Source organism: Betta splendens, chromosome 1 (assembly GCF_900634795.4).
Source record: "Betta splendens chromosome 1, fBetSpl5.4, whole genome shotgun sequence".
Classification (NCBI taxonomy): Eukaryota; Metazoa; Chordata; class Actinopteri; order Anabantiformes; family Osphronemidae; genus Betta; species Betta splendens.
The window spans coordinates 7443824-7514435 of NC_040881.3; the positions used below are offsets into that span (position 1 = coordinate 7443824).

At 44.7% G+C, this 70612-nt stretch overlaps 3 protein-coding genes and 1 long non-coding RNA gene across 6 annotated transcripts; 2 read left to right on the plus strand and 2 right to left on the minus strand.

Moving 5' to 3' along the window:
- Window positions 1-5272: 5272 nt before the first annotated feature.
- On the minus strand, window positions 5273-8478 carry LOC129604021 (uncharacterized). The gene is made up of 2 exons (XR_008694546.1): window positions 8238-8478; window positions 5273-7612 (listed from the first exon to the last, which is right to left on the minus strand). It is a non-coding gene; the product is annotated as an uncharacterized LOC129604021 (long non-coding RNA).
- fbxo41 (F-box protein 41) lies at window positions 7509-30827 on the plus strand. Its single transcript, XM_029149033.3, has 14 exons — window positions 7509-7649; window positions 12654-13414; window positions 13482-13711; window positions 18903-19110; window positions 21505-21578; window positions 23140-23519; window positions 25296-25534; window positions 25613-25728; window positions 25834-25986; window positions 26064-26159; window positions 26263-26381; window positions 26624-26782; window positions 26869-26984; window positions 27655-30827. The coding sequence occupies exons 2-14, from the start codon at window positions 12866-12868 to the stop codon at window positions 27715-27717; spliced, it is 2502 nt and encodes an 833-aa protein (XP_029004866.1). The 5' UTR covers window positions 7509-7649; window positions 12654-12865; the 3' UTR covers window positions 27718-30827.
- Window positions 30828-32974: 2147 nt separating this feature from the next.
- On the minus strand, window positions 32975-41678 carry smox (spermine oxidase). The gene is made up of 7 exons (XM_029156641.3): window positions 41522-41678; window positions 38069-38302; window positions 37238-37464; window positions 36032-36205; window positions 35210-35948; window positions 34113-34273; window positions 32975-33513 (listed from the first exon to the last, which is right to left on the minus strand). Exons 2-7 carry the CDS (start codon window positions 38274-38276, stop codon window positions 33361-33363), a joined length of 1662 nt encoding a protein of 553 aa, XP_029012474.1. The 5' UTR covers window positions 38277-38302; window positions 41522-41678; the 3' UTR covers window positions 32975-33360.
- Window positions 41679-49464: 7786 nt separating this feature from the next.
- Window positions 49465-69800, plus strand: rnf24 (ring finger protein 24). Of its 3 annotated transcripts, none has more exons than XM_029154939.3 (6): window positions 49465-49975; window positions 58796-58945; window positions 62275-62317; window positions 62845-62886; window positions 64928-65007; window positions 65901-69800. In XM_029154939.3, the coding sequence occupies exons 2-6, from the start codon at window positions 58803-58805 to the stop codon at window positions 66040-66042; spliced, it is 450 nt and encodes a 149-aa protein (XP_029010772.1). In that variant the 5' UTR covers window positions 49465-49975; window positions 58796-58802; the 3' UTR covers window positions 66043-69800. The 3 variants fall into 3 exon arrangements, with proteins under 3 accessions (XP_029010772.1, XP_029010847.1, XP_029010690.1); XM_029155014.3 differs by having other exon boundaries at window positions 49466-49967; XM_029154857.3 differs by lacking the exon at window positions 49465-49975 and adding an exon at window positions 56809-57026.
- Window positions 69801-70612: the final 812 nt, after the last annotated feature.

Here is a 70612-nt window from a genome sequence, read left to right on the forward strand (position 1 = left end):
CAGATAAATGGAGAGATGCTGATCCTTCCATCACCACCAGCTTCTCCTTCCTCCTACTCATCCGCTCTGCGTGCCTGTGTCTGTTCTGGCACCACTGACAGTAGCGTCTTGTGAAGGAGTAAGAGACTGATATGATGAGAGGTAGATGTGCTGCTTCCTGCCTCTGGACGAGAAAAAGGATAATTTATGGACTCATCACTGCGCGGGTTGTGAAAACTGCTTTTTTTTTTTTCGAACAGAAAAACCCTAAAAGAAATTATCATTATGAACGAATAGAGAAGTGTGATTGAAGTTGAACAATCACTTAAACAGTCGCGGAGCTGCTACAATCAAGGGCTTTAATTTATGTAGCCGATTCTCTTCATTTGTGATCTCCTGTAGTACCTGTTCTGTAGAAAGTCCTTTTTAATGGGGCCGCGTTTCTGCTCACGCAGCCCCGGCCTGCTGCAGGTCTCCCCGTGTTTAACACCTCTGAAATATCTCCTCCCTCCTTCCACCAGGAGTTAAAAGGGTGACGGGTTTAGCGGTTGCCTCCGTCATTAAATCCCGTACCCCCTCATGAAGTCGGCAGACCTCCGCGGTGCCGGTCCCGCACCGTAATGGCCGCTCGCGGTCCAAATGGACTGAAGGGCTTTCATGTGTCCTGAGCAGTGTACTCCTCTCATTACGGCCCATAGTGGCCCCACATCAAACAGCCTCATTATTTTGAATGGGGGGGGGGGGGGGGGGGGGGGGGGGGGGCAGTGTGCCACGAGTTGGAGCTGCAAAGTGACTACCGAGTTTAAATAAATCTGCGTTATGTGGTTATGCTATGCTAAGATAAAGGTGCTGCACGTCTCCGGTCCGGTGACGCGGAGGCTTCTGGGCAGAATTATGGGAAACCGGGAGCTTTAATGTTTGAGCACGATGCCGTGCTTTGGCTCCTTTAGCAACAAAATGGGAACACGTGCTTTGTGCACGCGGCGCTATCATAATGCTAAATCCAAAACATGCATAAGCATATTATGCTTATGTTGAATAAGACGCGGCAGCAGCACCTCTGAATAGCCTGGATCATAAATGGCTTTTCACAATCTGATCATTAAAGTGCAGCAGAAATGTTTTGATATCACACAGACCATCATATTAGCTCTCAGCTGAATTATGCCTATTTATAGTTGTAAAGCATTTTACACCATTTACATAAAAAGCCTCTATTACCAGCCTAATTTAATATTAGCTGACAACAATTTGACAAGGCGAGATCAAAGGTTAAGCTAACACACAATGGCTGTTAACTCTATTAACATGGAAATGAATGCAACAACTCAATAGCCTGTTGTCATACCTACAGTGAACAGCCTAAATAAGTTGCAGTGAAAATTCACAAGGGCCGTACTTGATAAGACATACTCGTGTTACTATGGCAACATCCGTGGCTCAAGCTAAGAATGCAGAGATCTGGATAATCGTTGTCATTGTGATACATGCGGTTTTTGCCATAGACCTGTGTATCACTGCACCGGGACTTCAATGCATTTGCAGTCAGCAGGATGGGCTTCCATTCAAAAATCCCCTTTACATGATCAGACTGTCAGCAGCTGCAGATTTATATCATATCGGCACAAACATGTGCAGGGAAGTTACCAGTGCTACACAAAAGATGAATGATACGATGGGCGCGCTGCAGTTAAATAGTTTTACATCAGAGTTGTTTTAGTTTTATGAAGACAAAGAGAGAGGGTTTCACTGTATCGCCATAAAATGCAAGCACTGGAGCTGCATCTACATCTAAAAACGGTATAAATTTGCCTCTTCTAGATAATTCAACGGCTCAAAACACGTCTTTTCACTCGCGGCTTTTCAGTAAAAACGAACGCTGCCATTGTCTGCTGCACTCAGAAACCATTTAATTGCCCTTGGACAAAACAAAACCATTGAAGACAAATCAAAACACAAATTTGTATCAGGGGAGAAAAGAGATTCTAATCCGCGGCGACTGCTTTTGAAACTACAACTCCGGCGCTGGGTAAAATTGTTAAGTGCCGACTGTAAGTAATAGCAGCACTGTTTGCCGAAATTACTTGAATAATTCTTGAAGTGATTGTCAAGTGATGTTTTACATTTGCGCCCCAGAGTGTCTGTGCACACATAATCTTTCATAGCCGGACTGCTTGATAATAAACTGTACACTTACAGTTGAGTTGCACTGTTGTGAAGTGAATGTGATAATGATTTTCAAGCTGTTAGCCTGCAGTTTCATCACATTTTATCCCTTTAATGACTATAATTGGCACTTGAGGTGATATATTGATATCGTCTGAGCTCCCACAGTCTTGTGTGTGGCTCTATTGTGTTACCCCAAGTGTTAACAGATGGCATAAGCCCATTTGACTTTCTGATGCAACGAGAATTCCTTGAGCTTCTGAAGGAGCCGAGCTGCCAGTCATTTTGACTCTGTGTGGTCTCTGAACGGCGAGATCTGTGAAATGCAGCTCAGTGCCACATCCGTCGTACATATTCAGTATTGAGCCTCATGTTGCATTGAGGTAAGGAACGAGGAACGAGCAGATACCAATCAAGACGCAAACAGTTAGTAGCATTTAATCCTGTCCTGGTGACAAAAGTTATACTGTAAAGCCCAGTGAATGCTGGCACATTACTGGCGCCCCCTGCTGTTAAAAGCTGAAACTGCCTTCAGGAGCTTTGGAAACGTTACATTTCATACACAGTCTCGGCAGACTGACGTTTGTTTATTCTAACAATAACCTATTACAATTATTAGATTTTAAATGTTTTATAGATTTGTTTGATTTTGGTTTGATTGACTGTGACCTTTAAATATTTCCCTTATGAATTCAAAGCATGTCTTTCTCTTACGGATGAATCGAACGTGGCAGCGTCACGGCTGCCTCTCGTGTTTGTCTCCGTCATTAAATTCCCATTCGATCCTGACCTTACTTTGAACGTAGCAGTTAAATCGCTTGAAACGAGGTGGAACATTGTGAAGCGATAATCCTAAAAGACTTCGCCTCGGTGCCAGTCTCCTCTGTTTTGAATCACCTTTTCCCTCTCTTACAGCCAAAATATAATAAACTCCAGGCAAAACGTTTTCATTGTACAAAAATGTCAGACATGTGTTGTGGTTGCTAAGCAAACAGCGACTAATAATATCTACATGGAAGAGGTTTGCATTAGTGCAGCAAGCCAAAGCACAGCATGTCTCAGTCTCTACCAGTCTAAAGACAATGAAGGTTCACCACACTGTAATTACCCAACAATGAGTTTGTCACTCACTTCTCATAAATATGAATAAGGAGGGTTGGATAAAGGTGTTCGGTCTAAATTTGCCACGGTTTTTTTACGTGCGAACGAGAAAACGGCCCGGCATCATATTGATCCTATCAAAATCTCCTGAGGGAGAGGGTTTTTAAGCCTTTGTGTGTCAGTCTTCCCCTGTCAGGGCTGGATGAGAGCGGCGTGTAGAGGGCGTTGAGGGGTAGAGACTGACGTAACAGCTTTGGCTCGTTACTTTCCTAATGATGAGGAGGGGTTATATGGTGGAAAAGCGGCGGACGGGAGAACGCGGCCAAGTCTCAAGGATGAAGCGGAAGGATGCATCTGCAGCTGCTTTATTCACTCCCTCATTCAAATGTTAATGCGACGTGAAAACCGGCGCGTGCGCTTTCTGGCGTGTGACGGCTCCCGATCTGTGTCACCTTCAGCTCCAAAAGCTTTGAGCTGTGGTAGTAGTGCGTTTTGTGGTGGAACTTTATGTGCAAGGCCAGAATAATATATGTGGAGGTAGATGTACGCACCAGGGAGCAGTAGAAGTACCCCAAGTACCCAGTCTAGTACACAGAACTGCAGGAACAGCTGTTACGTAGGATATTTAAGAATTGCATTTGCATTAAGTAACTATAGCTTTAAAAGTACAGATATTAGAAATAACACAATACTACAGCTGATTAAACGTCCGTAGCACCTTTTGCTGGAGCTGTTCTGACCACACTGAACCCTCTGTTTGTCTGATGTCCCACGAGTTCCAGGGAGAAAATGAAAAAGGGAAACGCTGACGCTTGGAGCGAACGACCTGACAGCTGAGGTGTGATGAATTATGGCCCGTTTGACACCTTAATGCTCTGCGTACTTTGCTCAGAATAAAGTTGAGTGGACTACATGAATAAATTAAAAAATCTCCGGAGACAAAAAAAAAGGAGTTTGGCACTTTAATTGTAATCAAGCCTGGGTTCGCGCGTTGTACAGGACTGCGAAGTACAGGCCAGAAATGTGACTTAATTGAGTGCGTTTCCGTCCGTCAGCCTGTCTGCGCACAAAAAGCCCGAAGGCCTGCTCCTATAGGTGACAGCCTGTGTTTATGTTGTATTTGTGTCACTTTAGGCTGAAGTCACTTTAGGCCTGGCTGTAGAAATGATGCAGTGACAGTTTTACTTCACTTCCCCGCTCCTGTTTCTTCTGCTGCAGGACTTTTGTTTCTCCCGCAGATAAATTGCAGCGGGTTCAAACTTAACTCGACGATTAATTATTCGTAAACGAGGTCTCTAAAAGGCAGCACTTACTTAACACGGTGTTACTCAGCGCGAGGACGTACTCAACATCACGCTGTTACAGTTTGTCTGTGGTAAACGCTCGTTGTGGACTAATGGACTAATATATAAGATTTCTGTGGCTTGTGAGGATTTTCCTGTGGAGGCTGAACATGGTGCACTGCCCGTCTCTCACCAGTAAGTGGTGCTTATGCTCCTAAAAGGGGCCTCTGGGCTTCCTGTCATGTTCCTTTTTTCAGCAGCCGAGCTTTGATGACGCTCTTTGATTAAACATTATTATAATTCACTCTACAAACGCACCCTCGGCTGGTTGGCTTTGACCACAGCATCATTTGAGTAACACTCGCAGGTCCAACTCAATCGGGGTTTTATGTATTTAAAGCAGTTAAGGCGAAGGACTGAATCGATGTTAGTCACAGAATCAGGACGCATCACAACGTCAAACGAAGCTGCCAGCTGATCTCTAGCTGTGGAGACTTGGTTCTATTTGCGCCGCAGAGCAGCGTGATGTTTCATTAGCAGTGAGAGCGTTGTGGCCTCCACTGTCGCACAAAGTCGCTGCGAGTGTCCTCACACTCACTGAAGTCAAGGACCTCAAACCAACATACGTAAGAACTAAGAAATAAAACGCACTTTCTCTATTTAGTGTTTTGCTGCTTTGGTCGGACCAGACTCACACAACACACTGGCCACTGCTCAACTAATCATACAGTGGAACACAAACCTATTGGCCACCTTCATAATTTATTCAGCCACAAAAATTACCATAGATTTTGATATTTTTCACAAAATCAAAAATACAAAAAGACATGTCACTGATGCAGGGATCTGACAGACGGCGATAACGCCACAGAATTACTGGGCTCCATGCGATTCCTGTTTTGTTCCACGGTTCTCGTGGTGGCGGCGGCAGCGTAATGCTGTGGGCTGCCTCAGGCCCAGGCAACCTACGGGTGCCTGAGACCATGAACAAAGATGCTGCTGCTCTGCTTCCAGTCCAAAGCAAGATTCAGATTCAAAAAACTTTATTAATCTCAGAGGGAAATTATTTTGCACACGTTGATCGCTGTCACAGATGGAGGTCCACACAAGGAGGACGGGAGATTAAAAATAGAATGCGAACACATCTACACACTCACATCCAGTCTAATTACTGTTGTCTAATTACATCTAATTACTATAACATTTTATTATACATGTTATTGCATGGATGAAGACCAACTCTTACAGACAGAGGAGGAGTTGTACAGACTGATGGCACCGGTGGGAAGGAACTCTGGTGGCGTTCTATGGAGAACCTAATACTGATCAGCCTCTGGCTGAAGGTGCTCCTCTGTCCAGCCACACACTGTGTGGGGGGGACTGTCCCCTGTGGAGACCCTGTGCTGCAGAGCACGGTGTCAGACACAGTTCTGCAGGCGGACATACTGGGGCGGTTGGTGAAGTAGTCCATGATCCATGAGATCGGCGGGGCTCCACCTGCATGTCCTTCAGTTTCTCCCCCAGCAGCTCAGGCTGGATGGTGTTAAATGCACTGGAGAGCTCAAACATGATCCTCACTGAGGCGCCAGGCGTGTCCAGGTGGTTGTAGCTGTGATGGAGCAGATGTATGATGGCGTCCTCCACTCCTAGATGGGGTTAATATGCAAACCGGAGGGGGTCGACTGAGGGTTTGACCAGAGAACGCAGGGAGTCCAGGATCAGCAGGTGCTGGTGTGGTCTAATGGGAGTCTACGATGGAGCTCAGTGCCATTAATTACAATGTGGATGAGCTGAAACAATTGGTCGTATAGGAAAAATCCTCAGAAGACGACATTTACACGTCAGGATAACAATGTTGGGAGTTTAGTTTAGTGCATCGGTAACATCTCCATCAGTAGATTCTAGGGGCCAACACACACATTGTGTTAACATGCACTGTATGAGGTGTAACCTAAGGAGTGACGTTAAGGTCAAACCGAAACACATGCAGAGGAGCTCATCTGTGCTGCTACAGCAACTTTCCCACCTCCCATCACCAAAAACAAATGGAGAATGTGGTTCTTAGGGCTATTCATTGTATGGAACACACCAGTGGGACGGTGCAGACATGTAAACAATACACAACGTTTCTCCCTTTGACTAAAAGATTCAGATTTGCACAGCTGCAGCCAGTAGGGCCAATTTGTTTAACCAGCTTGGAATAGGACACGCTGTCTGTCTGCCTGTTGGTCTGTTTGTCTGCCTGCCTGTTTATCTGCCTGCCTGCCTGTCTGTCTATCTGTCTGCCTGTCTATCTGTCAGTCAGTCAGTCTGTCTGTCTGTCTGTCTGTCTGCCTGCCTGTCAGTCAGTCAGTCAGTCAGTCAGTCTGTCTGTCTATCTGCCTGCCTGCCTGTCTGTCAGTCAGTCAGTCTGTCTGTCTATCTGCCTGCCTGTCTGTCAGTCAGTCAGTAAGTCAGTCTGTTTGTCTGCCTGCCTGCCTGTCTATCTGTCTGTCTATCTGCCTGTCTGTCTGCCTGTCTATCTGTCAGTCAGTCAGTCAGTCTGTCTGTCTGCCTGCCTGCCTGCCTGTCAGTCAGTCAGTCAGTCAGTCAGTCTGTCTATCTGCCTGCCTGCCTGCCTGCCTGCCTGCCTGTCAGTCAGTCAGTCAGTCTGTCTGTTTGTCTGCCTGCCTGCCTGTCTATCTGCCTGCCTGCCTGCCTGCCTGCCTGTCTGTCTATCTATCTGTCTGCCTGCCTGTCTATCTGTCTGCCTGTCTATCTGTCTGCCTGCCTGTCTATCTGTCTGCCTGTCTGCCTGCCTGCCTGTCTGTCTGTCAGCCCGTCCGTCCATCCTGTGGGCGCTGAGCTGTCATCTTTACACACCCACAGCCTCAGAGGCAGCAGGTACCATCCTCCCTCTTCAACCAGGATGCATTTTTTGGAATGTGCACCATCGGCTCCGTTTGAACGCCGTCTCTCTCTCTCTCTCTCTCTCCTCCACGCCTCTCTCCTCCTCCCTCCCCGGTCGTCCTCTGCAGGCCTGCCGCTCTCTGCTGCAGAGAAGGGGCTTCGTGACGTCAGTGGAGGCTGGAGCGGTTCCTGGGCTGGAGCGGAAAAAAAAAATGGGGAGACGACTGCGAGGTGAGTGACCCACGCATTTCGTTGTTGTTGCGCTAACGTTCGTGTCGCCGCGCGCGCCGTGGACGCGTTGAACGGTCGCTCCGTGGACGCCGCCGCTCGCGTGCGCCGATTGTGCGCAGCGGGAGTGCGGGTCCAGCGAAGAGCCAGCGCTGCCGCGCGAGCGGGAGCGTTGCGGGCGCACGTCCGGTTCCTGGCACCGTCTCCTCCGACGGCGCGCGTTTGCGGCCGTCGGCGTCGGTGCGGCTTTGCCCCGGACCCCAGGCCTCGGATCTGCGCCTTTAAGTCGCTTCGCCGCCGCTGCCGCTCGTCCACACCCACATGATCTGCACCTCGCGATTGATCCATGTGCGGTGCAGAACCGAGCATCATTCGGGGTTTTTTTTCTGCAGGTTATAATCCACGCCGGTGTGGCCCGAGGTCTGCGGGCTACCTGCTAACGCTGCGTTCACGAGCACTGAAATGCGCTGCAGCCTATGAGAAGTTGCATGTGCGCTAATGTGGCGCACGCACAGCGGCCAGCGTCGCCGTGTCGCTGCGTAAACCCAGATTTTGGTTCACATTGTGTCACAAAGCCCGCGGATGCGTCACCTTCCCGTGAAGTTCCGAGCCCAGTGTCTTCGTGCAGCGTGGTCCTCGTTGTTAATGCGAGCAACCATGATTCACGTTCAGTGTCCGAGCAAATCACCACAGTGTCAAATTCAGGCTCATGATGATAACGTTGCTCGGGGATTCTTCAAACTGTGCCTCAGCTCCTGTGGCAGCTGCTGAAGTGACGGGCAGCCAGAGCTGCTCCTGTTCGGGGGAACTGTCACGTGACCGCGCTGCACGACGGATGTGACTTGGATTCAGTGTTTGAAAGATCAGCTGGAACCAAAGTTGGGGGGAGGAGGAAATAAACACAGGGCGAGAGCTGTCACAACTGGGCTGAGTGATGGTAGCTGTGGAAGGTGTGTGTGTGTGTGCGTGTGTGTGTGTGTGTGTGTGTGTGTGTGTGTGTGTGTGTGTGTGTGTGTGTGTGTGTGTGTGTGTGTGTGTGTGGTGCAGGGACACTTACAGGGACACCAGTCTGCACAGTTTCACTGCTCGCGTTGAACCTGAGCGTGAGCGCCTTGGAGACGCCATAGTGAATCCATATTTATTACCCACAATCCCACAGGAGAGAGGAGTCCTGCTGTCAGAAGACGCATCGTGAGTGTTTACAGTTTGTATCAGAGCCGTGTTCTGATCAGCTGGGAGCGATTGATCCCTAGTGGCTTTCACTGATCAGGTAGGACCTGTCATGATAATTTATACTGGGAACACTGGTTTGTTTACTGGGGAGACTTGTTATTCCGTCTTCATGCAGCTTCACGCTGGAAGTGTGCGGTCTCTCGTGATTCGACTGGTTTCCCCTTTGACTAATCATTAAATCGAAGCTCGCTCTCATTATTTACTTCTGTTGTTGGCTCAGACGTCTCCTGCCTCTAAAACCGCGTCCGTCCAACCGCCGCTCGGTTCAGGACTGTGACCCAGCTTCTGATCGCGGGGACCTCAAACTTCTCTGACAGCTTGTTTCTGCCAGAGACCGTAGCGGGAGCGCACGGACACCAACGTGTGAATTGCCCCCGTGCAGTATTTACTAATTCATGTCTACTGTTTTAGGGTCACCCAGGCCAGATTATCGCCTCCGCCTCGTGATTGACAACCAGTCAAATGGCATTAACTGCTTCAGTCCTCGCTGAGTCCCACATGTCAGCTCTGTGGAAACCTCCTCTCGTTCCCGGCTCCAATAACAGCAACTCACACGTCATGTCGCCATAACGGCCTAGGATCAACGAAGAGCCGGCGTTATGCATTATTGCATTATTTTCTATGAATGTTCTTAATGTAAGCTTGGTCCTCCGGCTGGTTTATACAGAATTTAGCTTGGTGGTGATTTTTACAGGGCAGAACTTAACAAATTAATGCGTTTGTTGTAGAAATGTCGAGGTCAATAGATATCTTTATTTTCTTAAAAACATGGAACTGTTCCTTCCTGGAATGTGGAAGAGAACAAACTGGACATAACAATAAGCGGCTGCCTGATAAAGGCCCGTCCAGGATTTAGGGGCAGCGGCTGTGTTTTGATTTAGTCCTGCTTCGTTTGAATGAATGATTTGTTTATTTGATCGGAAATTCTGAAAGATTCATTAAGGGACGTTACGTTACAGTAAAGAGTTTGTCACATTTACACATTAAATTCACTCAGCTTTAGTCGCACAAACTATAAAGCAGCAGCCTCAAAGTCATACGTCTGCTCAAAATGACCACATATTGATCAATAAAGGGGAGAATTGTCTTATTTTGGCGAGCAGCTACAGCCAAATACTGTCACCTGGAAACGTTTTGGTCCGTTCTTCTTCAGCTTGCTGAGTCCTTGCAGCCGCAGGTTGTTGGTTCTGCCCTTTGCGGTCGGGTGAGGAGCCTCGGGCTGAGAGATCACGGTGTCGTGGGAGTTCTGTGCCTTTCTCACGGCTAACGCACTTTGACCTCCTCATGTTAGAGTCCAGGGTAACATCATCATGATCATATTCCTATTTACTTGGATGTGGAGGTTGATTCTGGGATTGACGGTAAATGAAATCACAGCGTGGGGGTGGGAGGGGCACGTTTTTCCCACGGAGCTGCCGGGCCTGTTGTGGTGTGGGACGAGCTCGTGTCACACCGCTCATGCAGTCCTGGCACATACAGCGTTATGCACCGCTCTCGGCCCGGTGGAGCCTCGCTGAGGACTGTGACGCTCCAAGCAAAACAAATCTGCATCAGAGAGCGTCCTGGGGTGAATCTCACCATCAGGTGAAGTGAAACCGTGGCAGTGAGTGGTATTTAAAGGCTCAAACCACAATATCTGCACAAATATAACAGCATTTGTTACATTAAATGCAGTTCTGTGACTTTATACCTTAAACAGTTCAGATTAGTACATCAGTATTAAGGTAGTGGGAGGTTAGTGTCGGACACTAATACATGAATATATCAATTAACTCTAAGATGAAGCCCTTTAGCCACAGGCTCCTGTGTGTAATTTGCCTCCAACGCCGTCCCCTCTGCAGTTTGATCATTTTCCTGATGGGCTGTTTGCGCTCCTACTTGTGTTGACTCATCCAAACGTTTCACCTACAGCCCACAGTAGCTGTGTGTGGACTGAAGCCTGCGATCAAACCAGATTTCAAGCCCAGCGACGTTCGGGCGTGCAGCGAGCGCGGCCATAAAATATTTATGCAGTGTGTATAGAGTGGCATGTATCTGCAAAATCTAGAGTTCGAATCCCATCTTACAGCTTTTCCTTTCCAGCATCTCCTGCAACCATCGCAAATGCATCTGTTCGCAAAACAGAAGGTTTCAGAAAATCGGGGCTCTGCGGCGCTGACTCAGCGCAGAGGGAGTGGGTTTTTTTGCGCTCCGTCACATCCCTCTGTCCATTGGACTTTTTGGTTGCTGAGTCTCTAGTGAGGATGAGGAGGAACCAGCTTCCAGTAGCGGCCACGGGAGGGAGGGGCCAACTTTACCCACTTAAAACCCAGCACGTAGCCCACGCGTTCACCTCTCTGGGCCCCGGCTCAGTTCCGAGGGTTAATGTTTACTTGATTCTTCCAGTACTGTCTGGAAATGCAGCTGTTGGAGACACTTGCTCGTCCCCATGGAGACGGCCGGTACATGACATGTCATCACTCCGCTTCCCTCTAGGAACCGTGCTGGACAGAAGCGCTGACTGTGCGTAATAATGCCGGACACTGTGGCCGTTTACTAACATAGCACAGGCTCCTGAAGTGGCCGATGCCTAGTTGGAAGGGATAGTGCAGTCCAGTTTGTAACAGAGAGAGACCTCTTATTGTTCAAACGACAAATATCTTTTTTTGAGAAGCTCTGAAAAGAGACAAGAAGGAAGTGAGGCGACATGTTTGATGCTTTTTTTACTTGTATTTACAAATCATGTCATTCTTTGATTAACCCTAATATGAAATGTTTGTGTATGAAGTGTTCAGACTCCATTTTGATACTATTGTAATACAGCAGGAGGTTCATTGAGTCAGTCAGTCTATATCCATATCATCCTCCCCATCCCTGTAAACAGTTTGTTTATCAGTCCAGGCTTCATGCTCACGCTTGTCCTGCTTGTCTGTTGGGAGCATCAACCCTAGACTCTGCATCCTTTTCCTTTTGATAGAAGTGATAGAATCTGTCAATCTCTGCAGACCCGCCTCTATTTTTAAACGCCCCCTCGCCCTCAGGTTGCTGCCCTCATGCATTAATAGTTAAAGAGTTCCTGCTGCCCGACTCGCTCGTGACCTTGCTGCAGCCGGTGCCCTGCTTCACGCAGGTCTGCTGCGAATGGACGGAACCCAGCGCCTCCTTGGACCTCCAGGAAGCCGGCAGGGACAAGTCCAACACGTGAGCCGTGCGCGCGCGTTGCTGCGCAGATCACACGTGTGCCGGCTGCTCGCTAGTCCACATCTGCAGCGTCTCCACGGGCAGGTGGCTCGCCGGCGGCCTCGCCTCCTCCCATTTTGCAGCATGGCTGAATAGCTCACTTACTGTAGTAATGTCAAGCAGATGGGAGCGTCTGCTGACTGCATCTGTGATGAGATCCTCCTTTTCTAATAAGTGGGCATGTCTTGCCAGGACACGCCCCGATCCGGCCTCACCAGACTTCTAATAACAGTCTGCGGGGCTCCTGGGGATTTCCCGTGCCGGTTTGGAGGCTCCGGTGGCCCAGCGCTAGGAGCACATGCCACGTAACCCAAGAGTCCCCTCCATTCGGAGCCTGAACTTCCTTTATTTATCTTCCTCTCTGCAGTTCACTGATAATTAAAAAGGAATGGCCTGCAGCTGTGATTTGTGACTTCCCTGCTAACGCCCGTGCGCAGTGCTGAGCATCCTGGTAGCAGATGAGCAAATAAGCTGAGCTGGAGACTCTGGGGGCTGCTGCCGATCTAATGGGAGCGGTGACCATGTTTTAATTGTGTCTTCTCCACTTGGTTGTAGGGCGTCACGCGGGGTGAAGAATGAAGCGCCGCCACCGCTTCGTTGTCGCCGCTGCCTGTGGTCATGTGACTGAGACGGGCTCCTGCTGACCTTCCACGACCGTCCCGTTTCCACCATGAGGGCTTCTGCCAGGTGCGTGGCCTCGGTGCCCTGGTGCCGGCGCTGCCGTCGTGCTGCCTGAGCGCCCGCCCCTCCAGCGGTTGTTGCACGGAATGGCCTCTCTGGACCTGCCTTACCGCTGTCCTCGCTGCGGGGAGCACAAGCGCTTCCGAAGCCTGTCGTCCCTGCGCGCCCACCTGGAGTACAACCACACGTACGAGACCCTCTACGTCCTCTCCAAGTCCAACAGCGTGTGCGACGCCGCCGCGCTGCTGCCCCTGGTGGCCGAGGGCGCGCTCCTCTCGCCCGCCAACAACAACGACCCCTTCGAGCCCCTGCGGCCCTCGGCGCTGAAGGAGCGCAGGTTCCCCTGTCGGGAGCTGCCCTGTGCGGACGATCTGAGTTTGACCCCGGCCAATTCCAACGCCGCCGCCCGGTACATTCCCAATGTGGAGTTTCCACTGGGGGAGATTTTCATGAAGAAAGCCATGGCATCCACGGACCCGGGCCCCCATGGTAACCCTAGCACCGCGGTGGCAGTGGCTGCTAACGTCGCAGCCAGTGCAGTGGAGGCCGCCTACGAGGAGGGCCTGGCCAGACTGAAGGCTCGGGCCTTTGAGCGGCTGGAGCTGGATGAGAGGCTGGAGAAGCTCTCAGAAGAGGTAATGGTCGCCTCGTTCGGTTCTGTATGTTACCGGGTGCGCATCCTCACGCATCCTTGTCCCGTAGGTGGAACAGAAGATCGCAGCCAGAGTCGGCCGCCTGCAGGCGGAGCTGGAGCGGAAGAGCTCCGAGCTGGAGCGGGCCAAGCAGGACAGCGAGCGGCTGAGCCAGGAGAAGCAGGACCTGGAGGACAAGGCCTCAGAGCTGTCGCGGCAGGTGGACGTCTCCGTGGAGATGCTCGCCAACCTGAAGCAGGACCTGGTGAACAAGGAGGCGGAGCTCAACCGCAAGCAGCAGTAAGTGCGCTCGCGACGCGGGCACCAGATGTGGTCCGCGTCTGTCGCGCCCGGTCCTCGATCGAGCGGCAGCTGGCTCCCGATGCGCCGCGCGCCGCCTGGAGCTCGGCCACAGCGCGGCAGAACGCGAGTGAGACCAGGCTGCGTCTTTGTCAGAGCTTTTACTGAAATGAGTCCCAGGATGATTTGTTCCCATTTTGTTCCAAACTAGGATGCTATTTCTGTTTTGACAGGCTCGAAGCACTGCATTAAATACGCTACAATGTTTGAAGATGAGTCTGTGCTTTAAAAGGACCTCGTTTCTAATAGAAGTCGTTTTCCATTATAATATTTGGCTAAATATTCCTCCCACTTGCTGTTTTGCTAATTGCAGCATTACGCATTCTGTGCAACTCTGACGTGGGTCAAACTGGTTCTTAATCATTACCAGTGGGAATAATTAGGCACAGAAGTAACAGGTTTGATATATTATGTGAGCTAAGAGCAGATTTAGCTGATTTTCTGATGGGTTCATCATACTGTTAACGTTCAGGGCTTTATCTGCTCGACGACCCGACTCGTCTGGCTGTTTATCACTTCTTCTCTGCTTATCAGGCCTGAATGTCAGCAGTAGGTCAGAGACACACTCTAAGAAGGAGCTCTAATCTCATCCCAGACACACTCAGCTTGTCCCTGATGTGTGTGTGTGCTCCGTTCACCCGTTTCCACTCAACCGTTTAACGCTTACGGTGCATTTACTGCCACGACTTGCCTTCTTGATCCACTCCACTGTTTCGCTTCCCTTCCACGGTCGCATGAGAGAGTGCTAAACTCTCCACCTGTCGACGCTCGTGGGCTCGTGGGCTCGTGCTCGGCCCCTTCTTCTGTTTCGGAGGCTGCTCCAGCTGCGGTCATCTGATTCCTGGCAGCGTCGGACCGGGTCCGGCCTCATGGAGTCCCTGCGAGAGCTGTGTGACTGGCTCCTGCCTGCGGAGAAGCTGGCAGTCGAACAGTGAGCTCATTCAGCCCTAATACCCGCTCGGTCCGAGGTGGAAAAAGAGCATCACGGGCGCTGAATGTTCAGCAGGGTTGATGAGTCGGCGGCAGCGAACAGACGCCGAGCAGCTTACTGGCTCAAACGCGGCCACCTGACAATCAGCTGATTTCCCCCGGTGGCTTCAGGGGCTTCGCGAATCCATTTTAAGGCATCCCTGCAGCCGGTGCAACGCTTGCTTTGCTGTTGTCATAGAAACATGACACCCACCTGATAATTTAGTCTGGAGCCAGAAAGCCTGTAAAAAGATTACATAAAGCGCAAGTTTTAATTTTCTTCAAACATTTTCTTCAACACTCGCCACTGAATAAATAACAGAGTCTCTGGAGCATGTCTGTTAAGTGGTTTAATAGCAGCTGGAATAAACAAGAGCAGCTGTAGTCAGCAGAAACTGGAGCCTGAGGAGACGTGGAAAATAATGGGCTGATTGTCTCCATCACTTCACTGGTACAGATTGATTCAAAGCACCTGCTTGTCATAGAAACGTGTTTGTGTCTGTAGTATTTAACGTTGCTGTTCAGTCCGGGATCCATTTCAGTCCATCCTGCAGGAGGACACGATGCTGTCGGCTGCAGCGCTCTTCATGACTATTCATCTCCTCTCTGTGTGTAGACGTCCAAGGCGCCGTTATTGTCTCAGACTTTTTGAAGGTCAAACCGCTGATTGTTGCTCATTTTGTGCCATTGCAAAACGTGTTTTCTAGGCATTTCCATGGATGTTATCTTGTTGGAGCATCATCATCATCATCATGTAGGCCAGTCCTGGCACCAAATTATGTAAACATAATGTAAATTCTTTGTATTGATTATCGTGACCACTAAAACAGTTTTATAAGATCTGTATCATTTTCAGCACATAGACTGACACAGACACACACTGGGTCCTCAGTTCCTGGTCGTGTGCACTCTCTGCGTAGAGCGAGGGCCGCGGCATCGCCACGACCCCCGTGTCATATCATATTCAGCAGCACACACGCACTCGATGCGCTGCGTCTAAGCCCCGAGGCTTAATTTATTCCAAAAACCCGATATGAAAGCGAGAGGGACGCTGGAGGACCCAAACACGCTGCGGAGCATACAGACGTGCCATCCGCCACCGCCGTGGCCCAAAAGACGGCTTTTCACCGAGCGGCAATCTGGGATGTAAAGCGAAGCTGTCAGGGCCGACAACAAACGCGCCTCATTAGGGCCAGAGACTGAGAGAGCGTGAGCTGACATCCAGTGGTCATCATGACAGGCTGGAAGTGAGTCTGACAACTGGACATAACAAGAAGCTCAATCAGTGCTTAAAATGGGCAATAAATCAAAAACAGGAGGATTAAGTCAATTCAAACTCTGGAGGAACTGATGTCACGCTCGTCTGTAGGTTGTTTGCCATAATTGTGAAAACCTGTGGTAGAAATAGCTGCACAGAAGTCAACATGCACACTTTGTGCATTATGATCAGCCGTCACATACTGTTAGAGGGGAAGCTACGAAGGAGGCAGACGCCAGCGTGCATCTAGATTCACGGCACGGAGCGGCTCAAAGCGGAGCGTTCTGCATTCTATCACATGAACCAAACACTGATGCACGGAGGATGGAGAGCACGTGAGCCGTCAGAGCGGATTCACGGTGTCCGACGGTGGCGGACGCGTGCGTCCTTGAGGCGGATGCTGCAAAGACGCTTTGACTCAGAGCTTGGAGCGCTCACTGTGGATCAGAGGGACTGATTCTGTTGGTAGGTTTGTTTCTGGGTTCCTTCCCTTCATCCTGACCGGGTGAGGCAGGTGCCCATGAGTTGTTGTTGTTGTTAATGGGTTTGTGTGTCGTGTGCTGAAGCTGTGTCACAACCGCACAACTGGATCCAGGTGTCGACGGAACGGCGCGCGAGCAGCCGTCGTTTGTTGAACTGGAGGAAGCGCGCATTCGTACGCCGTCCTCGTCTTCCTGATGCAGGACTCACACATTCCTCTGTCCTCTTAAATATTAATGAGGCACAATTTGAATATTGTGGCCAGAGACGGTGACAACTAAGAAAGGCCGTTTACCCGTCTTGGCAATTAACAGAATCCTTCACACTTATTAATCACGCCTTTTAAAGCTGGACGTCATTCTAATGCTGGACTATTAGTTATGGCTGCACATGAAACCCTGCTCAGCTATTCATTACTCCTGTTTGTGGTGCAGCAGCCGCACGAGACGTTTGTTCAGGTTCCATTTCTGTTCAACTCAAGCCAGGTTGGTTGAATGGACAAAAAGGGGGCGGGTCCAGACTCAGGCTGCGTTTCCTCATAGTGCAGATATTAGGATACTGGACAATATAAATTGGCCCAGGGTAAAATAAAGGCAACACTTATTACATATCTTCGTTATTGACATTTATCCAAAGCTTTATTTAAATTCTGTTTGAGGCATGAATATTATTTGTTTGCATATGTAGCGAGCTGGAGCTCCAAATCCGGCCCCGCCCAGAAAAGATGGTGCTTCTCCAGCTCCCCGGGGTCCTGGTGAACACGCTGGCATGTTTGTCACCTTGAGGCTTTATTTTGGAGGTGTTAAAGTGAGCCTTGACGCAAGAGCGAGGTGTGTGAGTGTGTGTTGAAATTGGGAATGACAACAGGAAGCGGCCACGTTCCGTTTCTCCCCTCTTCCCCGTCAAACATCCTGTGCTTTCTGCTTCCACGCTGTAGATTTCTGCTGCATTTTTTCCCCCTCATCTTCTTCTTCTGGCTTTTTTAAACCTCAGTCCATGTCTGCTCTTCCTCCTCCTTCCTTCCTCCTCTTCTTCCTTTGCGAGGGTCCTTTAGTTAAGCGTGCGTAGCATCTGACACTGTAGATCCGTCCTCACGGTGTCCAGCATCTGCCTCCGCTAACTGCAATCTGATGCAGATGAATAATTAATGAAGACAAATTGCAGCTGCATTATATTTTGAATGGCGAAGCACAGATGCTGTAATTTAGGGTAGTTTCAAGCGTACAGTAGCACCACAGCTATTACTGTCCTGAGGAAACTGTTAATCAACTGAACTAAAACACTGTTCAGTCACATTCTCTGTTCATCAGGGTAAATAATGAGACAAACACTGGCTCCAGGCTGCTTAATCATACGTCACATTAGGGACGCCTCAAATTATTAAGTCCAAATCAAAATAAATGCTACGTGAAGTCATTAATTGAACTGACTATTGAGATGCATTGTGAACAGTAGAATGAGTCAGTGCTAATTCATGTCATTAGGACTTATTATTGTTTAGTTAACATTGTGTTGTCTGTGTGAGGCGATCGGGCCGTTTGGCTCCAGGCGCCGTCTCTGGACTGGATCTGATAATGGTTTTGTGACTAAGCCACGCGACGGCAGCTGACCTGAGCGTCCAGTGTGGATAAAAATCATATCACATCACATCTTAAAGAGCATTAGCAGAGAGAGACTTAACAGAGGAGAACAAGATGCATTATTACCACTTCCTTTAAGCGTTAACACAATCTCTCACTGCCTCAGTCTGTTTCTAATTCTACTCCGCTGTCGACCCCCTTGACTAACTTTGGACTTGTATTTTTGTGATGTCTAAAGATAAGAAAAGCTAAAACTATGCCAGATGCCATGCTATTTTAATCCCAGCATGTCCCAATTACTGTAAGAGTCACGGTGAGTGTTGCTCGAGTGTTTCAGCTGTAATTGTTTGACAGTAGTTGCGTCCCCCGGTCATAGATTCTCACGTTGCGGGCGTTCGACGGGACAAAGCACGTCAAAAGAAAAGGGAGAGATTCAGATGTGAAAGCGCTGACTGTTGTGTCTGTTGTGCGACTTGCTGCAGAACCGTTTTGAGCAGCTAACGAGGCAGATGTGACCTTGGCTGAACACGCATCAGTCGTCTGCTTGCTGTTTGTGCGCTTTGCATCGCGGCACCAGCCACTAAGGGCACAATGGCTTAAACTAGTTCCTTTCCATTGTGACACACAGACATTTCCCATCACTGCAGAAGCTGCTGCAGTAATTGGTACTGGACATCGGGGAGTTCTTATATAATTCATAATCCAAGCTTAAACTGTTTCACTTAGTATGATCTGAATAATTCGATCTGACATTTAGGCTGTTCTGCTCATGTAGTCCTACATTATTTTCCTCAGGTTGGATCAGAGTCTACTTTTGCCTTAAAAACCATTGTCCCCCCCGCAGGGAGGTCGCCCAGATAGACCAGTTCCTGCAGGAGACGGCGGCGCGGGAGGCCAACGCCAAGGTGCGCCTGCAGCAGTTCATCGAGGAGCTTCTGGACCGCGCCGACCGCGCCGAAAAGCAGCTGCAGATCATCAGCAGCTGCGGCACCACGCCCAACGGCAGCCTGGGCCGCTGCAGCCTGCAGGCCTCCAAGGGGAACGGGCGCCAGGTGAGGAGGCGGAGCATTCAGTATGTGGCGCTTTCAGACTCGCGCGCTGCTTCTAGTTCCCGACGGTCCTTGACGAAGCGGCGATTTCCTTTTAAATGGTGCATAAGCATTGATTTTATTGAGTGATGTCCCCGTAATGCACCACAGGTCGAACCCTTAATAGACTTTAAGATGCTTGAGACAACAAGTCTGTTGATGCAAAGGGCAGCGGCCCTTTTAACAAGCACTATATTTTCATCTGCGGGCGGAAAAAACTGCAATAACGTCCGAATGAGACGAGCTTTTCCGTCTGAGAGCAGACGCCGTCACTCGGCGGCGGTTCAGCCTCCATCTCAGCCGCATCGGGGCGTGTACGGGTGAACGTCGTGCGCTCGAGGCGCGTCAAACCTCTCTAAGGCGATTTGGTCCCATCCGACCGCAGAAGCATCCGGTAGTTCTCCCCCTGGTTTAAGGCCCCGACTCACATCTGGGGATCTACTTTATCCTAAACACGATGAATGGGGTGGAGGTGGTCAAACGTCTCAGCACTTACTGAGTTCTACCCAGTTTAACATTTTGCTTCCTCAGAACAGCAGCTACTGGATGTGGTTGTGTTAGACTTTTGAATCATTTACAGTATACTGTATCTATTAGGATTTGGACGTAGGGGTAATATAAAGGTTTCTCACATACTGTACACATAGGATTGAAAGATTAGGGAGAGCTTATGTCTGGAAGGTGAAATAGGAGATGTTCACTGTCACTCACTCTGACCCTCCTCCTCCCTTTTCCCTAATTTCCCAACATAAAAAAAAATGTAATGCCGACGTTTTCTGCTTAACAATGTCACTTATTCAAATGATAAACAGACACCTCTTGGAAAAAGGGGCGACCTGTTTCGCGTTGCATAAAATGCATGTGCTGCCATGGAAACCACTTCCTGCTCTCGCTCAAGGTTCCAGCATGATTTCTGATTCAGATGAGACGCGGTGGAGATCTGAGAGAAATGTGCCGTTCAGTGGTGATCTGACGGGAAGAAGAAACTTCCCGTCAGATCACTGTCACGAGGTGCAAACATTGTTCAGTGTCATTGTCCTACTGTCAGTAAATAACGTAGAATGAATGAAGTAACCTTGTTTCCTGCCTTGTGTAGATTTTAAGGATAAATGAATTAAATAATACTATTTAGAAATAATAATAAAGAATAAATAGTTTCCCTCCTCCTTAAGCTATGCTACACATCAATTTGTAGTCTTTAACTTCAGGCATTTTCTCTCTGGATTTGAACGTCCCTCAGCTTCTTGTCTCTGAGCTTGTGGACGGTTTGAAGTCTGTGCATAATCAACATGACAGGTTCAAGTGTGGATCTCGGTTGGCACCTTTGACAGAGGACGCGCTGAGATGTCGCCCAGCTAAGCGCACCTCCACTTCCTGCCTCTTCATCTTCTTGTCAAGGCATCAGCAGGGTCATCCTTATCTCCCGGGAGACGGGAGACATTTTAGGCCTGTCAAGGAGGAGAGGACTCACTTCCTGTTCTTCCTGCCTCCTAGTTTAACCCTGCGGTAGCTAACGCTGAAACACTGAGCATTCGGCTCAGTGTTGGAGACCGAATAAAAGAAGCCATGAACGGCGTGTTCGCCTCCGTGGTCCGTTTTCAGTGGGACTAAGCCAGAAACAAAGCTGTTTGAGCAAAGCAAAGAAGAGAGAGATGGAGAGAGTAACTGTGTTTGTGCACAGCTTCCCTCTGCGGCGTGTTGACGGTCTGGTACACACAGTCCCACCTGGCACTGACACACAAACACACACACACACACACACACACACACACACACACACACGCTCTGGCGTTTGTCTATGCATATCAGCCTTGAGTGGTGTGTGTGTGTGTGTGTGTGTGTGTGTGTGTGTGTGTGTGTGTGTGTGTGTGTGTGTGTGTGTGTGTGTGTGTGTGTGTGTGTGTGTGTGTTTGAACATTTTGCTCTCAAGCAAGCAGAGTGAGAGTCAGGCTGCACACCCTCTACCAAAATCACTCTCAGGGTTCGATGGCACCTCTGTTTGAATTCTAACACCCAGTCATGTCAGTCCAGCAGCTCGAAGCGTCGCTATCACACCACGAGTGGCTACAAAACAGTCGCTGGCTTTTCATCGGCGCTGCGTCGAAGATGATCCTTCCTGTTGTGGACATTTCATCAGATTCCTCTTCCGCCCCCTACAGGCCAAGCTGTGCAATAACAGGCCTCCACTGACCTGACGGTGACGTGACACACGGTCACTCATGTGCCTCGGACGCACTGTGATCTGGAAGATTTAACATCTCCACTATCACGTGTGAATGTCTTTAAGTAAATAAAATCTATCATCTGCATTCTAACACCTCCTTTGCTTCCCCTCCATCCGTGCGCGTCTCTGACCAGAGGAACTCCAGCCTCTCTGGAAGCACCAGGGGAATGTACCAAGTGTCGGAGCGCCGTTCCTCCCCCAGCACAGGGTAAGTCAATGTGTCCTCACCCACACAGGCGCCTGATTGTTAGCATAGGATTAATACTACTGCTTCTTTGCTTGGTGTCCAGCTCTTTACAGAGCTGTGAGATGTGGCTGTCAGTTGCCCCGTCAGTGATTATGCAATGACAACTGTGTTTCTGCTCCAGCTGGAGATTTTGTGGCTCCTGGCTTGAATTTGCTGGCGCGCATCGCTCCTATAGTGAGAGCGGCTGCAGTGAAACACAGCGTGTTGCCTGTGCAGCGCTCTCCCTCGACCCCTGGACGGCCCTTTTATCGGGCGTCCATCACGGTGCGGCCTCTGGCCCACAGAGCGCGGCTGTCTGTGTCTGAACCCACGGTGGAAGCTGCTCTCCGGCCTCTACACTTTACTGTACACAAGCCTGTCTCAAGTCACCAACCATCTTTTGTGATAAGTGCTACTGTATTAAAAATAAGTTGTGTCAATAGGACAGATTTGCTGTTTTTGGAAGCGGTTCTCACATATTTTCCGCACAGATATTCATATTCATACATTGTGATGGAATAAGTCCCATTTTTAGTCTGGGATTCATTGAGCTGCACCCGTGAGGTGCAGGTTGGACGTCTGTCGCCATGAGGTGCGACAGAAGTATTTCTGGGCCCCTGCTGGAGCTTTCTAACACATGGCCATGCCATAATACTCTGACTAACACAACTGTCATCCCCAGTTGGTGAGTGAATGTGTCTCCTAACATGGCGTCACAGAGCCCGTCAGGCCTTCCCCATTCAGCCGCTGACACACACACAGGCCCATCGACCAGCGTCCAAGCCTTCTGTCCCGGGTTATTAATATCAGGATCCTATAGTTACACGCAAAAAGACACAGCTCTGATGTCACCGGACATTTTTGCATGTGTTTGCGACAAAATGTCATTTGCAAGTTGTGTCTTTGATGAAGTCGTTAAAGTCATGAACAGCGCTACGTTGTGTTGGACTCAGCCCAGATACGTGCCTTTCACATCTCAACAGCCCTTTCGGGAACCAAAAACCTGAAGCGGCTCATGCTTTGGCTCTGCTTATGTTGCTACGACGATGAAGTGCAACGAGGGAAGAAACGAAATGAAAATGTCCTACTTCTGAGGAGCCTGATATCTGTAACTGCTCATTACTTGTGTTTGCTGAGGTTATTTTTGGTTCTGTAGCTGCTCGTATGTACAAACGCTGCCCTCGTTCGCCTTTTACTGCTCTGATGCAGCTGCTCCTTGTCAGTCAGACTCTGCTGGGCCCTGTGTGAGCTTCCTTCGCTCTAACAGTAGATTTATTTCCTGGCCTCCACTTGTTTCAAATGAAATCCCTAGACGGTCAGAAAAAGAGGTGTTACACTGTGTAAGGAATCTTCAAAGAAATGAATCAAGTCACAAAGGAAGATAAGGTGCTTTGTGTTTTGTAAGCTTGATATATGTGAGTGTGGAAACACTTCTGCACATGCTTTTTATAATTAGTGTTTAGATGAAAACTCAACAAAAGACGTTTTTTGCGTCTCATTTTTGCTCATGTACAATCTGACTCCTGCGTGTGTTTCTCTGCAGAGCCTCGGGCCGGATCAAGTCCGTGTCGCAGGGCTCTGGAGGCTACGACAGCGACAGCGTGGAGATGCACCCCATGGAGGACTGCCCCGAGGCTCAGTACTACCACATGCAGTGCCGCCTGGGCGAGGCGGGCTACGGCGGCTCGCCCTCCTGCGGCTCCAGGAACTGGGGCCTCCGCAAACAAGCCATCCAGAACTGGCAGCGGCGCCCTTACAGGAACAGCACCGAGGGCGACGAAGGGGACGTGTCCGACGTGGGCTCCCGGACCACCGAGTCCGAGGTGGAGATGTGGGAACAGGAGAGGAGAGTGGTGGCTGAGGTCCAGCAGTCTGCTGCGCCCTATCTCCACCACGGCAGGGCAGGATACCACCCGAACACAGGTATGGGCTCTGTGGTTCCTATGAGCCTCACACTCATCCAGCCTCTCCAGTCGGAGCAGGGTCCTCCTCATGACCTGGGGTCCAGGCTGCTGTGTCACTGAACCTGCTTCTACAAGGTGTAGCTCAGCCATCCGCGTCTATAATTAACGTGGAGGTAGGAGTCTACAGCACAGATGTGTAAACAGGACCTGTAGTAAACAAATGTTTCATTCTCAGCTGAAATCTTTACCTACGACGTGTGACACGCACATGTGGGATTTGCAAAGAGACGAGTCAGTCACGTCTGCACATTCCTTCAGATGCGCCACAGATTGCGCGGCCCTGCGGTGCCAAGATCCTTGAATGCGCTGCTGCCGCCCTCCGTTTCTCTCCACCTGCTGTCGAGTTTGTGCTCGGCGCCGCGTGGAGCGGAGAGAACAGAACGGAGCAAAACGCCGCGAGAGCTCTGCGACATTCGCATGAACCGCTCTGAATGCCCCATTAGCTCCGAGGTTCTCTCACGTAACTCCCATGTCACTGGCATTCCTCTGCTCTGACGTAGTTCTCCTTATTGGGAGAGTCTGTGCCAGCTTTTATCAGATGGTATGTGTCCACAAGCACACAGAGTTTTTTTTTTTTTTTTCTCAGCATGTAACACACAGCTTGGCTTTTTTAGTTCATTTGACAGTCTTGAGCGTAGGCGGTGTGTGTGTGTGTGTGTGTGTGTGTGTGTGTGTGTGTGTGTGTGTGTGTGTGTGTGTGTGTGTGTGTGTGTGTGTGTGTGCGTGTGTGCGCGTGTGCGTGTGCGTGTGCGATAGAAAGGGAGACGAGGGAGAAAAAGGAAGCGAGCGCGAGTGTAAGCAATGGTTCATAACCCTGGTGGTTTCGAGCAGACGCCTTCCAAGGCCAAAGATGAAATGAGTCACGGAGGAGCAATCTCGCCGCAGATTGGAGGAACAAGCCCGGCTTGGATTGGACACACGGTGGCGGCCAATAAATAGCAAAATAGAGAAGGAAGGGATGAAAAGAAGAGGAGAATATTATGCAACCTCATGCGGCGTCTCGCTGAATGTTGGCGCCACCGTGTGACAGAACCGACAGCAGCGTTTAGAAAGAGGGCGGTTTCACAGCAGTCGATTAGATCTGGAGCAACTTTTCACTTTAAAGCACGTCCTTAACTCATCTTGGATTGAACATTATTATTATTGTGATTATGATTAGATTTTTTTCAAAGCCACTATATTGGTGGAAGTTTTATACCTTTGTGTGAGCGCATGATATAAAATACTGTTTGACATGTTCACAAACTTTCTCGTCCGATACGATCATACAGTTTATGAGCAATAACTGGAGTTAAATCAGTATTCGTCTGAATTTAAAAAAGCATTATTTTGTGGAGCGTCTGAGAGGAAGGTGTTTGCTTCATGCTTCACAATCTGCCGTTTGTAAAATGTAAGATGACACAGGTTTGGGTTTGTGGGTGTCGAATGTCTAGGCTAAAAATAGGCAACTACTTTATATAATGTTCACATGCCCAGTCTTCACTCTTGAATCACGTAAACTTTTTGCCGCCCACAGTTCTGTATTTAGGACTTTGAAGGACTGCTAGTGGAGAAATGTTCTGAATATAAATGTGTTTTATTCGATTTTTATCTTATCTGCATTATCTTATCTTGGTATCTTCAAGTATAAACCAAAATCCATAACGTTGCTTAATCAACCATGAATTCTAGATTCACCCCATTAGTGTAAGTCGCTGCTCTGTGTAATTTTCAGACGGGCTTTTTGTTTCCACAGGTCGGTCGGAGGTGATCTACAGCAAACCGTGTCGCCATGAAAAGAGCCCGTCCAAGTCCAGCGAGGTGATCAGTCCCGAGATCCTGAAGATGCGAGCAGCTCTCTTCTGCATCTTCACCTACTTGGACACTAAAACCCTGCTGAGAGCTGCGGAGGTGTGCCGCGACTGGCGGTTTGTGGCCCGTCACCCGGCCGTTTGGACCCGGGTCCTGCTGGAGAACGCCCGCGTTTCCTCCAAGGTGAGTCCCGGGGTCCGAGGGGGCGTTTGTGCAGCACGGACGGCAGCAGTAGCCGCGTCTCCTCTGCTTCGCCCCCAGCTCCTCTGCACTCTGTCCCAGTGGTGCACCCAGACGCACTCCCTCATCCTGCAGAACCTCAAACCACGACAGCGGGGCAAGAAGGAAACCAAGGATGATTATCTGAAAAGCACACGGTGAGACAGACACACACACGCGCGCGCACACACACACACACACACACACACACACACACACACACACACAGCTCAAGTTGACCTTCTCCCCGCGTCTCCACCCAGCGGCTGCCTGGAGGAGGGTCTGGAGGCGCTGCTGAAGGCCACCGGCAGCAACCTGCTGATCCTGAAGATCTCGCACTGCCCCAATCTGCTGACTGACCGCTCCCTCTGGCTCGCCAGCTGCTACTGCCGCGCTCTGCAGGCCGTGACCTACAGGTGGGACGGCGCCAGGGGCTCATCGCAGCCGGGGAGCGACGCGTCCCTCTCACGTTGTCGTATCTGTTGTGTTGCAGGAGCGCCACGGATCCCGTCGGCCAGGAGGTGATCTGGGCCCTCGGGGCAGGTTGTAGAGACATCATCTCCCTGCAGGTGGCGCCGCTACACCCGTGGTAATGTCCAAATATTGTCCTGATTGGCTTCCGTCCTCATTAAACGCTGTGTGATGTCGTAAGTGAGACACAGTCTTGACAAATCAAGCGTTCTGTCTTTCAGCCAGCAACCTGCTCGCTTCAGTAACCGCTGTCTGCAGACGATCGGGCGCTGCTGGCCGCACCTCCGCGCTCTGGGCGTGGGAGGGGCTGGATGTGGCATTCAGGGACTGGCCTCACTAGGTAGACGGTGCTTCACACAATAATTTAAATGGACTTATGAATACAGAATAGCAACATTACTGTACAGTAAGAGATAATTGAGCCATGACCTTTGACATTGACATGACATTTGACATCGTGAAGACATTGTTTATTTCTGTTTGGTACAAATACTTTTTATTTGTATGTGCTGTAACATTTGAGAGGCAGCGTCCACACTTTCCTTTGTCCTCCTCAATCTTTGTCTTTCAACCCGCCGCCAGCGAGGAACTGCATGCGGCTGCAAGTGTTGGAGTTGGACCACGTGAGTGAAATCAACCAGGAGGTGGCAGCAGAGGTTTGCAGAGAAGGCCTGAAAGGCTTGGAGATGCTGGTGCTCACCTCCACGCCCGTCACCCCAAAAGCCCTGCTCCACTTCAACAGTAAGTCGGATGTGGGCGGTTCATCCTCTGAGAACCACGAACGCCTCCCTGACCCAAGTCCTCCTGTTGCTCCTGTGCTTGTGCAGGTGTTTGCCGCAACCTGAAGTCCATCGTGGTCCAGATTGGCATTGAAGACTACTTCGAGGACCCGAACAGTCCTGAAGCAAGAAAGCTGTTTGATGAGATGGTTAATAAGCTGCAGGTACCGGCCTCAGATCCTGACTAGAACATGTTAACATGTGAGATGAGCCCTTGGGTGTGTGGCCACTGTGTCTGTGTGGGTCATTCTTCATCTTGCAGCACTGACCGCTTTAATGTGATGTCGTCGCTCTCAACTCTGCTCTGTTGAGCATATTCCTTTTTTTTTCAGCCAACATGTCCTTGATCCTTCTGCATCACTGTGCAGTATGTACAGCATGACTAACTGATGAGATGCATCTATTTTTATTGCAACTACACACGATTTAACCCATGAGTCAGTTCTTAAAATCCCAGTGATGGCTGTGGTGGATGAGGCTTTGCTAACTCACTAAGCGCAGCTTCGCACTGAGCCACTCAGGTCATGTGTGCAAACAGGGATTTTAAAAGAAGCTTGTGAAATCACCGTTTTATTCATCTTTTGTTTTTGTGAGTCACTCTACAACGTGTCCTTCTTGGATCAAGTTAGGTAACCTCTCTAACGCTGCAAACATCTATAGTTTATTTTTGTCCTTCCCACTTCCACACAAGCCTGCGCTGTGCTTTCATGTTTGATCATCTTTTCATATTTGGCGGAGCTTCTGTAAAGGTGAAGATCGTGAGGGCGTCATACTGTACCACCACCGATGTGATGTGAGGAGATGTAAATCACATTCTTGTCCCTCCGTTTTCAGGCTCTCAAGAAGAGACCTGGCTTCTCCAAGATCCTCCATGTGAAAGCAGACAGTCTCTGCTAACATCCTGCTCCTCCTTCCAGCGCTGCCGCCTGGGCTCCTGTCAATCACACACGCCAGCTGTTTTCGAGCCAGCTCCACGGGGGTGGATTGCATCTGCAGCAGCAACAGCACCAACAGAAGACTGTCCTGATGAACTAGGGCCAAAGGCTCAAAGTGCAGAACCCACATGTGCAAACGTGAAACGGGAAGAACTCATTTGCTGTTCCAGTGGTGGAGGTCTGTGTCTCTTAGTGTTGGTTATGACAGAGAGCTGGTCAGGAGGCTTATTTGGATTTACTGTGGCGCTATTCATGAAACAAACACCCGACTCAGCTATCCTTACAACACCGACCATCTTTCTAAGTTTGCTTTCATTATAAAAATAGCCCGTGCGGTCGCACAGAGCCGGAGCCTTGAGCTGAAGCACCTGGAGCCGGGCTGCATTGCTGTTCTTGACTGAGTGCAGCTGCTGAACCGGGGGTCGCCTCCAGCGCCCGACGCTCCCGAGCAGGAGCACATCTCACAGCCTCCATTAAACGGTGGCCGGTTCAGCGTTTCCACAGGTCCTCCACGTCCGAGCCTGCGCTGCTGCGGCTCTGGGTGAAGGACGGCGGGACGGGGACTGCAGGCACCGCTGCGTTTCCGCCTCCTCCGCTTCCTCGCGTCAACAGGCTCCTGGGACACGTCTAGAATCAGCGCTCTCAACGGACGATCGCCGCATCTTTGCACCCGTTGTGCGTGACGACAGTCGTAGAATCTAATCGAAGACGACCCACGATGCATTTCCTGGACAAACCGGTGCCATCCCCACGTCTGTCTCCATTCCAGCGAACAGTTCTCCTACGTGCCATTAACGAGGGAAGAGGTCACGTGAGGCAGATGTTTAATCTGTTCAAGTCGAGAGCAGCATAAGTTTGATTTGAGCGTAAGCAGCTTAAGCCACTGAGCCCGTAGTTAAACACATCAGCTGACATCCTGTGTCTCCCTCTGCTGGTGCTTTCGAGCGTTTTCTTCACAGCCGGTGACTCTGCGGCACCGAACAAGCATCAGCTGTTCCTGGTCTTGAAGGGGAAATGTGCAAATATGAGCAGCAGCACTTACGGTTTACACTTATTTATAAAGGAGCGCCGAGCGTTTTGCACAACAGAAACCTTTACTAATCAGAAAACGTCTGTGAGTTTGACAAGTCGACCAATGAGTGGAATGTTTGAAAGATGTGGGTGTTCAAGAAGCACGAAGGGTTTTCAGAGCCTGACCCAAAGTATGGACCAAAAGAATTAATCTTCTGCTGCTGTATTAACATTTAAATTAAATGAATCTTTCCAAATCCCCAGCTTAATTAAGTATTCTTAAAAGGCCGGAGCAGGAATAGCGACGCATTACTCCAGGTTTGTTTTGGCCGTATGTGGGGCTGAGGTGAAGGTGAAGGTGAAGGTTCCACCTTGGATCGATCACGACGCCTCCCATGAGGCTGTCGGCTGCTGATTTTGCTCCGTGCTTCATAGTCAGTGATGTTTAGCGAGGACTCGCATAGCCGCATATTGTAGTATCGACGTTCCAGGTCACTATTTGAGAACAGCTGTGGATGTTCATTACTTCATGTTCTTCCAGTACTGCTTTATTATTGATATTAGTACTCTCCTACTCTGCTACTTATTGTCCGAACAGGTTTGTGGGCGCGGAACAGAGAAAAACACAAACAAGCACTTGTTGATTTTGAGTTTTAGACAATCCAGCCTTCGCTATCAGCTAATCTGTAAATAATATTTATAAAAAAACAAAAACATCCCAACAAGATAAAAAGGACCAACATTTGATGTTCTATAATATTAAGGTCATACTTATGAGTGGAAAACGGTGACGTTTACAGGTCTCCAGCCTGTAAACATTTTTCTCTCCAAAGCCGAATGAAAGCTAAACATAGAGAATTATATTATGTATAACAGTAGTGTTGAAATTGCAGTTGTGTATTAGATACTTTATATTAAATGTGCATCAGAGTCATATAGAGATGGAAATTATTTAAGAAGAAGATAACTCAGCTATTTATTTCTATAAAGCGCGATGTGTATAATGTTGGCATGTTTGTGTTCAAGCATCGATCATTAAGTTGCCTTCTTAACTGTTCTGCTACTGTGGCAAGAAACGTGTTAGATGTTTGAAGAGCTTCGATTGCCTGCAGGTTAATAGCGTTTCTCTTTATTTAATCCAGTCTGTTGTTGCACTAGTGAGAAAAAAAAGAAGATATTTCAGATGTTTATTATAAGAGTGTTGTTGTTTTTAATGTTGAGCTATTTCTCAGTATTTGACAAAATATGAAGCACTTTTTTTCTGGAACACTTTTCTCGCCGGCGTCTGTTGTGGAGACGAGCTGTTGAACAGTGAACGGACGCAGCGTTGGCCTCGTTTCTCTCTCACCTTTTTTCATGGAGCCTGATTCAACTGCATTCAAGTGCTTTTTTTAGGTTGATTGCCGGTATGACCTTATGCGCTCCTCTGTACTTCCAACCATCTTTGCTTTTTCAGGTTTTCCGTCCGTCGCACTCGAGGCTTTGTGCTCACACCAACAGCACAGGTACCTTTGCTTTACTGTGAAAACGGACCTGCTGAAGATGCGTCTGAAGCAGCAGAGGCCTGAGTTAGGGTTGGACCCCAGACAGATGTGTTCTACGTGTTCAACCTGCCTTTCCACATGACGCCCTGACTTCAAATCTGGAGCGTCACCTTTTAGCGAAGTTGCTTCTGCATTTACAGTTCAACTGCATACGTTCTTTACCCTACTGTGCAATTGAAGTGCGTGTGTGTATATGTACCTCTTTGTACATACTTCTGTCTGGATGATTGTACTCTGCCCGCTCATCTGAATAGTAATTTACACATTACCTCAACACTTATCTGGGCAGTTAAGTGTGCAGTTTGTCTTTGTAGTGTTTTCTTTCCTGCCATCGTCAGCTTCGCCCGTTGGTTCAGAAACTCCCTTCTTGTTGCTACAATAACAAGATGGTTCTTATTGCTCAAAATAACTCTGCCCAAAACATGATCAGCCTTCTATGACGACTGCAATAGATGGAAATGTTTTACTACTCATTTTCACTCATTTGTTGTTGTCAATAAACTTGCTTTAAATTGTAGACGTTCCTATTTTCTTTTTCCTCTAAGTCAACTTTCGTCAGCTGAATGCTTTTCAGCAGCTGGGACTGACGGTCGCACGTAGCAGGTTGTCTGTAGAGTTGACGGAGAAGTGATCATGGGCAAGTTAGTCTTCTTCATAACACAGCTGCAGTTTGATGCTAATTCGTGAATAGGAACTCATTTCTAGATGATTGTTGTCCAGAGTATCTGCACTGCTCTCCTTTGCGTATTACTGGACCTGTCACCATAGATGTTAAGCTCTCCATTGTCAATTCTCCAGGCTGCACTCATTTGTGTGTGTGTGTTTAATCTCAGCTCAGAGTTTTAAATAATGATGACAGAGGCAGCAGAAGAAGGTGAGATGCAGATGTGATGTCAAGCAGACAAGGTGACAGATGAGCGAGATCATCCATCTCGGATTTTAAGGTTGTGGTTGTTAATGAGGTCATCTAGCAAGTCTTGTGATTCCTAAACGTGTATTATCACATTTATGTGCTGTAACTCTAGCTCCAAACTAGAATCCATGTGTGTTCGGCCTGTTAAAGGGGCAATTTCCTGCGACTGTGAAGACCGATTACCTACCTGGTAAAAAAACAAATGAATAAGTCGAAGACCCAGATATTTTTGTCACAATGGAGACAAGATAAAGAGACCAATGAATGTGCAGACACTAAATACCACAGTGAATTAATGGATGTTCTGTCTCTTCTCTCTTAATAGGGGACATTGTTTAGCCATGTTATAGCTAATCGTCATTAATCAGCCATGAAAAGCTAAACAGGAATCCTTTAATAAGTTCTTTTAATAAGAGCATTGATCCATTTATTTTGAGCTGCTATTCAATGATTTGTGAACAATATCTGTCTGTGAAGATTGAACCGTTAGGATCATGTGCATCTGGAAAGGCTAAATCCGCCATGATGTAACTTTATAAACAAACACACTGATTTTAATTCCATATTTATCACATATTCTATTAAGAAGCTGTTGTCCATGCAGCTCACTATACTAAAACTACAGGTTACAGCAAAAAGCAATCACACGCTGACTGTCCTCTATTGGACGATCAGAGCGGTGCAGGACGGAGAATTGCTTCTGTTGACACACACCAACACACCATTTATTACTATTTCTGTGAATCTTTTATATTATGAGTTTGAGTTTCACTGACTGATGTCTCACTGTGCTGTTCTTATACGTCTTGCTTTATTCCTATAATTGAATCTCCCAGACCTTAGTACAGACACTGTGGGCAGTGAAAGATGAGGAGGAGCTGTCTGCTGTGGGAGAGTAAACTTTTGGACGTGACTCACAAGTCAGCATCTAAAATATGTAGAAACACTTTCTTTTTGCAGTCATATCTGCCTCTTTGTATACTTGAAGTCCAGAGTCTGGAGGACATGGGCCCCATCCAGGCGTATCATGGGTATTTAGAGATTCCAGTAATTTGTCAGACTTGAAATTCTGTCTATTCTCCTTTTACACCACTGGTCCGAAAAAAAAGGATTAAATTACATACTTTGACATTAAACAAACCACTTACAGGGTCCTGACACTCCTCCATGAGCAGTTTCACAGCTTTAACCTTTGACCCTTGTGGCCCTAACATACATGTTAGGGTGTTAACAACTCATCGAGACACATTAAGTACCTGAGACTACTGACGGGTTAGAACTGAAGGCTGACGGGTAAACGGTGAAACAGCATCAACGAGATTTATCCTTTCTCCTAATAGGAGTAAGGCTGATTGTGAAAATCAAGACATCACAAAGATAAGTAATAACATAGTGTTTTATGAGTGTATAGTATTAAGACATTGCTAATATGTTAGGCGGAAATCACAGATTTCCTGTTGCTAATTAAAACTTTCCCTGTTCATTTCAGGCGCTGGCTGTGTTTATCTTTGATGAAGAGGATTAACACTGTTGTCTGACAGAAGCGAGGGCCGGGCTGAGGTCTGTTCCATCACCATCTGTCGCCCTGCTCAGCGTTACAGCATTAGCGCTGCTGGGTGTTGCCTTTCCCGTACACTTGCTTTCTATGTGCGTGTATGGAAACAGGTCTTATCTGTGTGTGCACATGGAAAACATTCATAAAAACCCACCAAGTGAGGACAATCTTTGAATTGAAGGAATCAGTGGCCTGGTCCTGTTAGATGGTGATAACCTTTATTCTGTTAGAAGGTTATTTTATTATGCAGTATTTTCATTATTTCTGAAATAACACAGATACGTACAGAAGGCACTTACAAAAACAAGTAATATCACAGATGCTGTTATAACAAACATTAAATTACTGATTGAAAAACAACAGAATGATAAAGACAAGAAATGACAGCACCATTGGCAACTCTTGAACTGTACATCTCAAATGAAACGTAGCATGATTTGAATCTACAGTACAATTGAAACAATACTCATGTGTTATCAATGTAATAATGCCCAAGCTATGCTTTAAGTTAATCATCGAGATAAACGTTACAAAGTCAACAGTTTAGATTTATCCTTTCACTAGTCAGAGGTTTGCTTTATTTTACTTGTTAGGCTTTGTGGTTTGAGCTCTGTGCAAGTCCTGGTACATCTCTGTCAAGCGAGTGGCTTCCCTCTGTCCTGACAGCAAAGCACCATGGGTAGTGGAATAGTATTTTCTGTGGGTGGCCTCTCCGGCAAACAGGACCTGCAGGGGCTGATGGGGGGGGGGGGGGGGGGGGAGAAACCACTTTCAAAACAAGATCCGTCCGTGTCAGCTTTGGCACAGTTTGCCTCTTGTGCAGCACTATTTTCTGCTTCCATCACCGCTTCGCCCTGAGCGCGCCGCACGCGGGCGGCTACAGTAACTTGAGGTTGTAAATATGACTGGACCGAAGGACTTGAGCGGAAAAGGTCGCGCTGTTCCTTCGGCGGTGTCATGTGAGCGCGCGGACCCCCCGCTGACCCTCCCCTCGCCCGCGGGGCGTCGGGTTTCGTAGTCTAGACCGCCGGCCAGGACGTGGCGCTTCGAACCCTCCTGACACCAGCTGTATTTGCTCTGCGTGTCTCGGGATGTGACACGGTGGTGATGAAACGGCCACATTGGCCAGATGCTCTCTGAGTGTGTGCAGGAATTGTAAACAGCCCAATGTACAGTCAGTGACAACACTAATGGAGAAGCAGCTGCTTCCCAATCCAACACAGGGATTATTTAATACTGTACATAGACGGACGCATGCACAGTGATGGAAAATACTACTATACGTGTTTAACTGCTGAGCTCATGTCAGTAAGTGTGTGTGGTGCTTGTCTCACCAGAGTCTTGGTGCTATTGGCGTAAGGCAGCGGCATGGCCAGCCTCTCGCAGTCCCCGCCGCTGGAGCCCACCCTGGTGAAGGAGTAGGAGCCTCGGATGTACGGGTTGCTGCCCCACGAGGAGCGCAGGATGCGCCGGGGCTTTGGAATGTCAGGGTTCCCTGCAGACAGAGGAGAGGCGGCGTCAGAGTGGGGGAGGGGGAGGTGGTGGTCCAGCGCCTGGCAGAGCCGGACCAGTTGACCCGTGACCCTCCGCGAGGCACCGGCGAGTCTACGCGTGATTAGCAGCAGCTGAAGGGATTGAAGCCCAGCGGCGGCGTGAGTGAGTGAGTGAGTGAGTGAGTGAGTGAGTGAGTGAGTGAGTGAGTGAGTGAGTGAGTGAGTGAGTGAGTGAGTGAGTGAGTGAGTGAGTGAGTGAGTGAGCTGAGCTACAGGTGGAGCTGACATCACCGTGACGTGAGTCACTGCTTCCTGAGAAAGCTCTTTACCGAGAAGCAGCGCTGGGAGTTTGCCTCTGTTGTAATCTCCTGCCTGATGGCACCCATGAGTCATGTGACAAAGCTTTTGTCTGTTGCAACCGACATGTGGAACCTCTGATGCTCTGGGAGCTATGAGTTCTAGATAACCGGTGGCAGTGACACAGAATGAGCCTGAGTGGAGGCTCTCGTGTCATGTCTGTTTGTTTCCCAAAGAAAAAAAGGGGGATTGATCGAATGTCAGTGAAAGTAAAAGCCCTTATCTACAGCAGACCGGTTACTTACTACTCGCTCTACACAAAAGCAGACACCTGACTCCTCCAGCTTTATTATCTGTCAGCCTATTTTGATGAGAAAAGCTGCTTACATCACCGCTGAAGCCTGTGTCATTTCCTTCATATGTAACACAATGAGCAGCCAATCCGAGTCACGGCTCGTATGAGTCACTGCTGACGGGCTTGGTCTTATCTTACAGAGGCTGCCGTGTTAGTTTCACATGAGGGTTTCAAAAAAGAAGAAGAAGTAGAGTGGAAACAAAAGTTCACCCTCTCTTGTGTAAACAACAGCTCAGCAGTCAAGTCCGGTTGTTTCTAGCAGCAGTGTTTCAACATGCGTCCTGACCTGTAAAGCGCCTCAGCAGCTCAGTGCAGGTCTCGGCCACCGTCTCGTCGTCGCAGCGCTCCATGTACAGCGCTTCCTGCCCGCAGATCCAGCCGCTCAGCATGTGGCCGTAGCGCTCGGGCGGGTAGAGGACGTCGAAGCTGCAGATCTTCTTGTACCACAGCTCCTCGGGGTAGACCGGCTGCTCCAGCTGGGCCTCGTCCTCCCACACAAACTGGATGCTGTTGCACTCGGGGCTCCAGAAGGGCTCTTCAAACTCCAGGAATATCTTGTTGGTGGTGCTGATGCCCAGCTTCTCGATGGCGAGCACCTTGTCCTCGGGCAGGGAGGGCGAGAACATGGCCTCGTGGTTTTGCTTCAGGACGCCCAGGGAGGAGGTGACGATCACGTGGTCGGCAGGGATCCACTCCTCGTCCTCGCACTCCACGTAAATGGGGTGGCCAAGGATCAGGGGGTCCTGCTGGGTGTGGCAGCGCTTCTCGTTGTGGTTGTTGTCCTGGTGGACGTCGCCGCTCTTGGCGGTCGCCTCCTGATGCTCGGCCGAGTAGTTCCAGTGGATGCAGCGGACCGCTTTGCTAAGGCAGATGGTTCTGGAAGGGATGTCCTGGGCCAGGAGCTCCACGATCTTCATGAAACCTTCGGGAATGACGTAGTGCGCGCCAGGGATCTCTGTCCACTCTCCAAACTCACTCAGAGACACCTCATCCATACTGGGAGAGCTGCTTTCACAGCTCTCCACCTGCAACATGACACCGCGTCAGGACAGCTGACTTCAGTGACGACAGCCAATGTTCTGGCGCTGGTTCTTGTGCCACCGCTCACCTTGAGGTACTGCTGAAGCATGGACAGTTTGAGCCTCTTGGTGCCCTCGGAGTCATCGGGATCCGTCGTGATCTTCTTGCGCAGCACGTCCCGTGTGAAGATGCCGACGCTGTTCTGGCTCTCGGCACAAACTGGCTTGCCATTCTGGAAGAATTCCTGAGTCAGCTCATACACCTAAAGGGGGTGAGAGTGAAGAGACGGGGGGATAATCAGGAGGAAGAAGAAAGAGGAAGGATGTAGAGAAAGCAGGGGAGAAGAAAACAGGAAGCAGAGGCACCAGTTTGGTTCAGTTCAGGGCGGATCTGATCAGGTCCGCACTTGACTCTCTCTACGGTAGTTTATTGGAGGTTGAGCAACACCCAACTCGCCTACAGGAGCTCATCGCGAAAGAGCAGAATATAAAAGAGGTGTCAGAAATGGACAAAGCAAAGGGGGCGTGTGAAAGGTCATAGTGTTCAACTGATCTTCTCTGTCGTTTTCCAGAAAGCAGCAGCTCAAAACAACCTCGATTCGTCACGTCAAAACAAGATTCGCTTTAAGGTCACAGACTCGAGTTTCAAATCTAAATATTTGGCGGATATATGGAAGTGCATGGTTCTTATCAGCGTCTACATTTTAAATGTAACAACAATTTTGTCTGCAACAACAACTGAAGGAAAAAGGGTCAATTAATCACTCAAATGCCACAGTTGCATTCAAGTCCTGCGAGTGTTTTCTGTTTTTTTTTTTTGTTTTTTTTTGTTTGTGCTGTCATAACTCCACTTTTCAGTTCGGTGCCATTGTTCGCAAGAGAAAGCAAGAACATTTTGGTTGCAGCTTTGCGGCGGGTTCACAAAAACAAAATGTCTGCTTTTGTACGTTTTCCCTCTAAACGCATTTCCAGACTTCTACCCCAGTTTAACTATAAGAGCAGAAGCTGCTGACGAGCAAAGAATGGACTGAGCTAAAAGGCCATTCCTTCCAGATCATCGTGCCTTGGTGGTCACTTCATCTGAGCCACTCACAGTCAGGATATATTTAGTAATGCTGTGAGCACAGATCTGGTGCAGAGCATCATATATGAGCTCCTTCGCAACCTTTCCTGATTTGTTTCCCCTGCAGAGGCTTCACATACAGTTGAATCCCCACACTGTTTGTTTTATTGTTTCATTTTCTTGATAAAAGGCTGAACATTGGCTGAACATGTGGCTGTTGTGCTCCCCTCACCTCGTTGTACAGGTCGCTGAACTCCTCCACCAGGTCCTTGGGGATCCTCTTGCCGACGTTGGTCTGGTAGTGGGCCACCCCATTCTTGGTGTACAGGCTGATGCGGCCCACGCTCCTCTCCCCGTCGGTGGTGTGCTCCAGCAGCCCATTGTCCTCTGCCATGTGATACACTGGGTTCCCATTGGCACCATGGATCCAGGTGGCTCCAAGCTCCAAAGTAGTTTGTCCTACGACACAGAAAAGTGGTCACTGAAGATGTTTCATGGTAAAAAGTGCAATATTGAAACTTCTACTTCTGCTTCTCTTAATGTGAGGTTTCCATGTAACAGGGCAGGTTTTTTTACACGTCATTTACTTCGTGTGGAGACAGTAACAGATGCTGTTCCCTGCTTGTTTCATCTTGTATCATTGTATCAAAAAAAGCAAGATTACTCTAGGTCTGAGTCTTACAGTAGTGTGGCTTTTTAAAGACTGGTTCACTGAGTTGAACGTTGTCCATGTACAGTAAATGTCTTCAAATGACATCGGGGGAAAATACAGCACTTTTAATTGGAAAGAGACCATCACAGATTAGAATCTAACTCCTCTTCGTTGTGGCGCCAACTTCTCTCAGAAGAGTCTTTGTCTTATGTCTCTTAAGTCTTATGTGTCAGTACTCAAAAAGTGTTTTATGGGGATTTAACTAAACGAGCTGGGAAAGAGAATGTTTTTCTACTAAACATACGAACAGAATCAAGCAGTACACAATTGAATGTGTCTTGTGTGTAAATTAAACTCCATATATTATCACAGTCTGTCATGTACTGAACTCCAGGTGACACGTTCGCTCACCGTGTCGAACGCTGTGAACTCGTCCGCCGATGTGGTCTAGCGCCTCTAGGACCGTTACATCCGTGAAGCCGTCTTCCAGTAGAACCCTAGTCGCAGCGAGGCCGGCCAAGCCAGCGCCGATCACTACTATTCGAGGCTGCCGATGAGTGCGTAGGCCGCTACTAAGGGGATCATCAGTGCTGTCTGAGGAAATTTCACAACTTTGCATGCCGTCCAAACTCTTCTTCGTTGGGCCTGAGGACAAATTAGGGACAATGTTAAAAGTGGACCACTCAACACAAGGTCATGCATATAAAACAAAACAATAGAATCCTGGATAACGGTGTTTCACTTTACTATGAAAACATCATTGTGCTGGAGTTGGATCATCTGTATGAGGCTCATACAGTTTATTCAGGCTTGACTGTACACAATTCATTATAGCTGATAAGTGCTGCTTATTGGTTCTTCCCTGAAATGGGCCACATGTAATTCTGTGTTTATCACTGTGATTTGCTTAATTCAAAGTCATATTCCATGACATGTTTGCATCATTACATCGACCAGCTGCATTTCCGACTCCGTGGCACTGTTCATTGAGCCTGAGGCCAAATTAGAAGCTTTGATAACACCCTGTTATTTCTCCCAGAGAACACAAATAAAGGATTTCTTACTGCCGACTCTCTAATTATACTGAAATTGCTTAAGGATACTAAAAGAGGGAAAATACACGCACAAGGAACCTCCTTATTCCAGTCAACAAGGCCGACTGGTCTGAAGGTACACAGGATCTGTCTGTAAGCACAGCCTGTTCATGCGAGGTTCGTGTGCCATTAAACAGGCCTGTTCTTCCCTGACCGGACACACATGTGACGTAACACGTTGCCAGTTACTACAGATACTGGCTTTACTAGGAATCTTTGAACCTTCTGCGTGGAATACAACCACCGTCACGGCTGATCAGCGACCACACAAAGGAGGAACACGTGGCTAGAATGTTGATGTGGACAGTTGTTTGGTTTGAAGTATTTAGGAAACGATAAGTCTGAAGCTAGAACCATAACATTTAAAGTAGCATTTAATCAACTTAATGCCTTAATGGCTTGTACTGACTAAATCAGCTTTCGGATTTTTCATGCATCCAAATCACTTACGCTGATTGTTTTCCATTGCTTGTGCATATTTCTCAGTCGCGGCCTGCTGCTGTAGTTCCCACACTTTGCTGCTTGAATGTCAGAATGACATCTTTGTAAGTACCAAATAAAGCCAGGTTTCAGTTCCAGTTCTGGCATTTTCTCTCATACTAATGCTTTGTATCAAACACAACAGGTTCCAAGAATTCAAGACTGAAGCGTCAACGCGAATATAGTCATTCACTGGCTTCGAAGAAAAGTCCAGCATGACACCGGGTGATGACGGCTGGAACAATTAGCTAATGATAATGAACTGGTAGCAGAACGATAGAAGAGGTAAAATTAGGTTTATGTGACGCAAACCGTCTCTAACAAAAGGCCCCAGTGTGATTGTTGGTGATTGCTTATTGAATCAGTGCTTTTAAATGAAGGCTATGTGTTTGTTTCCTGAGCTGCTAGTAATAAATAATAAAATAATAGACAAATAATAAAATAATAGTCTAATAACAGATGTACAGTACAATATTTGCTTCCTTGCCCTTGAGATTACAGAGACACCGGTTAAAGATGAGGGTCATGACACAGGTACATCACTAAACTCTGTTTGACCTTTGACCTCTGCAGACTAGTTTCTGTGTGTTTCCAGTGGATTTATTGTCTGCTTCCAGTCACAGGATTAAGGTACTGACATGTATCCTTAAAGTCCATGCTTTAAATCTAGAGCGCCTTTAAGAAAGGCTTCACTTCGCACCCCTTAATTGCTTAAACTGTGATTTCCCTGTGCTGAATGGCAGCTGTAGTTCACAGAGACCATCTCATCCATTATTCCTGCGGCCTCGCCGACAGATTGCGCCTCCCTCCCTGGTTTGCCTCTAATTCCATGGCTGGTTAATACACTCGCCACATGCCACCACTACACGCTCTACAAAACCACGGCAGATTAATGTGTGGGCCGGCCTTGGGCAGGCTGCTCCGGGTGGGGTGGAGTGAGGAGGAGGGGGAGGGAGGCAGGCTAATACTGACCTAGAAATTGTAATCTACAGTACAACGCTGGTGGCCTTTCCTCAAGCTGGGGTCAGGCCCGAGGAGCCGTATCTTAAATAACTGTGTCCTTTGTCTCTTCCTCCCTCCTTTAATCACACTCACAGTTCTCTCCAGCTGTGTCCACAATCGCATCTGCATTTCCTCTATCAGTCCCATGTGAATGTTAGCATGATAACAAACGTATCCGCTTCCCTAAATTAAAGTGAAGAGCAACAGCATGCTTCGTTTTATCCTGATGAAAGCCAGACATTTCAGGCGACTCTCCCAGCTCCGATATTTCTAAGCTGATGATGATGGAGTGGAGGCAAGACACACACACGCACACACACGCACACACACACACACACACACACACACACACACACACACACACACACACACACACCTACTCCAAAGCAGACTAGATGTTCCCCTGGTGCAGATAAGGAGGAGTAGAGTGGACTGGGAGGAGACTATTACCAGTATCTGAGGCTCATAACCAGTGACAAGCTCAACATCACTCAAACAACACAGTAAAAGTATATTACATTCATTTGTCTAACAAAGAAAATGACAAAAACACGACTCACACTGAAAATAATCACTGATATAACATTGTAGATTCTGCTTCTAAAGTCGCTATTTATAGAGGTTTTCAAAGATTTCAATGATGGAAAATATTTTTCCTTGAGTTTTTATAGTTTGACACATCTATAAAACAATGACTTAGTCGTGACTCACTAAGCTACTATTTACCCCATGTTGCACTCAAAGGGTGGATCGCACTGATCCACTTTATGTCAGCCTATGGTGCCACGTATAAGATGCGAGAAGAGTCAGCGGCTCGAAACAAAGCGGCCAACTTCACCGAGTTGCTCCGGCCGATTGTGCGTAAAACAAAACACGTGGAGCGGCGCCGACGAAACCCAAACGCAGTTAAACGCACATAAAGGAGAAATCCACCTGGTTCCAGCCGCAGCACTTTTGTCCGGTTCAACGCAAGCGGCGACCCACAGCCCATCAGTGCTGATCGGACGTGTCGGCCGTGGGCTCAGATTTGTTTTCGCGCAGCGCTTTTGCGCGTCCACGCGAGCGCAAAACAACTGGATGACATACGTTGTTACGCGTAAGTGAAGGGTCGCTGGCGGCGCTGACAACTACGGTAAATACGCCGATCACACTGTGTTATCAGCCGTGAGCACTGATACAGGCTGTTCTTTGAGTTAACCCCACGGTCGCCGCGCTCGACATCACCGTCCCGTTAAATAATCGTTTCGGGAAACGTGTTATTTTTCTGTCCGCGCGGCGCAGCTGTTACCTGACTCTCTTGGTCTTCAGCTTTAAAACCTCTGAGGGCTCCGCTTTCCTTTGTGCAGTTTCCCCTCAGCCCGGGTCCGCTTTGTATTTATGCTTGGAAACCAGAAGCAGCCAGTTTTTCCGTGGCCACTGCCTCCTCATTAATAAAACATGAGGAGAAGATGACGGCTTCTGAGTGATAATACATGAGCATGAGTATGTATGCAAATACACGCCCTCACACAGAGAGGCTGTTAATCCATAGTAATACTTCATATGTTCATGGGCTGGAATTGTATAACTATCCTAAGTATTTAAGCAAAAGTAACAATTAAAAAAAAATAGGAAGGCCCTAGAGCCCACAAACATATTTCTGTGAAGATAAGCGTGACAACTTTATCACAATCAAGTCCAAACAAGTATAGTCACCCTCACAGAACATATGAAATATGAAAAAAAAATCTAAAATGAAACACAACACTTAACATCTAAGATTCACAGTTGTTTACATGGTAGTTGGGGTAAAGTGTGCATTGCGAAGCACTATTTTAAATCTTTGACGGTTTCGCTGGTGCTTTTGTTTGATGGGTGGGAAATCCGTTGGGAAGCGTGTTTGTTTCGGTGGCTCGACCCCTTATCTTCGCCAACGAGCCGCCCCTCAGCTGTTTTGTCTCCAGGTCCAAGACCCCAGATCAACAGGAAGCCACGCGGACGACTCGCCGCACCTCTCGGATGTCATCAGCGTTTGTCTGTGTGTGAGCCAACGCTTGCTGAGGTCGCCTTCGCAGGTTGCCTCCCTTCCTGTTGGCTGCTGAGGGGAGGAAGTGTCTGAGACAATCGCTGGAATCGTGGGCAGATGTTTGCAGCTTTCATCCGTTTCCCATTTTACCTGTTTGAAGAAGTGGTTTCACGCGAGGTTCGGTTGTGTCACTAGGTCTCACACTAAGGTTAAGGCCTCAACATTAAAAAATAAAGTCATGCAATGTATCCATGCTATACCTCAGAAAACAAATAGAAAATAACCGAATTAAATATTATTAAATATATATATTAAATATTATAAAATAAATTCATGAATTCTGAACACATGAATTCAGTAGATCTGGTTTACACATGAATCATAACACAATCTTAACACAAATGCAGAGTTTTAGCTGCTGTAAAGCAGATTTATCTCACTGTCAACAATGAAAACAGTCTCGTTTAATCAAACGAGACATGATAAATGTTTCTTGACTCAACTACGCATTAATGGATGCGATAACTGAAATCTTTTGGAACCAGCGCCCAGGTGTTAATAAGGAAAGTTGAGCCCTGCAATAAACATCAGATGAACATAATAAGGTCATTGTCCTGCTGTAAAACGAACTTTGATCAGTGGGTCATTGATCACGTCACCGGCTTTGAGCTGATTAAATGTCCTTAATTTTGCTTTCATTGTGTTTCGTTATCTCCTTTTTTATGAGTTGTGGTCAGAATTTGTCAGTGAAGACAGGGTATTGGTCGTGGGCCGATCTTGTGTTTGGAAACATTTGGTTCCCTGATAAGAGATAACAAAAGCCTGCAGTTATCTAGTTTCTTCAATTTGAATGGGAAATTGACATCAGGCTGCAGCTTCACATGCCTTGGTCTGCAGGACTAACAATAAGCCTCTGCCGTAGTTCTTATTGTCTTATAGCTCTTCTGCCGAACCCTTGCTTGATCTGAAGCACACCGATGCAGACCCATGTGACTCTGTGATTCCAAATGAGTCATATTCTATAATTTTGTGGCCAGTCATTCTAACGTCTATACTTTAACCCCACTGAAACCTATCTGAGGTGAATGTTCATTTGAATATGAACATTCACAAGCTTTAAAGCACAAATGTCTAAATTAATGAATGCGACCGTCGTGAAGATTTTTCTCACCCTCTCATCCTCATCCTGTCATTCGATTTCTACGCTCTCCCTGTGCTCTAGCGGCTGTAAGCTATTAGCTGGAAAGTGATTGTGCTTTTGTACATCAGATCTGTAGCAACATGTCAAGAGAGTTTTATTTTGAAAGTGAATACCCTACAGTAAGTAAGTGGTCAGCTCAGCTGCCACATTACTGCTACCACTGATGGTTAAAGAGCAAAAGAACCGCAGGAGCTTCTAACTGATGCAGATTAAACAAGCAGCCGGCCTTTTATCGAGCATTACGCAAGTGCAATGCATTTACAGGATGTCCCAGCAGAGGTGACGTGATTAGCACGTGAATATGCATGTGTTGGCTGCTTAATTAAAGTGCAGAGGAACGCTGGCGTGGGACTGGAGGAGCGGTTGGACCATGAAAAAGGCCCCTCTGTTTGTGGCTCCACCGGGGGACAGAGACTTGGCATTGTGAGCCTGGCCGGCAGTGGGTTACTGTATTGTCCATCCATTTCCCACCTCTCTTGCACAGCCACGCACCAGGGAGGAGGAAGAAAGTGGCGTTTCATTGATAGTCCGGTCAGAGTGTGCACAGGAACTCAGCGAGGAGGAGAGTCGGTCAGCTGACTACTGCCTTTCATGATCCCCAGCAACAGGCAACCTGCATGAATGCTACGGAGTGACTCATTGCCCCCCGCTCATCCATGAAGCACCAATCAGAGCGCAGCCATGAAGCCAGGTTGTTGTTATAGTGTAACTCGCTTTTAAACTTCAAGGTCCTCTGCAAGTGGAAAATACACACTAATGAGTCAGCTGCTGAAAGCGACAAAGATCAGCGGAGGCCATTTGTCAAGGGCCAATGAAAACGCCACCTGCCTCATGTACTCGTTCTAATTTCTGCACCTTAAATGGCGAGTTGGTTGCACTTCTGAAGGTTTATAGTTGACAGTAATGAAAGTGAAAAACATATAAGAGGGTTCAGCAGACTTTCTTTCTGTGTGGGGTTCATTTTAAACTCTCCTCCAAGCTAATGCTGCTTTGTTTGGCTCTTTAGCCGGAAATGCTAACAATGAATTCAGTTTTCCTGAGCACAGTTACTGTTGCTAAGCTATAATTTAAAACTGATGGGTTTGTGCACGCACGCACACACACACACACACGCGCGCGCACACACACACACACACACACACACACACACACACACACACACACACACACACACACACACACACACACATAACAAAAGTAAATTAATCATAAGAAATTGAAAAACATGTTTATTTTTCATTGACAGACGGCATTTACAGCCTCTTATTCTGTTCCGTTCCCTTTTGTGTTCACTGTCACACCACCGGTTGCGCAACCGGTCTTGGCCAGAAGTCTGAGTTTTGTGTTGTTGTAGTGTAACAGGGAGCCCTGTTCTGAAGTGGCTTGGCCAAGTCCTTCCCCCTGAAACCGATGCTCCCACCCCCCACACCAGCGTCCCGCTGCGCTGCCTCCCCCATGAGTCACAACCACTTACTGTATGTACAGGTGGTATGTTGTGAAAGTAGCGTTATCCTCCTTAGAAAACACAGCAACAAATGAAACGCTGACAAGTTAAGGTTAAGTAAATATGTTTGAAATATTGGGACAGTACTAGTTAAACTGGTTTTGTGGCGATAAATCCTGTTGTTCATGTTGTGCATGTTCAATGAGTTGCATCAAGGTAAATGTCCTCCTTGACTATTTGACATCCGGGTATGGATGAGGCCTTATCCCATCTATCACCATTATTTATTTGCCTACACAAAGAGGCAGGTCAAAGCATATTCAAGCTGAGGTAGAAGATCAGAGTGTGTTTTCTGTGTTTTGGATTGAAGGTGAAGCGTGTGCAGAAAGCTGAGATGGGTCGCGGCAAACCTCCACACTCCCCTCAACCTCTCTCCCCGTGAGGATCACGTTGTTGGATAACAACATGGTGCTAAAGAATCAAGTGGAAAAGTCAGTAGATGCACAACTGTGCTCCTGCAACCATTGCTAGGCCAAATTAGAAAGAATGAAATGAATGAAACACAGAAAGGGTTTTGAATTAACCTGCTACTGTGGTTTGTGTGGCAACTCACTATTTTCATTTTGTTTAATTGCATCACCCCTCGAATTTAACAAGACCTACAAGCAGAGGGATTATGAGAATTGGCACTGAGCTAACAAACCTCCTCTAAATGCAGTGAGAAAAGAAAACAAACGCAGGCACAGTGATGTAAACATAGAGATGCTTGTAGAGGGTGCAGGAGAAAGGAATCCAGATGATTTAGCAGGTTTTCACTGCAAGGCTTTTTTAGGCAAGGCTTGATTTACTTCTCAAGACACAGACTCCAACCTGCAACTAGCAAGGTATTAAAACAGTTTGTCGTTCTGGACAAAAATGTTGAATTAGTTAATAAAAATACCAAATAATGATGTTTGAGTGTGTGATGAGTGTAGACAGTATGCAAGAAAAAGTGTATTAATCATTCTGTGTGCAGCATGTGGTACAGGCACCATGTAAGATTGGGGACTTCCTATATCATGGATGACAAGAGAGAGAGAGAGAGAGAGAGAGAGAGAGAGAGGTTTACCTGAACTAAGTGGGGAAAGCGTTGAGGAAGTGAACTGTGTGCTAAAAGGTTTAAAGGCAGGAAGTGGACAATAGAGATATGAATCAAAGAGGAGCACAATATTAAATATAGTTCCTTGCTCACCTTTGTCTCGAAGAGCAAAAATAAAACAAACAGAAATGAATGAAAAAATGAAACGGTAATGGCATTATGGCTTATCCTGTGCTCCTGCACATCAACGGGAGGGAAATATCCCGATAACCTTCCTTGACCTGAGTATTTCAGAAGTGCAGGAAGGGGATGACGGACCAACACCCTGATGCACTGGTGTTTGACCTGCAGCTGAAAATGTCCCTGTCAGTCACCATCGACCAGTGGACAAAGCAAATAAAATACATACGTGAATGTAAGAGCTGCTATTTCTGTACGTCAGCGTATAAGGTCTCAATACTTACAACGCATAACATTCAAATTTAATGCATTTTCTTTAATAAAATAAAAAAAATGTTTATTTTAAAGGCAAACTACAGTGTATCTATAGAGGTCATTGCTTGCAGCAACGCTCCACATACTTTGCTCTGTGTGAGGTGGGCAAACACCCTCCGGTTTCTACCTATTTGTCACTGGATACGCTGTCTCGTCTCAGGGCTGTGTGCGTCTTCCATGACCATGAACCTCTCCTGTTGCAAAACACACACTGCAGGAGAACAACCTTGCTGATTATAAATGTCAAACAAGCTGCAGGAGTTGCTGACTCTCACATGGATATAGGAGTCTTTTGGTCTGTTTTCAGCCGGGGGCTGGCAGGTCGGTGTTACTGGTTGATGTGTAACACCGTGGGAGTGGAAAGAATGTTGACTGTTTAGTGTTAAAATGTGTTCTAACCTCATTGCTGTCGTTAAAATGACTGGAAACAATGGCACATTACATCTAAACAGACAGATAGCGAGGTTAAGGATTATGTATGAAAAAAAGAGCAAACAACAGGTTTGAGTTTAAAAATGTAGAAAAGGATGGAAATGCCTTTTTTACTGCCGAATGTAAAAAAAAAGTGGAAAGACAAGGTTTGACGCCTGCATACAGTGAATACACTACTTACTCCCTGTGTAACTATAAGTGGATGTGAACTACACACCCACTACACACTGCACTCTTTCACATTGTTCACACACTGTTTGACCCTTTGTAAACCTTCTGTGTGCTCTTTACTATTGACATGTCATGGAACAGTCAAGTTAGGTTTTACACAAGCACTGCTCATGGTTAATATAAGAATGGGTCAAATAGTTAAACCATTAATACAGGTAATAAAAGGCAGACTGTTGCTTCTTTGGAGGTGGACCCAAACTGGGACTTAGAGTTGGAACCCTTTGGCCCCTGCATATATAATAGCTGAGACTCTCTGAGTTGGAAATGTCTGATTGCTATTTTAGAGATTCATAGCATGTAATATAGTAGAGACAGCAGCTCTCGTATTCAGGAACAGTCAGAATAGCACCACCCTGCCCTCTACAGGCACAGACACGGCTAATGCGTCCCAGCCCAAAGAATCCTGCCTGATATGATTTGATCTAAACTCATTTATTATCAGGGTTCGAAAATGTCATTATTAATATTCATTTCCATTCCCTTTTTCCAAACTACCTCCTTTAGTGTCCTTGTCTTAACCATCACTCTAAACAAAAAAAATATTAACAGTCTATAGTAAAATGAATGAATTCTTTGCAGTAATAATACTTCATCTTTGCTATGTTTGTAGGTTCTGTAATTGAAAACAAGCACACAGCAAGGCTGAGATTCTTGGACGTTTCCACGGATAAATAAACTGAGCAGATAAAAAGCGGCCAGCAGGTGGCAGCACATCACCACTTCTCTGCCAGTAGAGGAGCAGTCTCCAGTTTAAACTCTGGACATAAAATACAAATGTAAATTTAAATTTGAAGAACTAGTAAAAAAAAGATGACTGATAAAACATAACCTTCATCCTGGCGCCCACTGACAGGGACATTCATTCACATATTGGTTGTGGTTTCAGGGATCTACTGAACATCACATAACGAACATCTCCTTTTCTAAAGAAATACTTAAAACAGAAAAAATAACTCATCAAATGAACACAGTACTTTCAGATATTCCCTTTTAATAGCATTATCGTTACTTATACACAATTAATTGCAGCACATGTTCATTACATCATAGTTATTAGAACCATTGTAAACTGCTAGTGGTTTTTAATGCACAATAATGAGCAATGTTAAGAAAGAACACACTGTATATATTAATTTATTATTTAAATTGTATTTCATTTCTCATGTTATTGTTGGTCACAACTCAAAAGTCTATTCTACAGTGTGACCAAACTGTAGCAGTGATCCACACAAGACAGTAGTGTATGTGCACAGCGTGACATAATGGCCTTCAACAGTATCAAGGAAGTGTAACATGGTGTTAATAAACCTCTTCTCCCCGATTCTTTTTTGAAATAATCCCTCCATTGATTCAGTACCAAGCAGCAGCCTCCTCCTGCCATCCCATGGAAGGGAAGGAGGAGCAGTGCCAGGCTTGTACCTAGTCTGCAGTCCTTCAATGGGCCTTTGTGGGTGCTGCCATCCTTACCCCCGGCCGCCCATTCAGGGGCGTCACATGGCGTTCCCACTGTGCGCCCGTGGCACAATGCAGCCCTGTCATCTGCGCCTCATTGACATGCACTCATAGCGAGGTCTATCGGGAACGCTCGTGATCCTCCACTGGTTTCAAAGGAAATGAAGTGCCGGACTGGGTGGCCAAAGTGTGGCTTCCTGGATACGCTCTTCATGTTTCTCAGGAGGAAGCGCTGGAACATGCGTGTGAGCGTTGGTGGCGGGTTCAGGATGTGTCACACAACCTCCCACGGTCGTTTAGCGTTCGTATGAACAGGGGATCAGTTCAGTTACATTTAAGACATTTACCAACTACTGATAAGTTAATGATTAATGCATCTACAGTAAGAAGAAAAACAAGACAGATGTGACTGTTATCAGACCTTTACTAAAAAAAACACAAAATTAAAAAAAAATTAAGGAGTTTGTATTGTGTTTATGAGTCTGCTGATGAGTTGTACACGGAGTGTTGAAATTTCAGAGATAAAGGGTGTTGCTTCAAATTCCCAAAGAGTCATTTTAACACATTCAGAATGAAGTGTTCCGTGTTGGAGTCATGACAGAACATATGAAATCATATGACGATATGTAAAGCAAAAAATAGAAAATAAGAAAAAGAAATGTCATAAAATGTTATTTATATGTTTTTTATTATTGATGTTGCCTCAGTTTGGCCTATGGTTGTTTCTTTTTATTTAATTCCATGAGGCTAAAAAAAACTGCGTTGGCTCTAACTGGAACATTCATTCTGAAATACTACTGCTCGCGAGCTCGCTACGTGACCGAGCGCAGCATCACCCCCCCCCCCTCTCTCTCTCTCTCTTTCTCTTTCTCTTTCCTCCTCCTCCCTGCATCACTCCCCTGCACGCGCCCTCCTCGCAGCCCGGGTCCGCGCGCGCTGAGAGGGGCTGGGCGGAGGTGGGATCTAGCCGCTGCCAGTGGTGGTCGTGGGCCAGCGGGCGTGTACGTGCGAGCCGTGCAGACTGTACCAAGCAGCGACGTCTTCTGGAAGCACCGCCGTCGTCAGAGCGTCCTCCAGGCCAGCGACGCTCATCCGCCGACCGCCAAACGGGTTATTTCGGTCACCGTCCCGCAGTTGCCGGACTCGTTTTTTTCAGCGAGTGCGTGAAAAGAGACGCCGTCGTCGTCGCGAGCGGGCGGCCGCTGTGTGATGAGGTCGCCGTGCCGCGGGGCTCTGGGCACGTTCACGCACGGCGGACGGTGTTGACGTGGGAGCCCTCGCCGCAAGTTCGGCTCAACTTGCCGCTTTTGTTTTTTTTTTTTTAACACACCGTTCGGCGCTGCGGGCGAGCGAAGGCAGACGCCGCAGAGGAACACGGCTGCTTCTGGGGCGGACGGTGAGTCGGTGAGTGCGTGGTCGCTAGCTGCGGGGAGCTCACCTGAGTTTCAGACCTGGCGAACGCAGGCTTTAAAGGCTCCTCCATCCCGCAGCGACGGCGTATTATTAATAAAACTACGCGCGAGCGCGTCTGAATCGGCTGCACGCTGATTAACACTGTGTTCATATCGATGTTTATTGCCCAGGAGCAACGTAACGTTTCATCCCTAGCAACTGTTAGCCGTTAGGGCTGCTAGCTAGCTAACAAATAAATAAATAACGCTCTCAGCTCGTGAGCACACGCCCAGTTTTACCGCTAAATGAATAACCGTGACCGCTTCATAGGCACGTGTGGACATTTTCTATGGGCAACAACGTGTAAATGTATTAAAGTTGGTTCTCGCAGAAACGGTGTCACCCTGATAGTTGGGCACGTTTTCGCCCATTACGGTGACCCAGCGCAGAAAGAAGCAGCTGCCGAGCTTTCTTCCACACATCTCGCATGATTATCAGCAGATAAAAATGACCCATGTGAAAACGCGCGTACCGTGGTAGGGAACCAGCGGGGCTTCCCACGGCTCCGTCAATATATTGTTATGGGCTGAAGAACACGTGAGGCGTAGCATGATCATTCGCAGCATGTATTGTGTTACTTAGTAACTGTGTGTGTGCGCGCGTGCGTGTGCGCGCCTTTGTTTACTTTTTGCGCAGATTAAAATGTTCATGGGATGAATGAACAGCCCTGATGAGGGCAGGAATCACAGCCACGTTTTGACTGGCTTACTGTGCAAACGGGAGCGTGCCTGTGTGTTGAATTGAACTTTCCACGTGTGGCAGAAGTTCAGATGTGTTGAACTTTCCCTGTAGTGACCTCGGAGTGTACACATATCACTAGATATCCAGACTGGAAAGAATTGATTAGCTGTGAGAGTAGCTGTCAGTAGAGAAGACACGGTGTTCGTCCTGTAGTATCTAACAGTTTATATTTAAATTGACCTTATTATTCAACTAGAAAGCTGAAAAATAGTTTTTTTTTCTGATTTTGGAATACAATTTACTCACCAGCCAAACCAAAGAATAGTAGTTTTGCAATCTCTGTACAAATTACTTTATTTATCACAAAAGAAAGCTTGTCTGTTCCTCAATTTCTTGAGCACAAGCAAAGCAAGCGCTTAAAGGTTATTGGTATAGCTATATCAACAAAGACGTTGCAGTACACTAGCTACATTTAAGGACACAGTGGGGGAAAACTGGCCACTGTGGAAAATACCACAGGTAGTTGTGTAACACATGAAAACAATAGAAACACAGTGAAAATATTCTCTCATGTGCAGTTTTAATAGTGTGAGATTTGTTGATCTTGGAAACTTACAAAATTAGCCAGGCACAGCTCATCTCAACAGTAGAGAGATTTCAGAAGTAAAATAAAAACTGAATCACATTTTTAAAATGGCTCACCTATGTAAAAATAGCCAATGTAATTCATAACTGGACAGATTTAGTTCTCAAACTAGAGTTATTTAAAGGAAATGTAGGTGCAACCCCAGACTTATGTAACTGTATGTACTGTTCTTCTGCTCACCGCACTTATTTACTGACAGTAATAATAGGTACACTAGTGACAAAAAAGGAAGTTTAGTGGTGCTTCTTCACTTCCATTATCACTAAATATGAAACCCATTCATGTGATTAGAGGAACTAAAAATACTAAGATGACGATGGAAGTGAACGTCTCATGTACACTGGACTAAAACATTGCTAGTGTTTCCTTCTGTCTTTGCGTTTACCAGTTATGTAATTCTCAACCTAAAGGGAAATAGGCATTTCTAAACACACTTGCAGTGGAAATAACTTTTTAGACACACTAGTTCCTCACAACAGAATCCACTTTTTTCAGTCTAAAAAAATAGCTGCTCTTAGTGGTTTGTGATCCAAGACTGCTGCTCTGCACTCGCCTCCTCTTCCTTTGCAGACTGATGTAAAGCCCAAGGGGACAGGTGTTTTATCCCTTCCCTTATCACTGTGAACCTGTAGCAACCTGTATAGAACAAACAAAAAATAAATTAAAACTGAAGTATCAGTCTACAGTATTAAATGTGCACTAGTCTTTGACAAAAAATCAGTCAGTTTTATAGATTTAGTGAAAGTGTGAACTTGACACGTTTGAATGTTTTCTTACACTGTTCTGCAGGTCAGAAGAAGATATCTCTTGCCTTGTATTGGCTTCAGGTTGTTTTCACATTGCAACTTGACTTACTCACCCTGACGAGTATAGCTTTTATTTTTAGCGACCTACACGTTGCAAATCAAGGGTCCTGTTTCTCTAAGTAGCAGTGAAATGACATTGCATAGCATTGAGCTTTATTGAATTTAAATGCTTTTTCTTTAGGGAAACTGTTCTGAAAGGTTTTTTTTTAATTATGAAATAATCTACTTTTGTTTTAAAAAGGTTGTGTGGCTACAATACAGATAAAATCTTAAGTACATTTTGCTCACAAAAATAGACAGAAAGGGCTGCAGGAAGACAGCAAAATGTTTTGGTGACGATCAATAATGTGGTAACATCAAGAACAAAAAATAGCAACAACAAAACATTATATAAATGTGATACTGGATAGAGGCAGAATACAGGTGCTAAGAGACAGCTGTCTGTGGCACTTCCTGTTGTGTGTCAGATTGTGTTACCACCAAGAGTTGAGATTAGTACACAGTTACTTGTTGTCCACTAATAACATTCAATATTTAAGACATTTAATTCATTACAATTCAGAAATTAGTCAGTTTGTGTTAAATACTGTACTACAAGAGACAGTTGTCTGAATTTAGCAAAACAATACCAATTCTGGGCAATTGTTTTTGATAATTTGTAGTATGTACTACATTTCAGGTTTTGATAACTGCTTTAGGTTGGCCATCAAGAGTCATGAGATATAATCCAGTTATTAGAATTCACTCTACAGACATCATTAATTTGACCTTGTCGCTTCCACTTAAGTATCGTTCCACTCATGTCCTCATAACTGAACTTGTACTTGCAGCGACCTACTTTCTACAAAGCTTGGATCAACTTTTGAAAACATGAAAACAGACTGTCATCTACATTCATAAGAAATGGCCTGCATGTTCTTTAATTGCATCATCTTCATTTCCCTCTGTAAAGACCAATATTCAGTCTGTGCATAGTCTCAGTTTAAATAGAGAGAGCCTAATTCAGTGCCTGCATTCAGAGGCTTTGTGACATATCTGTATTTTCTCCTTAATGGCTAAAGGGACTATTTAAAAAGCCATTTTGGTTATAATACAGCGTCGGCCCTGTTCAGGTTTGCTGGATGGGTAACATTTGTGATTGGTATCAGGTCTGCAACACCCCCTATAAAATTCTGAAATTATATGTTGCTTCAGTGTCATCTGCATGTATTCATTTCAGGCCCTGGTGTTTTTTGCTAACCTTTTGCCATATTAAGTTTCAGATGTGCGAATCTCTTGGCTGGCCGTAGCTGCTAATGGAAATTTCTACTTCTCATTCAGAGAACATTTTATGAATTATTGTGTTCTAGTTCAGTGATTCTCAACTGGTGGGTTTGATTAGACCCTGTAATGCTAACTGGCATGCGCCAGTGACCATAGACCACAGAGGGAGACCCACATATGCTAATTGAACATGGCAAAACGCAATTATGACTCCCTCAAAACTGCTACTTAAGAAACTGATTTTTCTCATGATGCAGTATTGGATGACACAGATTCAGTGTGTATTCACAGTCACAGGGATTGGACCTACCTGAGTGACCGACTGCGGGGATGTTACTCTAAGTTTAACATTGCAAGTTTTTAACAAAAAGTTATATTTTAAGTGTGTTTAAATAAAGACATCGTTTCTAAGTCATTTAGCAGTTGAACCAAAGCAGACAGTTGTTAGAAAGCCATAGATTTCTTCTTTAGCCTTGTCTTTATCTGCTGTTAGTTAGTTATTTGCGCATCCGGACGATATTGCCGACAAAATGATAAAATGAGGTATTGAATTAGTATTAGACTTGCGAGCCACACCAATGCAAAAGCTATAGCAACGTAAGCTAACACTACTCCTGAGAGTCTGAAACACGGAAAGCGGCAGCTCATAACTGTACTCAAACTTCACAGTGCAAGCTAAAACAATCAAAGGTCGACTCACTGTACTCTACTATAGCTAGCAAGACCTTTGGCTATTGAATATTAGTGTTGTACGTGTATGCAAGGAAAAACAATGGCGGAGAGAGCAGTAGTACCTCTGCAGGCTGGCTCCGCCCCCCTCTGAGCCTGGCCCCGCCTCCCTCTCAGCCAGACCGTTTCTGCGGGAGGTACAGGGAAAACTAGGAAGCACTAATTTTAGTCTGTGGGTACATGGCAATCAATCCCCTGAGATGTCTCAGAAGAACTTTGCAGAGGAATAAATGATAATTTCTCCCTTCATTCTTAAATAATAGCTTGTCATTAAGGGGTGATGGTGGGTCCCGAAGCCAAACCAGTTGAGAACCACTGTTCTAGTAGTTTATTTAGAAGAATTTTTTTTTTATTTTAATTGTTGAAAGATTGTGAGTGTAAAAGGGTTGTTTTTTATAATGTTTTTTTATTAAGCGCTCAGTCTTTATAATTAATTATTTATGTCATGCAATTTCTGTGTGAAGATAGAGCGAAGGTGTTTTGGTTAGATATTTAAGGTTTTTGGGTTGACTGGAGAAGACACTTTTGCCATTATTTAAATCTATCACATGTAGTGCAGTCTGTTGAATAACTGGGTCACTGGTTGAATAATGACTATAATACCCCAGCTAACTTTTTGTAAAAGCAGCACTATATCCTAAAAACCTGGTTTTGGTCCATTTTACACTTTTATAATGACTTTGTTGTTCTATTTTCTAAGGACAGATGCATGTACAAAGTCACTAATGAATGATTATTAAATATTATTGCTATAGTTTAGTAGGTCTTGGTTGGGTTTAATTAATTGGTTGTAAGGCAATCTGCATCAATGGATTGGTAAAAGCTAAAAAAAATCTAATTGGTTATGACCAACTTTGTGATTTCTGTCTGAATTAATAAACCTTTTAAAGAGTTTGACAAATGATGCAACAATTTCCAATAAACAGGGAAAAGTGCAATAGTGATGCATTCTCTTTGCTCAACATTTTCAGAGAATTATGTAATTCTCAGAGGAAGTTACAATAAGAGTGTGGAGCAGCAGCTTATAACAGGAGTTTGATTCTTTGGTAAGTTCATTGAAACTTAAAAACAGACAAAGTTTAAATATATGTAGGGTGAATACTTTTCAATGAAGTATGTGTAGGCTTATTGGTAATGCATTAAAGCTGTTTCTGCATACCTTCACAGACCGTGGCAGTCAGTTACATTATCTACATTATTCCTTTAGTATTAATCCTGTCGTTTGTGTGTCATCATTTATAACACTTTGTTAAGTGCTTCACAGTGATTCATACATTTTTGTACCAATATAAGCCATGCACATGGTTTTGTCCTTTGTTATGTAATTGGGGGAGGCCATGTGATGATGTCTGAGTGATGGAGACAAATGGCGACTGAGAACAGATGCAAGTCACATTTGCACTTAAAACACTGTTGTGTCATGTCTTCTCTTGTATGACAATGAACACCTTAATTGTTTCAGAGAGTTCAATCTTGCCTGCCTACAGCATGTCACCTGTCTGTGTGTCTACTACTCCCTGCAGCTATTTGTTATTTTGTAGTATAGGGGAAAAATGTTAAATTGCTTATTACTTGATTGTATTCTTGGTCCAAACTACTGTGTTAGGCCATTTTAGCTTGTTTTGTAACAGTCCCATGTTTGATTGTGTGATATCCTAAGAGTGTTTGGTGCTACGTAGGTTGTTTACTGCAGAGGGTTGGATTTCTAGATGGCTTGATGTACCCGATATTCACTAGGTCAGTGAATCTTGATACTGTAGTGCTTTTGCAAAGAGGTAAGGGGACAACTTCATAGTGCAAAGGAGAACTGTCCGGGCAACGAAGTTCAAGACACAAGCTAACATCCCAGCTCCTCCTAGCGAAACACAATTGTATTGTCTTGTAGCTGTTTCTGTAACTGAAGAACTGTGTGCCTCTGTCAACTGGAGCATCAGTCATGCTTAAGGTTTTCTGGGCATAGAGGCAAATTTCTATTTTAACACAGGAGTTTATAATTGCTATAAAGTGCTATAGGTCAATTGTTTAGCACTTCTAAACAACTAGTCTTTTTGTTATTTAGTAGTTCAGTGCAATCATGTCCACATGGGCAAATGTTTATCTAGAATTTGTTAATATTAATAGTTCGTTAATCTGTTATTTGGTTGGCAGTAGCATGCAGCAAACCATACTAATATTAATCATTAACATTTAACTTGGTTGTAGAACTGTGCAGGTTTAGTAAAACACAACTGTGCAACAACAAAGCACTGTCCTTCAGACTTACTGTGCAAGTAGATTTTCTTAAGCTTAAATTAATGAACTTATAAACTTATAAACACTGAGCCAACTGGAAGTGTTTATTTTGTGCAGGCTGTCATTTTTACATTTGTGATTTGCTTTGGGGTCTCTGGAAAAATAGCAAGTGTAACAGGCATGCAGATCACTTCACATGGAACCACTGTTTAGTATTTAAACATAGGTTTGCTGTTACAGACACAGGAATTGTTTGGTGCACCCATTGTGAAAAGACCTACAACCACTTTGTCCTTGCCTCTATTCTTACTTAAGAGCTATTTAATATGATTTGCTTCTGTGGCAGTGTCACATTTCTTTTCAGGTTTTTTCTGGTTGGGGTGGTAGCCTGGGGTTTGGTTGGAGGAGGCTGTTGTGTCTCTGTTAGGAGACAGACACCAAAATGAGTAAGAGTTAAGAAGGACATTTACTTTGGCACCTTCTGAACCTTTATGAATAGAGAAAAGAAGGGGTATGATTTAAACAAGTTAGCACGAGGCAACCCAGTGTCAAGGTGCGCTTGACAAGGACAAGTCATGCTGCTCCAAGGATAGCATTTTAGATTAATGCAGACCTTTCTGCTTTTCAGGATGAAGGCACCACTTGGGTATGTGTTTGTTGTATGCCTGTTTCTATAAGAACAGGGTTCTTTTATGCTAGATTGTAGTAAATGCAGTAGTTTGCTATGGCTAGCTATAAGTTGGTGTTTTCTGTTTCTTTACTGTATGCCTTACATGGAAGCAGACCTGAGAGTTAAACTGTTTATTGTGTCTAAGATACCTTTTGATTTGTGTTAAAGGTGTGTTTGTTTGTCCAGTGAAGCACTGGGAGGTTGTTCTGCGCTTAAAGGGAATGATGGAGGCACCAGCAGGTGTTGAGCTTGTTGTGGATCTTTGTCATTTGGCAAATCATTATGTACCTCACTCATATTTAAGTCAATTGTTTGCAACCATTGGCCAGTTAGAAAAACTCAACCGGTTGTCAAAAATATTCACTCTCAGTGACAAACAAATAACAGTAAATTACATTGATTTACAAACGATAACTCATTTAGCATTAGGGTAACTTTCCTGGACCTGGCCTGCCATTTCCCTGGATGAAAGGGTGTAGTTTATGGGTGTATTGTATTACACCCATAAACTATCCTTACACTATCGTTACAGGTCCACAATTTCCTGAAGCCAACTTGCCGGTAGAAAAGTGGTGCTAAACCTGACAGATTTTTTGTTTGAAGGAGCTGTCTAATAAACCTTTATGACAGCGTTATTAGCTTGTGTTAAATTTGCATTTTTGCTGGTAGTTTGATATCCTCTCTGGGCTGTTTTATGAATCTAGCCACCAAATGAATCTCATGGGGCTAATGATACTGTTCTATGCTCTTGCATCAGTGCTACAGGCAAAACTTGTTCTCATTTCTCAGTGTTCTCAGTTTGCACTGCCCAGTTCCTGCTGTCTTCTAGTCTTTGTGCTCATCAGGCATTTTATTTTCTTAACACCAACTGCAGCATATAATATAAATGTTTGATAGCTCTATGTTTATTTTTAAATAGGAATTTAGATCTGCTGACATCACAGTTAGCTAAAACATTCTAAGGAGATATAAATCCGGTACTCTGTTCAAATATCAGGAGCTAGATGCCTATGCCAGGAAGCAGGAGACCTTATGTAAGAGGCTATTATATCCTAATCTATAGTGACACGCTATTGGTCCCACAGCATAAAACACACCTTTGTGTAACAGGAAGATTTTATGTCACTACGATACCGTACATTCATGGTGCCTCTTAAGAAAGGATTATAAATGGCCAGAGCTCAACATTAAACACTTTCTACTATCCAGTGAAGCTCTTCTTGTCTTGGAAGGGGAGAGGCACCGGACAGGGTTCCAAAAGGAGTAAAAGCTATTCCTGGCCTCCCCTCCTCCTCCCCTGGGATGTATATAGACATGTCTAGTCATGTCCCTCTAGAACTGCGCAAGAAAAACTGACCAGTAGATGATTGTTGGTGTGTCTTGGGATTAATGTTAAGAACAGTCTCTTTAAAATAGTATTAAACTGTAAAACAAATGTTAAGTAACATTAACAGTCCTTTTGACAAAACTCACTATTATTCCGTTTTTCTTAAACAAAATGACAGTTATTGATAAAATAATAAACTCTCTAAACCTATTTAGTCAGTGTGCATAGGCTTAATATCTGCCTTCTCCCTACAGCAACTAAATGCCACATGTTATCATATAAACAGTACCAGTAATTTTGAAAGTAAAACAGTTGCCCGTTAGGTTACCATTGGTGGATTGACTAATGAGATGAGTGTAAATGTATACTGTGTAAGCACATGGTTTTAATGAACGTCATTTGTCTTTTTTTCATGCAGAATATCCATGAGCTCCGATTTCCCTCACTACAGTTTCAGAATGCCAAATATAGGGTTCCAGAACCTTCCGCTCAACATCTACATTGTGGTGTTTGGGACGGCCATCTTTGTCTTCATCCTCAGTCTCCTCTTCTGCTGCTACCTGATAAGGTACGACCAGTGCATCCTGTATCTTTCAATTAGAATTTTACTGGTATATGGTGTTTATACCAGTGATTTTACGCTATATAAATGAAATTGAATTGAATATTTGTATTGTGGGTTTATTCAGTAAACATCTATTAAACTTATACAAAATCATTAGTCTGGTGGAAGTTCAGCAGACATTGTCTTAAGTAGTGCATTATCTTTCTTATGTAAAGTGTCATACACGTTGCAAGCCAAGATGGAGACACATACAGTATGTGTCTTATCTCTTGAAAAACACGTCATTGAGCTCTGAGAGCTTCTTTTAAAAGAAAATCCAAACTTCATAGCAATGCACAGTTCTGCATTCTTTAATGTCAGGCTTTGTCCTGTTTTGATGCCAATGTCCGTGCAGCTCAGGTCAGAGTTTACTTTGCTGTTGCTAAGGAAATATGTGTTGTACATTTTTATTTACAGGAGTGAATACAAGTAAAAGTTTTTGTTTTTCATAAACTGGTCATAAAATTTTATTGGGTTTATTTAAAGAAACACTCTTTAATTTACAAGGTGATTGTGAAAATTGGGAGTGAAACCTTTTTTTTGGTAACTGGTTGAACCACCTTTGGCAGCAACAACCTCAAGCATGTGTTTCCTGTAGTTATGGACTAGACCACACTGGCTATGTGTTACTGTTAGAGTTGTTTATTTACATTTCAAATTAAAAACATTCTGATTATTATTATTATTAGTACAACTACTACTACTACTCATTATGCAGTCACCTTTCAAAAGAGACTTTCAATTTAAATGTGAAGATTTGTTCAGAAAAAAAAATTTGCAACCTGAACACAATACTCACACACAGTCTGTCATTATGCCACATTCCTCATCACATTAGTACATTTCAGGTCAGGCTCATCAGATATTCATTCAGAAGTGTCCTTGTGTACCCTTTCACTAGCAATCTGTGTCTATATTTATGCATAAACAAGACCTAGGATCTGAACAGATATGAATGTATGAATACTAAACATGTCTGCATCCTGTTATTGAAATGCAGTTATGTGGAACACAGCATTCTAATCATCATGTACACGTTTTCCTAAGGCTGGCTGTAACTGGCCTTTTTATGTTCTTTTTAAAATGGATGATTTAGCATTTTGCATACTATGAGGAGTGTATTGATGATCTAAAATGGTAGGAAAAACGGACATTATTCTGATTTATACTGTACGGCAGCTTGTCCATCACTATAATCATGGCACATGACATCAAAGGACCTAGCTATAACCTTTTCTTAAAGGGCACTTAACCCCCTCTGACTCTGATCTGTCTGTGGCTTCATAGCTCCACATACAACAAAGTTCAATGCATGTATGTAACAGCATTGGCCTTGTTTTAATGACTTGACTGATTGGTGTAATGTAGAGGTTACTGGTCATTCCTTTGGTCTGCTTTAGACCCCAGAGGTCTGGTTGAATTGTCCTTGCTATCGGTGCTGCAGGGATTTGTCTTTTGACAGCAACAAACTGAACAAAAGTAATGACCATTTTTATCTAAGACAGTGAGAAGCAGCAGCAGTACCCAACAAAATTCACCCTTCGTCACCCTGTCATATCTATCTTGCAGGGCAAATGGTAAGTACAGTAGGTGAACTACTTATGTGTTCCCGTGATTCCTTCTACATTAAATATAGATACTTTATAACTTTGAGTCTGTATTATTATTCAATACAATTTCCATCAGGATTTATACAGTTTTTGGAATCTTAAAATAAATTTCACTTTAACAATGACAAAACAAAGAGCGATTTTGCTCATTAAAGGCTTCGGATGCAGTCTCCCAAAGTAACTGGCCCAAGACTTGGCTCTATCAAAGATTTGAGAATTTCTATTTTAAAAAAATAGTAAGTCTGACAGCTACAGTACTTATAAAAATTTGTTTGTTAGACATCAGTGATTATTTGTTTAATTTACAGGTCAATGATGTGACCTAATTGATGTCTACATGTAAAACGTTATGTGCACATGCACACGTGGTTTGACACAAGTCAGACTTTTACATATATACTCAACAACCTTTGTCAGTGAGTCTTCACTCTACACACATACATGTGAAATATGCAGTGCAGCACGCAGAGACATGGAGATGTTTGTCTTGTGCCTGCACTGGTCTGAAAGTAGAGAGGCAGAAGTCTACAGAAGATAAACTCAGCACATGTATGTTATAGCATTTAAACCAAAAGGGGGGGGCAAACATTTTGCACATTAAAATGCTGACAGACATATTTCATATAATAATTGTGTTGAGGTCAATATGAACATATTATTTTCCAGCTGTTGATTGTCGTGGCCCACTGGTTGCAATCTACTCAAGGGCAATTATGCGTCCCCTTGTCTCTTATCGTTCCATAGGAGTCTCTGCATCTTTACCTGCTGACCTCTTTCAAAATGTCAGTTTTTCTCCTAGACTGTGCTGCTTGTTTTACAGATCCCTCTCACTCTGCTGCGAGAGGTTAAGGTTACTTGTAATGGAGGTAAATCTTACAAACCTATGAATTTTTCCTATCTCTCTTGATCTTGTTTACTTCCCCTTTTCTCACATTGTTCTCATTCTCGTTATCTATAATCTCATCTTTTCCAGTTTTCTTCCTGTTCTCTCTATTTCCACAGAGTTGTTGATTTTTATCTGCTCTCTAAGAAAAGCAGTGTTAATGAAAACATAAACCAACAGCCTTTGGCTGTATGTGTCATTACTCTCCGTCTAGTTTGGAGTTTAGTAAGACTTCGCTGAATGCCTTTATGTTCTACATTTTAGTTTTAAGTGTGTGATCCAGCGGATTTCTTCTGAGTTGATGTTTTACCACTGTTCATTGTTAATTCTGGCAAATAGACAATGCGTAATGGCTGTTAAAATGTGTTCTGTTAATGTATAACTTATCAAGCAAAAAATATTTAACAGAGTTTCAGTAAATATTCATTGTTAGGTTTTACAAATGAATTCTACGTAGTATTTGGTCATTTAGACATCTTTGTTTTGCTTAAAGTACAGAGACAGATTTGTCTCTTAACTTGTGCACTCCAGCAGATCATACCTTTCTGAACATACTTATTTGAAGAATTTCCTGCTCTGTCTGTTTACCAGTGTATATGCCAAAATGTTCTGATATTCCATTTAAATAATTATTTTTTATGGCACCATTTTTGGTGATACACTAGACTAGAAAATGGTTAATGATCCTTTACTGTTATTTTCCTCATTTTCCAGGGTTTGTCGATAGTTTGCCTTTGCTCTATTGAAAGCTGTAAAGGTGCCTTTCTAATGAGAAAGATGTTTTGTCTATGTCTCCCCAGGTTGCGGCACCAGGCGCACAAAGAGTTATATGCATACAAACAAGTAAGTGCAACACTGCAATTAAACAACAATATATATTTTTTTATCTATATATTTTTGCATAAATGTGATGATATGTACCCATGTCAGTGTTGGTGCAATTTGTGTTTAAGCAGTTGCAGCTAAGGGTTATGGTGCTTGATGCATGTGGGACATTTCAAAATATCTACGTGTTTTTGCTTTCAACGAATGCCTATAAAAATTCTTTGCACTTGAGCTCAAGGGAAAGCAAGTGGGTCAGCTGGAAAAATCAGGTTCACAGTTAGTTGATTCTGACTGTGTCACCAGAGGATAGCCTGCAATGCTTGATAGAGGACATAAAGATGGCTCTTGCTGCTTCAGTTATATAATTCACAAACAAGCACACATGGTAACGTTTAAAACATGCGCATACGCTCACACTAAATATATAACTGTCCAACTACCAAATACTGACTGTGACTATTACTGTATAATACAACCTCCCATAGGAGCGGCTCAATATAAAGCTGCTGGTTTGTCTAATGTTTTTGTCTCTCTTTGACTCTCAGGTCATTCAGAAAGAAAAAGTCAAAGAACTAAACTTGCATGAGGTAAGTCCTATTTTTTTTCCCGTTATGATTGCATGTCTTGCAAGACTTCAATCGAAGTTAAATAACAAAAAATTGACTTAAATTGAATAGTTTTGAACGTCTTTTGCAGAATGTGCAGAACAATAATTTGACCATTAGGTCCGGTATGTCAGCCACATTATGCTACATACTTCATCAGGTCATCGTTCTGATACTTTTTCCTCTTGGTTGTGCATTCACGTGGAAATTAATATTAACTGATCTAAAATCTAAAGTGCAAAGCCTGAAGTCTCTGAAAGGACAGTTGTATCATGTGTCAGGAAGATGGGCCTTCTGCCTTAAGATGGGTAATGAAACGTTCCAAGTCTTACAAAAGGCTGTTATGTAATGCACATTAGAAGCAGGCATACAGTCTGGACCATGTTTGAATTTCAGCCCACGTGATAATGTTCAGACTAACTATGCAGTTGTACTATTGCACCCGTGTGCCTCATTTGGAAAGGGCAGAGTTGTGTGCACCCCAATTTAACACAATGTTGTGTTAAAACTAGCATTTGTGGTTGTGGTGTGTCCCTCCTGCTGTTGGGTAATGCTGTGCTGTTGCCTGTTTACTGTAGTGAAATGATATATTACATTTTTATTTGAAGTATCAGTTTCTTGTGAATAGGACTGAAATTTCACCGGTGTCATTTCAGGCTTGTTTACTTGTTATTGAAAACTGATGAAAATGTTCAAAAGTTGTCATGTGAGTGAAGTCTGTGACAGAATAACCAAGCTGTGTTTGTTTAAGGACAATGATAAACACACACACACACACACTAGTCTGGGTGGTTGACCTAGATTTGTACACTGGATTATATGAAAGTAAAGCACTGAAATTACATGACTTTTAACTTTTTTTTAACTTTCCTTAGCATTGGTCCTGAATGCCTCTGAATAGCTCTTTTGTAACTTTGTATAAGTTATATTGTCTTGTAGCTGATCAGCTCCATGATTTTTTCCCCCCATTAAATTCCCCACATTGGATCTTACATTGGATCTTTAACTGGAATCTTATACTGGAATAACTTTCTTTATTGCAAAGGGTTTTTGTGTCAGGTTTGTTAAGGGTGCCAGATCCCATTTGTGAGCGTGACACTCCAGACAAGGCTCTGAATAGAACAAAAACATTGATTTATTCACCAATAATTGGAGCAAAGCAGAGGACTGTTCTGTGTCTGAAGTACAGAAAGCTAAGAGCCCCCATGCTGTTCTTTTGATCTTCACTTGTTCCTCCACCTTCTACAAAGAGCTGAGCCAAAAAATCAGTTTGCCAAATTTGAACCTTCTAAAGAAAAAGTCTTGTCCTTGGTTGGTTTAGCATTAGGATTCTCATAAAGAAGCCATGTGTGGCTAAAAAATATATTTTAAGTGAATATTAAGAAGTTCAGACATTAGCAACAGATTGATAATGGAATTTTAATTCGGATCACTTTTGAGTGTTTTTGTAATTTAAGGTTTTCTTATTGGTCACCATACAACACTGAAGATTTACCAATTTGTTACACTGTGTGTGTGGTCATGAGAAATCCTGTTAGATCCCCTAAAGCTGTAGTCTTGGTATTAAAAAATTGACTTGTGTTTCAGCTATTTTAGTCTTGGGGGTATCCCCTGATGCCCACAGTGAGTCATACGCAAACTGAAATAAAAACTGATTTGACCAGTGGAACAAAAAGCTTCAGATATGTGTCTCTTAGTGGCCTAATGCTTAAACATGTGTATTTAGAACAAATTCAACCACAACCTGGGGTGAATGCCAGGAATGTCAAAGTACGCTGTGACATAAGGTGTTGAACATACAGTTGGGTATTAATACTTGAATTAGAAAGCCAGTGAAGTCTATCTCACCTTCATCTTATTTGCACCAGTTGTTTTTTCTCAACTTGACTTTTCACTGTGGTTTAATCCACTTTTCCGCTTCACTTTTTGTGTTTACTGTACCTTGTTGCGTACTAACTTCATTACAGCCATCTTTACTGTTGTGCTTTCTCTGAAAACATTTAAATCCTCATCTCTTTTTCAGATATGTGCAGTGTGCCTGGAGGAGTTTAAGCAGAAAGACGAGCTTGGGATTTGCCCATGTAAACATGCCTTTCATAGGAAGTAAGTAAAAGGTTTTGTTGATCTTTGAGGAAATGGGGAGCGTCAAGGACATAGGATTAGGTACAGATTTTCTAGCAAAACTGTACATTTGTATGGCAAAGTTGTACAAATATGTTTACGTAAATCAACGCCAGTATTCAAGTGACTAAAGTGAATGAGCTATGTGTCATTGGTGGTATGAATAGAGTCTATGTTGCTGTACTGTTAATAAAAAGTTACTAGGATGAACCTATAAACTTGCTTTGACAAAGCAGAGTGGGTCTGAAGTGGGAAACTACACAGAACATGATGGATTGTTTGAATCAACTTCAACCCACACGCCCGTTTCAGCTGAGTTGTTTATACCAGCATGACGCCTCCCTTGGCCTAGTTTTTCACCGCTCAGTGACTCCACTGTGTAAACTCACTATTTAGTGAGTGTAAGAAAACTGAAAGCCATGTTTCGACATCCAAGTAAAGCCATTATTAGTTTGAAGAGAAAACAGAAATCCAATCAGGCCCTAATAATGTACGATATAGATAATTAGAATGGATTCATTTAATAAGCCATTTCAGATAATTATATTTGTATAAAGGGTCTCTTCATTCAAATGAATCTGTATGTTTAACATTTGCTGACCGAAACATTTCACACATATCAATGCTCTCAAATTTAGAATAGTTGCAATGTTTGCATAAACATGCATAATTGCATAAACATTGTATTGTCTTACGATGTTATGACTCTGTATCAACACCATGCTCGTGGTAAGTACTACAGTATAAGTGCTTATTGCTGGATATACAAAGTACTGACTCTGAATTGACTGACTCTAACTTTGACTTTGTCATTTTCTTTTGCTTGTCTTTGTCTCCCTTGTCTCACCTATGTCCCTGTTCCTTCTTTCTCTCAGGTGCCTCATTAAGTGGTTGGAGGTGAGAAAAGTGTGCCCTCTCTGCAACATGCCTGTTTTGCAGCTGGCTCAACAGGCTGGAAGCACGGATCCCCCCGTACCAATACCACAGCCTCTTCCCGGCATCGAGAACCTGGTGTAGCGGATTTGAATTCTCAGACACTACACCACAGACACACAAACACATATTACATCACTTATATCCCACCTGTACAGGTATGAGTCTATGGACAAACAAGCAAAGGTGGAGTTAGTACTCAGATGCTCAACAAATGTGAATCGGCAGCCATCGTCACCTCTTATCCTTGCATTGGTTCACTAAAGGATCAGCACTGACTGATAATCAACTGTTTTCATATTTTTTATTTTCATGGGAAATGAAGAAAGGTTGATTTTAGAAAGCGTTCCTTTGTCGACCGTGATGTGGTCACATTTCTCGCAACCAAAGCACTTTTTCTGGGGACACCAGCTAAAGACCAGGATGAAAAAACAAAAGCCAAGATTTACAATACACTAAAATATTACTTTTTTTTAACAAGCACTTTACAAAAGTCAAACCTTAATTGCTTGTGATCGTAGTAGCAAAGTCGTGTTTTACATTTTATATTTAATTATTATTTTTTTTGTACAGTTTAAAGTCACATGAGTTTTTATTTTTAATTAATGAACTTTGATTTGTTAACACAGAGATATATATATCTGAAAGGGACAAAAATACCAATGTTCATGGGTGTCAGAAGATTTGGATTATAGATTACATTCGATCTGCACATACACACAAAAATTTAGGCTCAAAGCAACTGCAAGGCATTTTGTCTGCCTAAATGTGAAAGGTTGAATGCGCTGGAACTAAGACGTACACACATGGACAAACCATAGAACTTGTTCCTTCACATGTTGGTCAAGCAGTTGTTATTGATAACAGTGTAACTGTTACTTTTACTTATTTATCATTTTAACACAGAGGTGACAGTGAAAAAAACGTAATTGGCATAAAGGAATTTCCTACTGTATATATATGAGTGCAGTTAGGCCGGCACAGAAAACATAGTCAGCCCAGCTGTTACGCATTAATCTTCACAGTTCAGTACTTCAACAGAAAAGCATTGATCTGATAATCTGAACCAGTATTAGTGTATAACCTGGCACCTTAACTATTAAACTGTGGAACAGAACAAACACTACTAATGAGGCAAAATCAAGCCAAAACCTTGTAAATCTACATAAATGCACCACTTAGGGGTCGTTTAAGTAAAACCCATTTGTCTGAGTGTCACAGTGGAATTTCCTTCAGATTTGGACTCAGACACACAAGAAAGCAACAACTGTCAAATTGTTACGCTTGTCTGTCTTCTGTCATTGAGTCGCATCAACTAGAAAATGATAAATAGTTCATTTATGGAAGAAAATTTGACATATATTCAAGCTTTGTTTTTTGTTGTCTTGGTACAGCAGCACAGACTGAAAGCATCACACATACTGCCCTCAGTGTATCATCAGCATATCTTCTGGTAAAGGTATACACTACGTAAAACACACACACATGCACATTCTGTGGGGAGGGGCTGGAGCTTCTCCCTTCTCCTGGGCCGCCAGGGGGTCAGTAGTCAGCAGGTTGCAATGAAGCAGCATTTTTATTCATGTGAACACATACAGGGTAGTTCAGCTTTTTGGCTTTAGTATTCTGGGCCTTTCGCCTCTCTTCCTCTTGTCTGTACGGTACAGGGTGCTTTTTGTTTTGTGCCACACATGCAGTAACTTGTACCCCCTGCTTTTGTGGACATTTTTGTCCTCACCTCTTTTAGCTGTTGTGAGCACACATGCTGTTTAAAAAGGGGGCCTGAAAACAAGCTGGGGTTTGCAGTGATGGATCGAAGATGAGCCAGAGATTATCTTTTTCCTCTGATGTGTGTTGTCAAATGAGATAACCATACATTATTGTAAAAGGTTAAGAAATGTTAACAATGGCCTAGTTACAACTCTTTGTGTTATTGTGCTGTAAAAGGCTTATATATCAAATTCTGATTGGAGGAACTCACCAAGGTCAAATATTTTATTTTTGTGAACTGATATTTGATTTAGACCAAACTGCCATGACAGAATTGCAAACGCATGGATAGTTTAACAGGAAAATGTGGTTGACCCTCTGTCATTGTGTGTGGTTTGAATGTTGTGTCTCTGTTAAATGTCTGCCCACATGCCACAGCGTTAGCTTTTGTGGTTGGGTCAGCTTCTGGTGAAAATATCACCTGTCAGATGAACAAGAAAGCAACATTTCTCTGTCCTTTGTGCAGTTGTTAGGCCCTAATTAGGTTCAGCCTCATATTTATGCAGCACAATGCTACGCTGGTGAGAAACTATTGTTCAACACTACTCAGAGAACCATTTTGTGTATATATAAGCCTTATTTGAACAAAAACTGCCACAAACACAAACAGGATGACAGCGATTGGCAATATCACTTGTGTATTCTTTCATGAATTGATGATTGATGCTATATTAGCTGTGGTTTCAGATTGAGGAGAATTAGCTGCATTGTGTCCTGTGCAGTATTTGTTTTCTTCTGTGTTCAGTTTCAAGCAGGTTGTTTGATTGAACTGATTGCAAATGTTAAAAGCTGAAGTGCAGTATTTGTGGGTCATGCATTCAAATTTCACTGGTTCGATTAAAACTGGCTAGTACCTGTTGTCCCTGAAGGATGACGTACCTAATAGCTCAGTGTTAACACCCAAATATTCAAGCTTTCCTCCTACTAATGATTTTATCTTTGAATGTAAGGTTCACCTTAGAAAAGAAAATGAGATGTAATGTGAAAGCATGCTAGCTTGCATAGTGAAGTTGCCACTGATATCACCATTGCTAAATGTATGTAGACTGTAGTACCAGTAGTTGTGTATTTTTACATAAGGTGCACAAGAAATGCTACTTTATATAAAGTGAATGGCAGCTGAACACCTGCCATTTTGAGTTTTGTGTTTGATTGTAAGCACTTCTAGCCTTTCCACCTGAACGTCCCTGTTTTCCTTCCTGTGTGCCGTCCTATTAACACTTTGAACAAAGTGCCAACTCGTGATGAACTGTTACAAATCAAAGACCTGACCTGCCACAAAGATGCTTCTGCATTTTGGGGGGAACAGAGCTCAGTGGGAGTCTGTCAAGTCATAGCCAAAAAAATAAGAGGAAACTGAGCCAATCATGGATACAGTAATAAATGGCCTCCCACCACTGAAATCACCATTGACGTCAATGCTGCTTCTGCGTTAACATCATTATAAATAGAAAATACACAAGCAGATGAAATATGACAGCCAGGAACTCCAGATCTAAAGTGTACTGGTAATTGCAAGTACAAGCAATTGGAAGGTGTTTGAATGATGGCTTTAGAGTCATTTTCATGACAGTGTTCAGGCAGACTGATAAAGTTCTGCTGTTCAATAAGACAAATGCGGGGTTTTATTATATTTTCAGTGACCAGACTGTTCAGGATGTGTAATCTATCACTGCCTCCCCTGACGCCAGCGTCTTGTTTGTACGCTGTAATTTATTCCTCTGTAGCACTCCTTGTGCCCTTCCAACTCACAAATATGTTCCCCAAACAAACCCTCCTGTGTTTACCAGAGTACCTGAGTAAATTCTCTGCCATCACTCTGTTTTTTATTAACACTGATTATGTTTGTGGACTCTCACAGACATTGTAAAACTAAGAATTCTGCAGCAGAATATTTTTGGATGATTGCTGTACAGTATTTGTAAGCTCTATTTTTGTATATTGCTATTTTGGAGAAAATAATATGCATTTCTTTTCCTTTTTTGTTTTTGCTAATTTCATGTTTATTCATTTTAAGAAAATGTTGCATGTGACTGACTTGAACTGTAAATAAAATCTCCAGGTTTTGGAAAGTTTTCTACTTTTTTTTATCTCACAATACCACAGTGTGATACAGGAGAAGAAAAATATAGCAGGGAATACAGAACAGATCAGTGACACTGACTTGAGTAGGCACAGTATAATACAGTGGTCAGAGTGGGTATGCAAAAATGTCATAAATATAATCTAATGTGGGCAGGAGGATAGAAGTGAGAACTCTTTTTTTTATCAGCCACATTTGAGCTCAACTTTAAAAAATACATCCAGTCAAAGTAATTATTATATGGCACCTTTCACACAGGTTTATGCAGTTTACATTGTTTGACAATTGAAAACTATATATATATATACCACAATAGATTTAATAACAGGCAAAATGTGAGCATTAAACATGGAAACAAAAGGAAGATTCTACAAACATATAAGAGCAGAGACTGATTGCTAACGAATTAAATTGTCTTGGAGTTTCATGTTGACAAGATCCCTAACATTTGTATGAGCCTGCCATCTTGTGTGCAAATGGGGTTGGTTCAAATTACTTGCAGTTCCTTTATCTGTCACATTTTGCTAATTACCACATTTATAACAAGTGGAAGATACATAGCTCACAATATGAACAATATTTTGAATATTTTTTAATACTTTTTATCATTATCATTTCAATAATAAATGGATTATACATTTCATATTATAAAACCTTTATTGCGCTACCCGAAACATTTGCCAACGTGTAGTCAAAAAAATCAAATGACGTGAAAGTTTTAATAGTTTAATACCTTTTCTATGAATCGTCCTAGGGAAACTCACTACTACCTCTTTATTGACCTGCATATAATCAAGTTTA

Excerpts from the sequence above, each read along its gene's own strand:
- fbxo41 (XM_029149033.3), top strand. The coding sequence starts at position 12,866 with ATGGCCTCTCTGGACCTGCCTTACCGCTGTCCTCGCTGCGGGGAGCAC. Across the intron at positions 25,535-25,612 it reads ACGCCCGCGTTTCCTCCAAG|CTCCTCTGCACTCTGTCCCA; the intron begins GTGAGTCCCGGG and ends CTTCGCCCCCAG. Across the intron at positions 25,729-25,833 it reads GATTATCTGAAAAGCACACG|CGGCTGCCTGGAGGAGGGTC; the intron begins GTGAGACAGACA and ends GTCTCCACCCAG.
- smox (XM_029156641.3), bottom strand. The coding sequence starts at position 38,276 with ATGCAAAGTTGTGAAATTTCCTCAGACAGCACTGATGATCCCCTTAGT. Across the intron at positions 35,949-36,031 it reads TGCTTCAGCAGTACCTCAAG|GTGGAGAGCTGTGAAAGCAG; the intron begins GTGAGCGGTGGC and ends GTCATGTTGCAG. Across the intron at positions 33,514-34,112 it reads CCAATAGCACCAAGACTCTG|CCCCTGCAGGTCCTGTTTGC; the intron begins GTGAGACAAGCA and ends CCCCCCCATCAG.
- rnf24 (XM_029154857.3), top strand. The coding sequence starts at position 56,986 with ATGCAGACCTTTCTGCTTTTCAGGATGAAGGCACCACTTGG. Across the intron at positions 62,887-64,927 it reads AAGAACTAAACTTGCATGAG|ATATGTGCAGTGTGCCTGGA; the intron begins GTAAGTCCTATT and ends TCTCTTTTTCAG. Across the intron at positions 65,008-65,900 it reads AAACATGCCTTTCATAGGAA|GTGCCTCATTAAGTGGTTGG; the intron begins GTAAGTAAAAGG and ends TCTTTCTCTCAG.